The sequence below is a fragment of the Pangasianodon hypophthalmus genome, chromosome 30 (genome assembly GCF_027358585.1).
Source record: "Pangasianodon hypophthalmus isolate fPanHyp1 chromosome 30, fPanHyp1.pri, whole genome shotgun sequence".
NCBI lineage: Eukaryota > Metazoa > Chordata > Actinopteri > Siluriformes > Pangasiidae > Pangasianodon > Pangasianodon hypophthalmus.
The window spans coordinates 6,942,308-7,014,396 of record NC_069739.1 but is presented as its reverse complement, the minus strand read 5'-3'; the positions used below and the strand labels follow the sequence as shown (position 1 = coordinate 7,014,396).

Here is a 72,089-nt window from a genome sequence, read left to right as displayed (position 1 = left end):
ATAAGCTCATTCAAAATTCATGAATTCTGTTTTCACTCAAAACTCTGTGTATCTACAGCACATTTTTCCAAGTTTACATAATATTTTCAAAACTGTTGAATATTGGTTCAAAATGTAACAATGAAAGTGAACTTAATACTGCAGCTTATGTCCAGTTTTGCACTTAATGTACTCACTGAAGTCACATGATCTATGTTGCTCTGTGGATCTGGATCAGTAGATCAGATACTTCTCCATCTATGCACAGAATTTACACCATTTCTGATTCTGATTACTTCTGGTCTACTTCCTTTTTCTTGGCTGCTTTGGGAGTAATTTCAAGTGAATTTCAAAACTGGTTTCATGTCTCTTACCCAAACCCACCGTCAGCTGATTCATGGGCACAATGTTAAATATCATATATTAAAAACCACAGCTCTGTTGAATTCTCTAATCTGATTGGTCCGAAAGTGTTGATTAATTTTCTATAACAGCAGCTCTGACAGTAGATTTGGTTGCAAGGTTTTTATCAAACAGCACAGCTGCCTCCACACCATACTACAGAAACCACTTACAATCCATGAGAGGTGTGATTTGAGGTCTTTTCTCTTTAGGAGGAAGATGTGGAGAGAACGTGATGACTGATGGACATCAGGACTGTGAGGGAAAGCAGGAGGATCAGGTTAGCACATGTAAAATAACAGTTATAATAGATTTGCTTCTACCTTTAGAGATTTAGTTGTATTTGTGATACACTGCAGGTAACACACATGAACCACACATGCTTTCACTGAACAGTGAGTTATAGGAAAGTATCTTCTGCTGCTTCTATCAGAGCAACACATGGTGTAAAGAAAGAAGTCTTGAAGAAGATTTGGAGAGTTATGTCGTTTTTACAGGATTTTACTTGCTTCTTAGATTCAGCGCCAACAGCCACAGTATTGTCACTGTTTGTGTGTTATATGTATAATTTTCCTCTTCGGCCTTTCCACAGACTGTACCTGATGTTGTCACTTTCTGTACTAAATAACACATTAAAACAGAAAACTGAATATGGCAGCACTATAACAAACTAATCCACAGTAAATATACACACATTCTCAGATATTATAGAATAATGCTGAAAACATATATTAATACACACCATGACCAAGCACAAGATCCAACTATATTGGCTTTTTTGTGATTTTTATTCTGCTGTTAAAAATCACATTGACACATGCATGTGTGTGATTTGGGGGATGGGAGGCGGGGTTTCTGATGGATTTCTGCTGATGGATAATCTTGCTAATTATATTTTCAATGTACATATCATTTTATATCATTTGTAAACCATTGTTATATCAGGTTAAAAAAAGAATGCTCTAGAAGCATCATCCTGTTTTGTGTAAGAAGACTGCTCTACATGTTCTTACATTTGACTTTTGTGTGAAATTTGAAGTCTTCTGTCTTCGAGTAAAAAATAAAAGAAGGATTGTAGAATCTGCGTGGACTGAATGTGTGTTTCTAACCTAGTTTTTGGGCCATTTTCCAAACAATCCTTATAGTTTTAGAGTTTTTTTTTCTACAATTATTTACATAGTTTTATCAACACTGAGTTCACTTTTTCAAACTCACACAGCAGTACGAGTGGACTAAACTGTGGGTCACTTTTTATTGTTTTGACACAAAAGGTATTGAATAAACTTGTTCAAAATTCATGAATTCATTTTTCAAACTCCAGGAAAACTCTGTGTATCTACAGCATACTTTTGACATGTTTACATAATATTTTCAAAAACTATTAAATACAGGTTCAAAACCAAACAAAATGGTATTTTTGAAAGTGTGTAAAGACCTTCCTGTTCCCCAACGACTCAGATTAGCAAGTACTTGTGTTGTCTTTTTCATACTGAACTAATCTCTCAACAGCGTGTTTAGATGGTATCTTCAGTCCCTGTCCTAGTGAACTAGCATGAAGATGTGTTTTTTGAGAGAGACTTCAAAGCACTTCTGTAAGACACACTGGATAAGGGCATCTGCCAAATGTAGTAAATGTAAATGCTAATCTTTTTGTGCCCACTTTTTTCAGTGTGCATAATCGATATCTTACATGCATATGTATGTCTGTGTACAGTATGTGTAGTCAATATATATATACTTTTTGTAACATTCTTGGAATTACCATGGTTTCTTGATATGATTTTGAATATTACCTCTGAAATTTGTGTATTTTTGATTTACTGGAGTATATTCCAGTGTTTCTGATTCATTCCTGTTACATATACTGTAGTACATGTAATACAATAAAGAGACACCATTCTTGCTTTGCAATAGAATACTGGTTTATCTAAAAAATAAATTCAGTGACGCATCTTGTAATGTTACATAATATTAGTGTCTTTCAGGTCATCATGTTAAGAATGATGAGAAGGTTAAGAATGATGATAAGTGTTCTGGTAGAATGAGTTGAAATGAGCTGTGTATGAAATGTTTTGGTAGTTTTAGTTCATTTTAGTTTTATGTGAGGTTAACTGCTGTACTGGGCTGCATGGTGATAAAGAGAAGTGAACTCAGTATGGAGAAATGTGTGTAATCAAATGTGGAAAAAAAATGTAACGGATGTATGACAGTGTGCTTGTTGAGTGTGGAGTATTACACAGGATTCTCTGTGCATGGCACAATGTCGGTTAACTGATGCTGTGAGAAAGAGGAAGGAACCATTCTCCCATCAGCCCCCATGCTGCCCTGACCACAATCATGTAGTTACTCTGACATGCTGAGCGGCTCACACTGGCTCTGAAGTACCATGAGAATACTAGTTATGTGCACAACTGTGGTTCTATAAACAACAGGTAACTTCCACAGGTCATAAGAATCACCTGGATACCTTCCTGTGTGTGTGTGCATGCATGCTGAGACCATTCAACAAAGTCACAAAGTGATGAATATTTGTATCTGAGTATTTGAAATAAATACCACTCTTATACAACATGTCCCAGGAGGGTGGACATGTCCCAAATGGCCTGCTATTTAGTGGCATATATAAGAGCCAGCAAACAATTTTTTTTCTTGAGTTTGTGATCCTATAGATATCACACAACTGAAATATTTGTAATAAAAAAATTCTATAATCTCAGTAATGAGATACAAGCCATGTGACAGAACTATACATATACCATTGAAAGTACACGTAGTACTAATTTAATTTTATGGTTACAGGATTATTTTTTTCAATGTACTATATCCATATACTGAAAAATGCTGTTCCTTGACATGAGTATGGCGTTACTGAGAACTCCTACAGAAACACAGATTCTATTAAGTGTCTGTTAAAAGGCCTCTCATGTTATATGCATTCCAGTAACTACAATAGAATTATGAAATACATGAATTATGAAATACAAAAAAAAAATAAAAATTCAAAGAAGGACATGAAGGGGGAGGGTGACAAAACTTTGAAATTTTGCTCAACCTGGAACAGTAAGTATCCAGTACCAATAAATACTTTGACACACTTGGTATACATATACATAGAATAAATAGAAACAGCTGTGCAACCTAATTTTCTATTCAATATATATCTATCTGGAAAGCATCGATAGTGTACCCACATCTGATAAACATTTTTAGAAAAGCAGATTTACATACACTCTAAAAAAACATCTGGATGATATCACGCACATCGTAGATGATTGTGATGTATGTGTGCCATCTATCTATCTATCTATCTATCTATCTATCTATCTATCCATATAGAATAGTCAGAAACAGCTGCCTTCCTAGGGTTGGAAGAGATAAGGGGCTTAACACCCTGAGAACAAGCTAATCCCCACCTCTCGCCCCCCGGACACAGGGATTAATTTTCAAAACAGTAAAATTATTTTAGCAGATACCACACCAACACCTATGGTATTCTGCATTTATTGCATTTTGAACACAATAAACAAACACAATTGTTTCCCAGTACTCTAACTGTCTGTATTAGTTATTACCCTGTCTCTTCTTCTTGTCTCTCTAGTCTGTCTGCCCACTTACATATTAATATTATTATTAATATATAATATTCTTCTTGTTTTCATTTTCCTCGCTTTTGTCTGTCTCTTCCTCTTGTTGATCCTCCCTTACTTTGTGGCTTTCTCTTGTCTTGTCTTTCTACTGCATCTCTCTTTTCTCTTCTTTCATGTAGCTTTATATGTTCTTTGTCTCTCTTCTTTTCTGACTTTTTGTCTCAATTTCTTTTCTCATTGTCTGAGTTTTATTTGTCTATCTTCTTCTTGTTTGTCTTTTTTAAGTCCTGAAATGTGATTTATATTATGGTGTAAGCTGTTAGCTTATATGAAGCATACTCCAAGCAAAGTGCTACAAGGCTACAAACATATTCATTTGGACAAAGTGATGAATTAACTGGGGTGTAGCAAGCTAGCTAACCAATGTCTGATTTAACTATTAGTTAGAGCTTGCTCAAGTAGGAACAACTGATTTGGCCAACACTAGATAACATCACAGTAACAGATGTTATCAGACAGTTGCCTATGGCTGTATCAAATCTAGATTAAATAGCTAGCTCGTAAGATTTACAACAACATTGCTCCGAATAATGTGAGTGTATTTATACATTTATGACGTACATTTCATTGGTTAAAGTTATTTAATTTCACCAAAACTACAAACTTACAAAGTGACACTGTAAACTGTGAAGAGTTATTAAGCTTAGAAGTTAGAAATAAGTTCTCAGTTTCGCTGTACAGTTATTATTATATATACAGTATTATTACCTTATCAGCTCTTTGAGTGAATGAATGGCGACTGTTCAATGCGGTTTGTTGAAACCTGCCGACTGACAGCAGCACCACCTGCCGGCCGGAACAGGTACTGTTTAACAGCTGGCTAATGAAATACCTGCCGCATAAAACCAGGGCTTCAGAAGTGCAATGAGCGGAATGAACGTGTAAGGAAAGGAGTAAGCGGTAATCTACCACTGCTTTTCATCACGAACAGACGGATTTCTAGTACTGGGAGAACAAATTAAAAGTCATAAAACCTGTTTTATTTGTGAAGTGAAACGTGTTCAATCTTTATAAAGATCAGGGGCTTAAGCCCCCGAAGCCCCGCCCACTTCCCCCTCCTCGCAACGCCACTGGTCAGAAACATTAAATTAAAACTTACCATCCCCACCAACAGCTGAAGCAACTGCCTCCCATGCTTTTTCCTTGGCTTGCAGGTCTTTATACATGTAATCCTGTGGATCGTAAAGTACTGTCTTTCACCGCCTCGTTCAGTGTCAGTCCCTTACATCACCTTTTCAGGTGTGCTCCTCCCACCACACCTGTCACGTGCTTTTGTTTATGATCGCCAGCATACTCTGCTGTGATGTGATAGTGTTCCCCCTCCCACACACATACCACACAAGCATATAACATGCTGTGTATATGTAGTTTATATGATAAAATTAATCTTCAACTTAAACTAGACTTGTAGTTTAAATCATTTAAACATGCTTTTGTGGTTTGGGCAAAAAACTCCTGGCAATAGTGTGTTTTCTGGTATTTTTTTATTTTTCACAGTGCCAAAAGTCATATGGTGACTGTGTGAAACACAGTAGACATCACTTAAATGCATTTATGGTGAAATTGCTCATTTTTCATGTCAAACCATGTTTATTTTTTTAGAAGAGGCCTTTATTTGTCACATGTACATTATAGCACAGCGAACTTGTTAGGAAGCTGGGGTCAGAGCACAGGGTCAGCTATGATACAGCGCCCCTGGAGCAGAGAGAGTTAAGGGCCTTGCTCAAGGGCCAAACACTGGCAACTTGGGAGTGCTGGGGCTCGAACCTCTGACCTTCTGATCAGTTACCCAGAGCCTTAAACGTTGAGCCACCACTACCCAGGAACACTGTCACTTTAATTCAGTGTGAAAAAAATATGCGCTGCTTCTGCTCTGCTCACACATCCAGTGTAAAACAGGCTTTAAGGAGTGAATCAACAAATCACCAGTAAAAACAAATGCATCAGTTTGTACCTACAATAAACTCAGTACCGGCACTGTTCTGATGTAAATAAACAAAGGTCAGTGGGAGAGTACCTTTCTTACAAAGCTACTCGATGCTAGGTACACTTCCACAGGGAGGAGTGGTGGCTCATCTGTAGGGGCAGGTGGGCCAGAACCACACAATATACATCAATCATTCAACAAATGTTAATCTTCTTAATGCCCTCATTCATAACTCCATACATTTTAGATTTTGTTGAAATATTAATTACCTCTTTTGAGTGACTAACTATTTTTTAATTTTTTTTGCTGTTTGACAGATACAAACCAACATTCCACTGAATTGCTGCCTTTCTAGGTTGTTCAGCCCCCATTTAGCTCAGTAGAGTTATTATTGCACCTAGTGGTCAACTGGGAACAAGCAACAAGCATTAAGAAAGGCCCACTGGGACAGGAATCATGCTGCCCCATAAACATTATCAGTGGAGGAGTAGCAGCAGACAGGACATTTAATGACAGGGTTGGCCAAATCACAGTTTTTAATGCTAAATTTGGCTAGTTGAAAAATACTCAGTGGTTACCAAGATCTTGTTTTATAGCAAATAATCAGAATTAAAGTAATACATTTATTTTTTGCAAACAAAAGCAAAGTGTAAGTGCAGACACTTACACATGTATATGATGTAAAGAACGATTTCTATTTTAGGATATATTGCAAAGATTGAGAGAGGAAAAAGGAGGTAATGAAATGGATAATGTCCATACACCCGAAATCCAAATACACCCCAGTGAACTTGTTTCCCACATAAAGGTTGAGCAACAGATAAAAAATGTGTCACTTGCCCAATGCCTGAATTTTTTTTAGGTGTTTTCAGGTCTTTTGTGTTATTTTTGAGAGGTATTTGGGCTGGAAATTTTGCTGAATCCTTGGCAACCTTGGTTAATGATATTACCTCTTCTGTGCTTGTCTCTCACAACGGGAAACACACCTGCTGTATCAAACACAGATTGACAGAGACACATCTACAACTGTTCAAAACAAACTGCTAGACTGTATGCTGGATGACTATGTTGCTGACTCTCAAAATTAAATTCACTACCTTGCAGCCTATCGCATAAGTCAAGTGTGTTAGCATCTCGATCTAATTTTGTTTGAGGCTACGCTGTTATTAATGTCATCCTGCCTCACCAAAATATTTGGTCATCAGCCCCTGTTTGCAGGAAACTGGAGTTTGTATCCCTAAGACATTAGGACCCTCTGTTCTGGTGGGTGAAGTTTTCAGCTGTAAAGTGCCCTGACCTCTCAGGAGCATGCCCGGTGGGACTCTTTAGTGGTGATGGTGGGGTGTGCTGTTTAGAGTGCACTCCACAAGATGGTCAGAGGGCACTGAGGTGTTTGTTAGGGGTTTACAGGATTGACTCCACTGCCTAAAGCTTCCGAGAGGCAGAAGAAATCTTTATGGGCATTGGAACATGGAACTGTGCTGCAATGACCTGAAAGTGCATGGCTGATTTGTGTCCATGCAAATCCCACGATTCTGAAAACTGCACTCTCCTACCCAGGGATTATTTTGCAAAAACACCAAAGAGTGACCCTGGCACACAGGGGAGAATTTAAAGGGGTTTGTTTGGTCAGTTAGAGTGGATTGCTAAACACCCTTGTGTAGACTGTGTATAAACTAGCTTGGCAGAGAGTTTCCTATATCCTGACCTAGGATTTCAGTTTTTTTTTTAAAAAAAAGAACCCAGTTTTCTAAGTAAAAGTCATAATAATGAAGGAAAATGCACAAGAGTACAGTGGTTTTGCACAATTTACATAGATACTGTGACACAAAGAAGAATCATTGAAAATAGAAAAGCTCACTATATTTGTCACCACAGACAATTCCCTGCCAGACCAGCAGAGGGCATCTCTTTCATAGTATTAATTTCTTCCTTGGTTGTGCCACTGATTTCCTGTACACACCTGTCTTGTGTTTCTCCTGATTGGTTCCCATTTATACGTTCTGTGTTTTCACTCGTTATTTGCTTAGCATTTGTTTTCATGAGTTATTATCTAGTCTGTCAGAACTAGAAAGTAATGCAGCCTAAACATCACTTAGTAGACTGTCCTATTTAATTCAACAGAATGTTATTTCTAGAGGACTTTTAACAGTAGAAATTGTCACAAAGCAGCTTTACAGCTCTACCCCAAATTCCTACCAGTATGCGAGGGAAAATAACTGTATTGTCCTGTACATATATATCAGACAATAAAGGCCTTCTTTCTGCAGAAATCTGGATAAAGATTAAGATCTCTAATGACAGTATACAAACAGCCCTTAAGATCAAGATTAAGGTGAGGAGAAACTGTACAAATATGAAACACTAAGAGTAATTTTTTTGCATTTCGTTGTTTATTTAGGTAAAATTTCATCTAAAGAAAAAGGCTACATGCAAGCATTGAGAAAATGACACCTAAGATAGATAACAAGGAAGACACTATGAAGTATGATAAAAGCACCACATGAGAAAATATATGAATATTAATACTGCATATAAAAATAAATTAGGTTATGGAAAGAGTGATGAAAAGATTTTCCAAAAATAAGAAATGACACAATGGTGGTTGAGGTTTCCTGAAAACCACAGTATATAAGAGAGAGACACTCAGCCAGTGTGACAGAGTGTGTGTGTTTCACTTTGAGGGACTGGTGTGTGTGCAGAAGAATCAGTAATGATGAAGTGCTTGTATCTTTTGTCTGTTGTGTTTCACGTCGCTGCAGGTGAGTGAAGTTATTTTCTATTTTCTATTACAGAAAGGAGAGAGAATATTAGCCAGTTCTTAGTTCAGCTGCTTTGTGTTTAGTTCATGTGCTTTCTGTCCAGACTGGGTTTACAGTAGGCCGTAGTTCAGCCCTGTTCCTGAACAACCAAACCAAACACTGTAAAATGTTTTTCAATTAACAACAGCTTTACTTACTATAGTGGGATAAAATTAATAGGGACAACAGAGATGAACACATTCAATGGAAATATTTGATTATGGCTTTATATTTTATAAATGTAATGTTAGTAAAATGCTAAATTTCAAGACCAGCATGTATTTTTGGTTAAATTGCCCAAAGACACTGGTAATCGTCATACTCAAGGTAAACATACACATCATGCCTTGTGTTATAATGTCCTTATTTAGACCTGTTCACCTTTGATCATGTGGATTTTTCTTCCCGATTCCCTTCAGTCTAAAATGTTCTGATGAAGAGAGGTGGGCTAATGAATAAGGAGGATTCTACAGTGAGATTATTATCCCTATAATACTTACATTGTATGTTTTTACACGTTTACTGAATTACATCTCTCACAATCTCTGTCTTATTGAATGTATCTACAATAACTCATATATAGCCTAATAGAAAGTTATTTTCTTGTAAATTGCACTTCACTTCTTCATTTTGGTCTTAGCTATAAATAGATGCGTGTGAATTTCACACCTTTTTCTGCTGACCCTCTGTCAGTGACCACCAACTTCCTACCTTACGCCTTATTTGCAGGTTTTTTTTTTTAAACAAACAGTGCCTTTATTAATACTGTTCACATTTTCAAAACTCACATTAGTGGTCTATATGGACTGAACTATGCATCAGTTTTCATTGCTTTGACACAAAAAGGATTGAATAACCTCGGCCAAACAAAGAACCAAACAATGTTGATTTCTAATTTAGCCTTACCCAGGTGTTCTGTTTTTCACTTCATTACCATCTATACAAAACAGGAAATCTGTGGCCCTATGAGCAGTGTGGTGATGCAGTGGGTAGCGTTGTCTCCTCACAGCTCCAGGGTCCCCACTTCAATCCTGTTCAATCCAGAGTTTATTTCTGGTATATGCCAGGTATACGTTGATGAGACAGAGAGATCCTTTGCTAGTGTTCTGGTAGAATGAGTTGGTTTTGAGGCGTGTATGAAGTGTTTCAATAGTTATAGTGCATTATGGATGTGAGGTTAACTGCTGTACTGAGCTGCACACTGATAAAGCCAACTGTGTGAATAGTTTTGAAAAAGTGAACATAGTATTGAGAAATATGTGTAAGTAATTATAAAAAACTGATAATTGATCATTTTAAAGAAATCTGCACATGCTGTAGTACAGGGTTGCCGACTTCGAACGTTCGGAAATTTGTTCGGAAATGAGAATTAGGGGGTAAGATGTGCCTAACAGTCTCAAAAACAGTGTAAATGTAAATATACAATTTATGATTTTCTTTTGAAGTAAAATAGGAAAGACATTTTCCTAACATGTTTTATGAACCTATTTTGTTGAATGTTCTTTGTTGTATTCGGAGGCTGCAGACTGAGTTTTTAATCATCTGCAGAGGTGGCTCATATTTGTAGCATGGTTCCATCTTGATACACATTACAGAGGACAATGTACCCTCTAGTGATAATTTATTTCTTTTCTCAATTTTGTTGAGGCCTACCATGGAGAAGGTTCTCTCAGAATCTGCATTTGAGTGTGGTAGGCAGAGCACAATTCTTGCGCCCCATCCACATTGACCAGGGCAGTTTTCCAGACCCTTTCTGGGATGTCGGTGTCTTCTAGCATTTGAAAATCCAGGAACTCCTCACCCATGCTGTCCTGTTCTGTTGCATCGTCAAATGGCAGAAGGTGATTGTCAAATGTCAACACTAGTTTCCTTCAATATTATGAAATTCTTTAAATAAAACTGCAACTAATTCTTAATCACCAACTTAGCCAAACAAGACAAAAAAAAAAACACATTTCAATTACAGAATCCCTCCCTCCTCAGAAGGATCTTGTCTTACCCATTACAGCAGCTGGTAGAGCCAGCCACCACTCCAAATCACTCAGATTATTGGTACAGTCAAACAGGGTTAATTTGTTCACCTTTGGACAAAGTAAAGCACATTATCCTTTTTGGTGTCCAGTCTCTGCCTGAAGTCCACAAACTGAGCATGTGACAGAATTGGGTCATTCAGTGGCAGTTTTGTGAAGGTATACTCTGTAGACCTCACCAGAAAGCCCTTTGCTGCTTTGTAGAAGTTTGCAACATCACTGGAGGGAATCTCACCAGCCTCATGCCGCCTTCTCACAGTGGCGTTTGTTGTCAGTCCTAGTCCAGTTTTCATTAAAAAAAAGTTAACATATCTAGTCACTTTTATTCACCTGGCAGTTGGTTTTCTTGGACTAGAAGGTCAACAGTCTCTAAACTTGTCGTTTTGAAAGCTACAGGTTTCAGGAACTTTGACATCAGCTTTCATATGAAACTCCTTATCTGAAATACACAGATATTAACCTCCCAAAAACAACTGTACACATTACACTTACTGAAATAGGATTCTTCTTCTGTCTTCCTGTGAAAATGAATATATCCAACACTTACATTTGCATATCTTAGTATAACTTAATGCAACATTTAGCGTCTATGACTCAAATTAGTTTTAAATCACAGTTTATATATTAGGAATATATAATTGATTACTAAATTGTACATAGACTTTAGCACTCAGTAATCAACTGTTCAACATGTTCAATCACACCAGTATTGTTGGACCCCTCATTTGCTAATGTAAAAAGCTGATTGCAGAGGTTCTTCACTAGTTCATTCGTAAGATAGGGGGCTATAAACTTCTTGATTATGGCCCTGGTCTTAGTCCTGGCAGAAGAATAACTTTGGGCAATCTGTGAGGGAAACACTCTCTGTGGAGTAGGCTCAAGTGGTCAGAGAAACCCAGAGGAATGTTGTGCTGCACCATGGTGACTGCCAACTTAACCTCAGCTCTTCTGGTCTGTGCACAAGTAAGGTACATAAAATATGCTTCATATCTACACTAATGTATATATATATATATATATATATATATATATATATATATATATATATATATATATATATATAGACCCCTACATTCAGGTCTGGACGTGTTTGGACAATCACAGAGTTTTTGTGATTTTGCCTTTATACACCACCACAATGGATTTGAAATAAAACAATCAAGATGTGATCGAAGTGTAGACTTTCAGCTTTATTTTAAGAGGTTCCACAAAAAGATGGCATTTACCATTTAGGAATTACAGCCATTTTAAGCAAAGTACTTCTATTTTCAGGGGCTCATTCATATTTGGACAATTGACTGACAAGAAGATAATTGACCAGGTGTGGTCCATTCCCTCGTTACTTCAAGACAGATGAAGCAGATAAAAGGTCTGGAGTTGATATCAGGTATTGAGTTGGCATTTGGCAGCTGTTCGACTGGTGCTACCAATATGAAGTCAAAGGAGATCTCAGTGCAATTGAAGGAGGCCATGATTAGGCTGAAAAAACAACATTCTTAAAAAGAAAGAAAGCACTGGTGAGCTCAACAACATTGAAAGGCCTGGAAGACTACGGAAGACAACTAAAGTGGATGATCACAGAATCCTTTCCTTGGTGAAGAAAAATCCCTTCACGACATCAACAGAACTCAAGAATACTATGGAGAAGGTAGGCGTATCATTGTCAAAATCTACAATCAAGAGACGCCTTCATAAATGTAAATACAGAGGGTTTACAACAAGGTGCAAACCACTGGTAACATTCAAGAACAGGAAAGCCAGATTAGACTTTGCCAGAAAACATCTAAAAAAGCCTCCCATGTTATTGATGATGTGACTGCTGACAGAAGTAGCAAGATGAATTCTGAGGTGTATAGGGCTATACTCTCTGCTCACATTCAGCCAAATGCTACAAAACTGATAGGACGAAAGCTGAAAGTCTACACTTCAATCACATCTTGATTGTTTTATTTCAAATCCATTGTAGTGGTATATAAAGGCAAAATCACAAAAACTCCAAATATTTCCGGACCAGACTATTTCCGGACCTGATATATAATATGTATGTGTATATATATATATATATATATATATATATACAAAAACAAGTGACATGGCTCAGCTGGAGGCACAGGTGATCAATATGTGTAGGAGAACTGTCTATGAACTTTTAGCATATATATAAATATATATATATATATATATATATATATATATATATATGCTAAAAGTTCATAGACAGTTCTCCTACACATATTGATCACCTGTGCCTCCAGCTGAGCCATGTCACTTGTTTTTGGCAAGTTGTATTTGTCCTGTTTGGAACAGCTCTCCAGAGGTTGTATTTTTCAGGTGCGACTCCTTGTTAACATGGCGCAGGAAATCTGTTCTGTCTTGGTGCTTATATTCAAGTTCATGTCTACACACTGTGCACCAAAAATGGAATGGTGTACGTCCAGCCTTGATAAATGACCATTCATCTTACCATTGGGGGTTGAATTTGCAATTATATATGGCTGCCCCTGCAGTCTTTCTTTTTAGGGATTGCTTTAATTCTTACTTAAATTCTTCAATGAGAGAGAATTAGATCAGTACATGAATGCTACCTATAAATACACTTTGAAAACGTTTAAGCTACGACATTAAATGGTAGTCAAAAAGTATAAAATTTTGTAAATTCATCTTAATGTTACAAACCACCAAAATCTTTAAATTAAAGTTGTACTAGATGCACTTTTAGAAACTTCTGCTAATCTAAATAGCACGCTAGTTACCTAGCTACCTAATATTACCTAAGAGGGTCTCTTGCCCAATCCACTATCCTCTATTTTCTTTTCACCACCTTCTTCATTTTGCTCCTCTCTTTCCTTACTGTAATACAACACTTTTTTCCATTCGACTGCTTCTATTTCTTCCTCATCATGCCCTTGTCTTTGCTCACCATTGCTGTCACTACTGTTCATTAAAATATTTCATTAAAAATACTTTAGAATATTCATCTTCAATCATAACAATCACAACTGTTTTTCAAATTTCAATAAAACCGGCTTATGCAGGAGAACACTTTTGGTAAAGAATGAATGAATAATAGCTGTTTTAGACATGCAAATCAAATGATTTATGTACACAAACACTTATGTTTCACAATGACGTCTCAACATCTCTGTCTCCAGTGATCCGTTACGCAAGTGGTGGTTAGTGGCTTACGTACAGTGACCTTGCACAGCGCTGGAAGAATTGTTGCTGGTACAGTACCCAGCCACTTCAGACTGGTCCAGTCAAGAAGTTGAGGGGCTTCACTGGTCTAATTAAACCCCACAGCTTCTTGATACTGACAGAAAAAAAATCATATGAGCAGATTTGTGACTATGTTGTATTTTTACATTGGCTTATTATTTAATATGGTGTGAGATTTACTTGGGCAGCATGAGAGTGTGAGATAGAGCCTGAAAGCATGTCCCTGACGCTAAATGCATGAAAGTTGGCAACGCTGGTAGTGTTAACGAGTGCTCGTTATTTTCAGATGTAGTTGTAACATGGTGTCTAACGACAGATGTCTAACAACAAGTGGCTCTCTGGGATGTAAAAGAAAATATACACCCATTATCTCAAGATAGTGTAACACACACAGTAGTTAGGAACAAGAGATTAGGTGTTTTGAGTCCAGCTGATGAGGTTCCACTACTGACCCTGTGTGTTTAATAAACCTCTTAATGACAAACTGGACAATTCTTTCAACCTCATGACTTGTTTTTTGCTCTCACCATCAGCTATGAGCTTTATATTGAAAGAGGTGAACCTTTCCTAATCAAACCCATCACTAAAATATGGTACAATCCTAACTAAACAGAATATAAACAAAAACAATTACCTGCTTGATGGATGTACCAAATCTCAAATTATCTCAAAATATTTTTTTCCATATGAAGTAATAATTCTTAAGTAGTCAGTAGTAGTAAAACAGACATAAATCATGATTTTGGAATTAAATGTACTGAAGCATAAGTATTTTCATAAAACGTCATTGTGAAATGTTGTACTTCATATTGTATTCAGTAGATTGTGAATTTTTGTGTTTGTTTCTGTAGGCTGTGCTCTCTCTGGTAATAAAGAGGTAGATGTTGTAGGACACAAAGGGGGTTCAGTGCTGTTACCCTGCTCCTGCTCTGACCTGCACACCAAACCTCAGAAATTCACCTGGGAGAGCGACAGAACAAGACGTGTGACAGAAATGTTAAATGATAGACGCTACCTTGACAGATTTCAGCTGTTTAATAACATTTCTCCTGCTAATCTGTCTCTGCTCATATCTGACCTGAAAGAAGAGGATCAGGGAGTCTACAAGTGCAGCACTGAGAAGGAATTCAGATACATCAGGCTTTATGTTCAAGGTAAAGCATTTAAATACATGATAAAAGTTGATATTCACTGTGAAGGCAGACTTTGTCTCTTAAACTGATTTATAGTTACATATGTTAAAAAAAGTCTCCTCCATTTATGATAACTGAGGGATTTACTCTAGGATTCAAATTGTGACACTTCAAAATCAAGTTATAAATGGCAGTAAATACTGATTATATTTATTGGACTGGCCTGAAACTTTGGAATGCTATCAGATTGGATTTGAAATATTTCTCAGTCTAATCTATGATTTAGTAGTGTTTATAGAGCTACATAGATGATACCTGTATAATCCCTTCATTACAACTAACATAAGCGTACATAAACATTAATAAAGGCTTCAGTAGATGTCACTCACTTTGTTTTGTCAGTTTTAATGTTAAGCTATATAAGTTTATGTTAATATCTGATACATGAGAATTTATGTTAATATGACATGAAACATTAAAACCAAACTCATTCTAATTTACAGTCAGAGAAAATCTACATAACACAATTTACATAATGATCCAAAGTCAGTCAACGTGGAAAGCGTCATAACACCATTTAATGTCTACAGAAATCTGTCAATAGACTAGGTGTTACATCAACTTAATATTAACATTGATAAACACACTCTGTACATCAGCTGACACATTAGGAAGTCTTTTTAAATTTATGTCTTTATAAATATTTATTTAGATTCATGTCAGTTGTTATGAAGGGTTTATGTAGGTGTCATGTAGCCCTATGAAGATGTCCATTATGTAAAGTCTTGCCTTTATTTATAAACTAAGGTACATGCGATAAACACGCATAGATAATAACTATTTTATTGTTTTTATGCAAGGTGTATATCTCAATTGGAATTATTATTTCCAATTGTCAGAGCATCATTAGCTAAAATAAATTAAAACTGATATTGAATTTGATCAAAGATTTAGCAGTTATTAAAATAAAAATAAGCCAGTACAGAGTTCATCAATGACTGTGGGCATGCTTTACTCCAGTGTCATGTGCCATATTACTAACAGTGATAAAAACAGTCATTAGTTTTAATAAGTTTTGTCTTTCTTTTCAGTGGGAAGAACACAATCGAGGAAAACAGACACAACACCTCCATCAGAACAGCCTCAGAGTAAAACAACAAACTCTCCACCTGCATCATCCTCAACAACACTGGAAGATAAACAGCAAACTCACAGCAGCCTCCCTCCAGGTGCCAAAACTTTTCATCAGCAATGAAAAAAACACATCTGTATTATTACATTTCTTAACATTTTTGGTGTTTCATTTTCAGCATTATGTCGGTTTTACTGTTGGTGGCATCTCTGACATCTCTCACAATCTCTGTCTTATTGAATGTATCTATAATAACTTATATAAAGTGTAATAGAAAAGTTATTTTCCCGTAAATTGTACGTCACTTCCTCATGTAGGTCTTAGCTGTAAATAGATGTGTGTGAATTTCATACCTTTTTCTGCTGTCCCTCTGTCAGTGACCACCATCTTCACTTCCTACATTACGCCTTATTTAAACTGATCAGCTTAAAGCAATTCTGTAGTATTACTCTCTCCAAGTGCTCTTTATTTATAGATGTAGTTGTAACATGGTTTGGTTTGTATCACGGTTTTACAGTCACGGTTTCGGTTCGGTACTTGCTATGCTATGAAAAAAAAATACTGCTGCCAAATCCAAAGAAAGAATACGCTTTTATTTGGTAACGAACACTTTAACTATGGAATAAATAAATAAATAAAGGTAATTGCGACTTTACATCTCACTATTCTGACTTTTTTCTCTCACTATTTAGAGATCCACTTTGACTCAGTACCTGAAATGTGACTAACTTCAGGTAACGAGCGCGTGCTAGCGTCTGGTTGAGTGTTGTTCTTATATAGCCTATTTATAGAGAATGATTGATGCTTTATCACTGCATTCTTTCTAACTCACTAAATAGATTAATTTGAGTTCAAACTCGAGTAGATTAACACACAATGGCCCACGACTGTTACATATGCGCACACAGATCCACTTCTTGTCCATCTAACTGCCGCATCAACTGATGGACAGTTTCTGTGTCTGTGATCATCCTGAACATCCAACATTTCTGCTGCATCCATCTGCACTTTAGGGCCACCGTACAAAATGTTCCCAGACAGGAGACTTATATGATACAGGGGTCGGCTCTATCAGCGGCATGTCTCCTCTGCTTGCCATGTTAGACTGCAACACACCAACACGTGCAGAACGGTGATGTCATCAACTGATTTACATACAGTGCAGTTGATTGGACAACTCCTCTTTAACCCACGTGATACACAGGCGGAGCGAATCCATCTACAGAGCCATGCAGGGGCATTAGCGGAGCTGTGTCTGTCTATTTCACCCTTTGTTTTCTTCACCAGAAAAGATGTTACAGATGCGTCGTCAGTCTTTAGATTAACTGCAGTGCAAAAGCGTTTTTCTTTTACACCCCTAGTGTCTAACCCCAGCTGTCTAACTACAAGTGGCTCTCAAGGATTTAAAAAATACACTGATCACAAGACAGTGTAACACACACAGTAGTTAGGAACTGGGCTGAGAAAAAAGATTTTGGAATTAAATGTCCTGAAGCATAAGTATCTTTATAAAATTTCATTTTGAAATGTTGTACTACATATTGTATTCTATGGAAGAATTTTCTGGACAAATTCCAAAAATAATTGCAAATTGTATTTACAGTTGTGTTTTCTATTTGTGAATGCATAAATTGTGACATAATGCAAATGCACATTGTGTATTACCATTTGCCTTTTCGTTTACACGATCGTACAATGTCTGCCAAATTTCACATGGAAACACAAAGTCCATCTGCAGTTGCATTACCCATGTCTTCTGAGTTATCACCCTGTCGTACTGAAATAACGATAGCAATCACCCTGTTTCCTATTTCACTTCCTTGGAGTCGCGTGTGGAGCCTAAACTCAAATGTAATCACAATTCTCTTTGCATTTCCGAGGCATTGCACAGAAACCTGTCGATCATTGTTGGGATGGGAGTTTACTATGGGGCGGGTTTGTATTTGGAAGTGGCGTCACTCACAGTCAACGGCCAGAAGGAAAACATGCAGACGATTGTGCAGATGCATGGAGTGCGCTTGCCTGAGCAATGTGGCGAAAAGATCATCCTTAAAAACAAGATGAGTCACAATTGCAAACAAAATAGCATTTGGATGCATTTTAATATCATAGACAACATAAAGGCAGAATATAGAATTTGTAAAGTAAAAATATCATATCTAGCAGAGTCTACTAACAACCTACACAGGCATATTAGAATTGTACATCCAAATTTGCACATTGTAGTTTATTGTTTATTTGTTATATGGCACACCATGTTCTGTTTCGTAATGACTCAAGACAGACTGTTACAAACTTTAAGGTGGTGTTTACTGAGTAGCTTGGCAGTACTTCAACACAGCAACAAACAACTTATCATGGAGTTCAGTCACACACCATACTCCTGCTTCTTCACTGATTTTACAGACTCAATAAAAATACTACAGATTACCCTTACTGGTGATAGTAATTACCACACTTAACTGTATAATGTTTAATATTTGCAGCTGAATGAAAGTGTATAATGTTCATGTTTCTTGAATTAAAAAATAGAGCTGGCTCTTTCAGCCCCCAAACGGCTCTTCATTTAGTGCCACTTCTGGCTTTTATAATTCAGCCAAATTTAGCAATGTTTTGACGTATGATTGGAATGACTGCACATATATCACTTAAAGTATTCAATGTAATTATACTAAACCTCAGAATTTCCAGAATACCATAATTTTAGATTATGTTTGGTATAAAAACCTTAAATAATGTAAAAATATCAAATACTATTACACATGTGTATTGAATGTTTTATTTATACTGAACTGTCCAAAACACAAACCATTCCAAACAAATCACACTCAACACAGAACACGGTGTGCCATATAACAAATAAAAAAATTAATTCAATTCAATTTTATTTGTATAGCGCTTTTAACATTGGACATTGTCACAAAGCAGCTTTACAGAACTAAATGGATTCAAAAAATATATCATAAATATATGAATTTATCCCTAATGAACAAGCCAGAGGTGACGGTGGCAAGGAAAAACTCCCTGAGACAATATGAGGAAGAAACCTTCAGAGGAACTAGGCTCAAAAGGGAACCCATCCTCATCTGGGTGCAACGGATAGTGCAATTACAAATAAATGCCTTTTATTAGGAAACCTGCCACCACGGCACCCACGTTTGTCCACCCACAGTACTCTGTCTGTAGCTCTCTCTCCAGCTCTTTAATAAATATTTAACTCGCACTTGAATCCGCCTTGTATTTCCTGACAGAACGAACTGACCTTAATATTGATTCAGCGAGTGCCTCAGGCATCAGCGACTTCCTCTCGAACACGGCCACAGGTCTTGAAAGACAAGAGGAGCAGATGGTTGCCAGGGGTCGTGCGGTGCAAGCCTTGGTAGCGCAGGTGTCCGAGCTCACTGCCCTGGTTCAACTTCTCCGAGCTCACTGCCCAGGTTCAGCTCCCCAGCGCTTACCCCCCATTTCGCCGCTCACAACTCAACCCGAGCCACAGCTTCCACCTCGCGCGTCATACTCTGGTGAGCTGCGTCTCTGCTGAGCCTTTCTCACCAGGTGCTCGTTGTTTTTCTCACTCCAACCCCAGACTTTTTCTACCGAGCGGTCTAAGATGGCTCTGGTGCTGACAGGCTGTCTGGGAAGGCGGCTTTGTGGGGGACAGCGGTGTGGGAGAACCAACATCCGTGCTGTTCCTCGTTCCAAGCGCTAGCCGAGGAGATGAAGAGAGTTTTTGATCATGCTGTGACGGGACCTGAAGCGGCTCGGAGGCTGGCCGATTTACGCCAAGGCGAGCTCTCTGTCTTGGATTACTCCATCGAATTCCGCACCCTGGCGGCCGAGTACAACTGGAACGAGGAGGCGCAGTGGGATATGTTCCTGCATGGCCTGGCAGACTGCATCCAGAAAGAGATCTTCATGCTGGAGCTTCCAACGACCCTGGATGAGCTTATTGCTCTTGCCATTCGGGTGGGCGCGCGCCCGCAGCATCAGGAACAACGGGGGCTACGACGCGTAGTTCCGGCAGCCACAGATCTCCTTGCCCCTTTTCCCACCAATGTGGCCAGCCCAGCGCACGATCCGGAGCCAATGCAGGTGGGTAGAGCTCGGCTATCCCGGGAGGAGAAAGATCGCCGTCAAAAGAGAGGTTTGTGTCTCTACTGCAGAGGGGCGGGACATATTGCCTCGGTCTGCCCGTTAAAAGCCAATGCCCGGCAGTAGGTCGGAGGTTACTGTCGGGTGGTATTTCTGCGGGTAAAACCTCTTCCACCACTCTCCTCCCGGTTCAGCTGCAATGGGGAAGCACCCTTCATCCCGGTCATGCCCTCTTGGACTCTGGAGCTGAAGGTAACTTCATGGACTATCAGTTTGCTCACCTTCACCTCCCTGTGTTGACGCTTAACCGCCCCATTTCGGTCAGCGCTCTCAATGGCCAAGCTCTCTCCACTATCACTCACGCCACCCTCCGTTAACCCTCATCACATCGGGGAATCACTTTGAAGCAATACGTTTCCTACTCGCTGATTCCCCGCTCGCTCCTGTGGTCCTTGGTCACCCCTGGCTCACACTCCATAACCCTCACATTGATTGGCATTCTAATACAGTTTTATCGTGGAGCGAACAGTGTCATGCTTATTGTCTTGTGTCTGCCTATTCATCTGTGTCTAGTTCTGTTTTCCAGAAGGAGTCGGTGGACCTGTCTAACGTGCCTAAGGAGTACATGGACCTGAAGGAAGTGTTCAGTAAGTCTCGGGCCGCTTCTCTCCCTCCGCACCGTCCCTATGACTGTGCCATAGATTTATTGCCAGGTAAGTCTCCGCCTAAAGGCAAGCTTTACTCGCTCTCTGCCCCTGAGAGGGAGGCCATGGAGAAATATATTTCTGATTCTTTGGCAGCCAGGCTCATCCGTCATTCCTCTTCCCCCGCAGGTGAAGGGTTCTTTTTTGTGGTGAAGAAGGACGGATCTCTGCGGCTGTGTATTGATTACTGGGGGCTGAACAGCATCACGGTAAGGAACACTTATCCCTTTCCGCTGATGTCTTCAGCTTTCGAGCGGCTGCAGGGGACATCTTTTTTCACCAAATTGGACCTGCGCAACGCCTATCATATGGTTCGCATAAGGGAGGGGGATGAGTGGAAAACCGCCTTTAATACCCCCAGGGGGCATTTCGAATACCTGGTTATGCCGTTCGGCCTGTCTAACGCTCCAGCGGTTTTCCAGGCACCCGTGAATGATGTGCTGAGAGATATGGTTGACCAGTTCATATATGTCTACCTGGATGACATACTGATTTTTTCCTCCCCTCTCCAGGAACATGTTCTGCATGTCAGGCGAGTGCTCCTTCGGCTGCTCGAGAATGGGCTTTTTGTCAAGGCGGAGAAATGCGTTTTTCATGCACAGTCAGTCCCGTTTTTGGGGTTCATCGTTTCGTCCAAGGGGGTGCGCATGGATCCCGACAACTTCAAGGCTGTGGTGGATTGGCCGACCCCTGACTCCCGCAAGGCCCCGCAGAGGTTTCTGGAGTTCGTCAATTTTTACCGGCGTTTTATTCGCAACTTCAGCCAACTAGCTGCCCCTCTGACCGCCTTGACCTCCACCAAGACTGCGTTCAGGTGGTCTAGCGCAGCCCACGCTGCATTTTCTAACCTCAAGAGCCGCTTTGTTTCAGCCCCTATTCTCATTTCCCCCGACCCTTCGCGTCAGTTTGTGGTGGAGGTCGACGCTTCGGAGGTGGGGGTTGGTTCGGAGGTGGGGGTTGGCGTTCTTTCCCAGCGCTCCTCCGCGGAAGGAAATATGCATCCGTGCGCCTTTTTTCTCATCGTTTGTCCCTCGCCGAACAGAATTATGACATTGGTAATAGAGAGCTGTTGGCGATTAAGTTGGCCTTGGAGGAGTGGCGTCAATGGTTGGAAGGCTCGGGGGTGTCTTTTATCATCTGGACGGATAATAAGAACCTTGAATACATCAGGTCGGCCAAACATCTCAACTCCAGGCAGGCTCGGTGGGCTCTTTTTTTTGGTCACTTCGTCTTTTCCATCTCGTACCATCCGGGCTCTAAAAATATCAAGCCCGATGCTTTGTCCCACGTTTTTGATTGTTCCGATCGACAGACTACTCCCGAGCTTATTTTACCTGAGAGACTTGTGGGAGATTGAGTCTAAGGTCCTCACGGCCTTACAAGGGGTAACGCCTCCGTCTGGGTGCCCACCGGGTCGGTTATTTGTGCCGGAGGTTTTAAGGTCCGACGTCATCCGCTGGAGCCTCTGTTCTAAGGTCGCTTGTCGTCCAGGGATTAGTCATACCGCCTCTCTCCATTTGAGTGTAGCTTAGGGTACCAGCCACCTATTTTTCCTAGTCTAGAATCCGAAGTCGCGGTTCCCTATGCCCACGCTTTCATCCAGAAGTGTCGCCGCACCTGGAGAACTGCTCATCAGACGCTTCTCTGGGTGGGTGCGCGCACCAAGGCTCAGGCTGGTTGCCACCGGTCGAACCCTCCCGTCTACGTTGTCGGTCAAAAAGTGTGGCTTTCTAGTAAAGATATTCCGCTTCGCTCCGTATCTAGTAAGTTGGCTCCTAAATTCATTGGCCTATTCATTGTCACTAAAGTTCTTAGCCCAGTGGCAGTCCGCCTCAAACTTTCTCCAGCGTACAGGAGAATCCATCCCGTTTTTCACATATCCAAATTGAAACCCGTTTTTCACTCTCATTAATCTGCCGGCCCCCATTCCCCCCCGCGCCGCGTCTCGTAGATGGGGACCCCGCTTATTCGGTCAACCGCATTCTGGACTCGAGACGGAGGGGACGCGGATTCCAGTATCTGGTGAACTGGGAAGGTTACGGTCCGGAGGAGAGAAGTTGGGTCCCGGCCAGGGACATATTGGATCACTCCCGTATCGATGATTACAATCGACAGGTAGGCTCTTCTGGTAGCGCCGAGAGGTGCTCCTAGGAGGAGGGGTACTGTCACGGTTCATGGGTTCACCGGCCTCTTCTGGCCGTGTTGTGCATTACCGCTGATTAGTTCATTAGTTTCAGCTGCCACTCATTTACTGCTCTATTTAAGTCTCAGTGTTTGTCCTGTCTTTGTCAGTTCGTTGTTGTCGTGTCTGTGTTCTGTGCAGCTTCCACAATCGCTCTGTTTCCGGTACCCTGCACCCCGGTGGATTACTGTCTGCTAGCCTGGATCATACGAGTGTTTATTCCCCGAAGCAGCCGAGTGCTACTTGGAAACCTGCCACCACCGCACCCACGTTTGTCCACCCATAGTACTCTGTCTGTAGCTCTCTCTCCAGCTCTTTAATAAATATTTGCCTCGCACTTGAATCCGCCTTGTATTTCCTGACATGCTAGATATGATATTTTTACTTTACAAATTCTATATTCTGCCTTTATGTTGTCTATGTTATTAAAATGCACCCAAATGCTACTTTGTTTGTGACTGTCACTCATCTTGTTTTCAAAACACAATTTTGTTTTTTCAAAATTAAGGATGATCTTTTCGCCACATTGCTCAGGCAAGCGCACTCCATGCAGGAGTGAAGCATCTGCACAATCGCCTGCACGTTTTCCTTCTTGGCCGTTGACTGTGAATGACGTCATTTCCAAATACAAACCCGCCCCATAGTAAACTCCCACCCCAACAATGACTGACAGGTTTCTGTCCAATGCCTTGGTAATGCAAATGCAAAGGGAATTGCGATTACATTTGAGTTTAGGCTCCATACGCGACACCGTGGAAGTGAAATAGGAAACGGGGTGATTGCTATCGCTATTTCAATATGACAGGGTCATAACTCGGAAGACATGGGAAATGCAACTGCAAATGGACTTTGATTTCCATTAGAAATTTCAGTCTCTCCTGTTTTTCTGGCACCCCCTTTCAAATTTCTCTCCACCTGACCATGTTACTCTAGGTAATGAGATATCACGTATGAAGGCTACCTCTTGCTGTCAGAGTTTTGGTCCTTTTTTTGTGTTTTTGTTGTGTTTCGTTTTCCCCACTAGATGTCGCTCAGCCTTAGTTCTTTGTTGTAATTGGATTCATTGCTTTCACCTGTGTCTTGTTCCTGTTTGGTGTATTTAAGCCGTCCATTTTGCCTTTGTTCCCCACTTGGTTATTGTTGTTTCCTAAGCCCCTGTCGTTGTTATAGTTGCGTCTCTCGAGTTAAATTTCTTCTGTGTTTTTTCCTTGTTTTTTGTCTCTTTGCTCCTTTTTTCTCTATTTTAGTTTTGGCTTTTTTCGGTTTTCCTGCCCGTCTTCGTTTTTTGTTATTCATTGCCTTCTCATTTTCCCATTTTTCCCCTGAGTCATTTCCTTGTATTTTTTACTTAATAAATAGATTCTTGTGCTCTACTTCACTAGGCGACCCTAGTGCTTGTGACGGGTTCCTCACCCAGTGTTCCCTTCTGTTTGAGCTGCAGCCCTCCTCCTTCCCGTCTGATTGGGCCAAGATCGCCTATGTGATTACCCTTCTTTCTGGAAAGGCTCTCTCATGGGCATCGGCCATCTGGAAGGCGCAAGCCCCGTTCTGTGCAAGCTCCTCGCCCTCCGGCAAGGCAACGACAGTGCTGCTGAATATGCCATCAAGTTCCGGACCATAGCCGCTGGCAGTGGCTGGAATGACGAAGCCCTCATGGTTTGCTTCTTGAGCGGGCTATCCGAGGCTATCAAGGATGACCTGGCCGCTAAAGAGCCTGCCCCGGACCTGGAGGCCCTCATTGACCAGGCTATCCGGTTGGATAATCGCCGGAGAGAGAGACCAGAGCCGTTCCCATGCTCCCACCCAGCTGGCCAGCCCTGTTGCAGTTCAGGGGCGCTCTGATCCCCAAGATCCCTCTGAACCGATGCAGTTGGGCAGGGCCCGTCTCTCCCCTGTGGAGCGAAACCATCGCATGCGGGAACACTGTTGCTTATACTGTGGTCGACCTGGCCATTTCCGTACCTCTTGCCCTGAGCTCTCGGGAAAACGCTCAGTCCTGTACAGGCGAGGCAGGACTGTCGCGGGAGTAACGTGCACTGCCACTCCCTCTGACTCCGGGCTGGTCCTTCCCATCTCTCTCACCTGGGGCCACCAGCAATACCCACTCCAGGCCTTAATTGACTCCAGTGCTGCTGGGAACTTTATGGACATTTCCTTAGCCCAGAGACTCCAGATCCCCAAGAACTCTCTTCTTGCCCCCATGACTGCCACAGCATTGGATGGTAGGCCGCTAGCCCCTGGTGAAATCACCTATCTTACCTCATCCCTTCGGCTGGCCGTCGGCCAGCACCAGGAGGAAATCTGTTTTTACCTTATCGAGTCTCCCGAGATTCCCATCATCCTTGGTAATTCTCAGTTGGGGTGCATCATGCCAGTCTGTGTGCTTGGGCTAGAGAGACCCTGACCCTGCTCCCGAGTCTCTAGAAACCATAGATCCGAATTCCCCCCCAGTACCACCACCTCAAGACGGTTTTTAGTAAGAAGAAAGCCACCTCATTGCCGCCTCATCGTCCCTATGACTGCGCTATTGACCTCGTCCCTGACTCCAGTCCCCCTAGAGGCCGTATCTTCTCATTGTCCCCTCCTGAAAGGGCCGCCATGAACGAGTACATTGAGGAGGGGGGTGTGTGTTTCTTTTTTGTCAGGAAGAAGGACGGGGGCCTTCGGCCGTGTATCGATTACAGGGGGCTCAACAAGATCACTGTGCGCAACCGCTATCCCCTACCTCTCATGGCCACCGCTTTTGAGGTCCTTCAAGAGGCCTCGATTTTCACTAAACTGGACTTGCGTAACGCCTACCACCTTGTGCGTATCCGGCTGGGTGACGAATGGAAGACCGCCTTCAACACGCCTACGGGGCACTATGAGTACCTGGTCATGCCTTTTGGCCTCACTAATGCTCCCGAGGTTTTTCAAACCCTGGTCAACGACATACTTAGGGAAATGCTTAACAAATTCGTCTTTGTCTATCTGGATGACATAGTAATTTTCTCGAGCTCACTGCAGGAGCATGTTACCCATGTTAGCAAAGTCCTCAGATGCATACTGGACAACCACCTGTACATCAAGCCGGAGAAATGCGAGTTCCACGTGACCCGGGTCCAGTTCTTGGGGTTCATCGTCAAGCCTGGTCTAATCCGTATGGACCCAAAAAAGGTGCGTGCAGTCATGGATTGGCCTACCCCCTCATCAGTAAAAGAGGTCCAACGCTTCCTCGGGTTCGCCAATTTCTACCGTAAGTTTATCCGGAACTTCAGCTCCGTTGCTGCCCCGCTATCGGCTCTCACCAAGGGCACCTCCGCCGGCTTTCGCTGGAACCAGGACGCTGAGTCAGCCTTCTGCGAGCTCAAGTCCCGCTTCTCCTCGGCCCCTATTCTGGCTCTCCGAGATCCAGAGATTCCCTTTGTTGTAGAGGTGGATGCCTCTGAAGTAGGAGTTGGAGCGGTGCTGTCTCAAAGGGGTAAGGAGGAGAGGAGGAGTGGAGGCATTGGCTCGAGGGTGCGAAACACCCGTTTGAGGTACTCATGGACCACAAAAAATCTCAAGTACATCCAACAAGCCAAGAGGCTCAATCCTCGACAGGCGCGTTGGTCACTGTTCTTCAAAAGATTTCACTTTGTCCTGTCTTACCGCCCTGGTTCCAAGAACCTTAAGCCTGATTCACTGTCCCGAGTCTATGGTAGCACGCCTCGAGAGGACAAGGTCCTCCCTATCATTCCCAGCTCAAAAATTGTAGCTCCGGTCACTCCTCCCGTTTCTCTTGTCATCCGGGTCCCTCGCGTACTCTCAAGTTCCTCCAGAGGCTATTTTGGTGGCCTACCATCAAGGAGGATGTCATCACCTATGTCAGGGCCTGTCCTGTGTGTAATCAGAGCAAAACCATGCACCAATCTCCCCAGGGTCTCCTGCAGCCTCTTCCCATCCCTCATAGGCCCTGGTCCCACCTGTCCATGGACTTCTTAACCGGCTTCCACAGTCACAAGGTAACACCAGCATCATGGTCATTGTTGACCGATTTTCCAAGGCCATCAAGTTCATCCCCTTGCCCAAACTACCCACAGAAACGGCGGAGCTTATCATTACTCATGTTTTCCGCACCTTTGGCATACCACAGGACATCGTCTCCGATCGGGGACCCTAATTTTCCTCGCGTTTCTGGCGGGCCTTCTGTGAGTCTCTGGGGGCCTCCTTGAGCCTATCCTCCGGGTTCCATCCCGAGTCCAACGGTCAGACGGAGAGAATCAACCAGGATCTCGAGACCACCCTGAGGTGTATGACTGCTAACAACCCGTCCTCCTGGTCCACTTTCATCATGTGGGTGGAATACGCGCACAACACTCTCCGCTCCTCTGCCACAGGCATGTCCCCGTTCGAGTGCCAGTTTGGATATGCTCCTCCACTATTCCCAGAGCAAGAAGTGGAGACAGTTGTTCCCTCCGCCCAACAGCGTTTGCTTCGTGGGTTGGCTGTGCTCCCTGTGGCTTAACGGTATAATGTCTGTTTCTCACGCCGGAGACCCGGGTTTGATCCCCGGTGGTGACACTTGCATTGATGATCCTATACCAACTAATTTATTTCAATCAAGTTTTGCCTCCTTGTGTCCTGTAGTCTTGAGTATAATAAATGACTCCCTGTGCATGGGTGTTGTGCCAGCATTTAAAATGGCTGCTGTAAATCCAGTACTCAGAAAGACTAGCTTTGATTTGGACAACTTTAACAACTTTTGTCCTATATCTAACCTTTCTTTCCTTTTGAAAATCCTAGACCGCTCTGTTGCTTCTCAATTACACAATCACCTCATTGCTAACAATCTTTCTGAGCTCCTTCAATCCAGTTTCCGTAAACTCCACAGGAAAGAAACAGCTTTAGTTAAGGCCACTAATGACTTGTTAATAGCTTCTGCTTCTGGTTCTCTTTCTGTCCTTGTCCTTCTTGATCTCAGTGCCGCTTTTGACAGTCTTGATCACACACTTTTACTTACCCATCTTGGAACTGTCTTTGGTGTCTCAGCGACTGCTTTAAATTGGTTTAGATCTTATCTCTCAGATCGTAGGCAGTTTGTCTCTCTGGGTGGATGCAGGTCAGAAATGGATTCAGTTCGCTGTGGTGTCTCTCAATCTTGGGCCCCTTACTTTTTAGCATTTATATTTTTCCTCTTGTTCAGCTCTTAAGATCTCTCAGTCTTAATTATCATTTTTACGCAGATGACACACAGATGTACATTCATTCTAAACCTAGTCATAATGTGGCAGTCACTTTTCTTTCACACTGTATTTCTGAGATAAAAATATGGATGGCTCAAAGTTTTCTCTGTCTTACCAGTAATAAGACTGAAGAAATTGATCTCCTCACCACCTTAACAAAGCTGGCTCTTTAAATTTAACCATGGATGGCTCTGCTTTAGAGTTTCAAAAAAAATTTTAAAAAAAATTTAAAAAAACTAAGAGTTATATTTGATGCAAGTCTGTCTTTTGATCCACATGTGCAGAATACTGTTAAAACATCCTTCTTTCATCTCAGAAATATTGTAAGATTGTGGCCATGTTATCTTTTGGCCACGTTATCTATCTTCTGTGGCTGAAAAGTTGATCAACACTTTTCTCTCATTGATTATTGCAATGAGCTCCTTGCTGGGGTCTCTAAGTTTACAATAAATACACTGCAGTATGTGCAAAATTCTGCAGCTAGAATGCTGACTAGGTCCAGGACAAGTGATCACATCACTCCTATTCTGGAATCCTTGCACTGGCTCCCTGTCAGGTTTTGTGTAGATTTAAAATTCTTACGCTTACATACAAGGCTTTACACGGTTTGGCTCCTCAGTATTTGGCGGAGCTCTTAACCCATTACACCCCAAAACGTGATCTCCGCTCCTCCAATTTTGGTCTTTTAATTGTTCCTCAGACTCGTTTGCATACTATGGGTGATAGTGCCTTTTTTCTTATGCTCCAAAACTGTGTAACGCACTACCATCTGATCTTAGAGAAGCCCAGTCTTTAATATATTTAAATCTTCTCTTAAAACTTATTTCTTTAGGATTGCTTTTAATAATAATTAGGATTGCTTTTTAATATTAATAATTATTATTACTATTGTTATTAATAACTGCATTGTATTTTATTATTAAGTGTTTTTTGATACATTTGATACATATACTCTTATGTAAAGCGCCTTGAGAGGCTTTTTTAAAGGCGCTTTATGAAATAAAGTTTATTATTATTATTAGTAGTAGTAGTATTATTAGTATTAGTATTTGGCAGACATTGTACGATCGTGGAAATGAAAAAGCAAATGGTAATACAGGATTTACATTTGCATTATGTCACACTTTATGCGTTCACAAATAGAGAACACAACTGCAAATACAATTTGCAATTACTTTTGAATTTAGTCTGGAAAATAGATCCATAGTTATCAGTAGATTGTGAATTTTTGTATGTTTGTTTCTGTAGGCTGTGCTCTCTCTGGTGATAAGAATCAGTTAAATATTGTAGGACACAAAGGGGGTTCAGTGCTGTTACCCTGCTCCTGCTCTGACCTGCACACCAAACCTCAGAAATTCACCTGGGAGAGCGACAGAACAGGACGTCTGACAGAAATGTTAAATGATGAACGCTACCGTGGCAGACTTCAGCTGTTTAATAACATTTCTCCTGCTAATCTGTCTCTGCTCATATCTGACCTGAGACAAGAGGATCAGGGAGTCTACATGTGCAGCACTGAGAAGGAACACAGGGACATCTGGCTTTATGTTAAAGGTAAAGCATTTAAATACACAATAAAAGCTTATATTCATTGTGAAAGCAGACTTGATTTTCCTTCCTGATTCACTTCAGTCTAAAAATGTACTGATGAAGAGAGGTGGGCTAAAGAATGAGGAGGATTCTACAGTGAGATTCTTTTAAATTCCTATAATACTTACAGTGTATGTTTTTCAGATTTACTGAAATACATCTGTCACAATCTGTGTTTTATTGAATGTATCTATAATAACTCATGTAAAGCATAATAGAAAAGTTATTTTCCTGTAACATGTACGGCACTTCTTCATTCTGGTCTTAGCTTTAAATAGATGTATGTGAATTTTCACACCTTTTTCTGCCGTCTCTCTGTCACTGACCACCAGCTTTACTTCCTACCTTAAGCCGTATTTACAGTTTTTACATTTAGTTAAATGCATTTATCAAAACTCTTCCCACAGTTAGCACAAGAGCAGTCTATGTGGACTGAAATGTGTACCAGCTTTTATTGCTTTGATACAAAAAGGACTGAATAACCTCAGCTTTCAAAATTCATGAATTCTTTTCTTGCTCAAACTAAACTGCCCATAAAACACTGTATAAAGTTCATTTTTCATATTTACATAATGTTTTCAAAATGAATCAATACAAGTTCAAAAGTAAACAAAGAGGTGCTTTTTGTAATAATTTAAAAATCAATTCATGGAAAACCAATCAATTAATTAATTAAGTAATTAATTTCCAATTTAGCGTTACCCAGTTGTTTTTCTTCTCAAAACCAAAAAAGGGGAAATCTGTGGACCTGTGAGCAGCGTGGTGATGCAGTGGGTAGCGTTGTCTCCTCACAGCTCCAGGGTCCCCGCTTCAATCCTGAGCTCGGGGTCCCATCTGTGTGGAGTTTCTGTGCTTGTTTTCCCCATGTCTATCAGGGTTCTTGTTGAGAGAGAGCCTTTGCTAGTATTCCGGTAGAATGAGTTGGTTTTCAGGTGTGTATGAAGTGTTTCAGTAGTTATAGTACATTATGGATGTGAGGTTAACTGCTGTATTGAGCAGCATGCTGGTGAGGCCAACAGTGTGAAGATATTTGAGAAAGTGAACATAGTATTGAGAAATGTGTGTAAGCAATTGTAAAAACTGGAACCTGTTCGGCTTAAAGAAATTTGCACATTATGTAGGATTACTCCTCCAAATGATCTTTATTCTCAGATGTAGTTGTAACATGGTGTGTAACCACAGCTGTCTAACTACTAGTGCCTCTCTGGGATTTAAAAAAATACACAAATGATCACAACATCATGTAACACAGAGAGTAGTTAGGAACTGGGCTGAGAAACAAGAGATTAGGGGTTTTGAGTCCCGCTGATGATGTTCCACTACCGACCCTGTGTGTTTAATAAACCTCTTAATGACAAACTGGACAATTCCTTCAACCTCATGACTTGTTTTTTGCTCTCCCCATCAGCTGTGAGCTTTATACTGACAGAGGTGAACCTTTCCTAATCAAACCCAACACTAAAATATGGTACAATCCTAACTAAACAAAATATAAAATAATCATTATTATCTGCTTGCTGGATGTTCGAATTCTCAAATTATCCCAAAATTTATACTCCATATGAAGTAATAATTCTTAAGTAGTCAGTAGTAGTAAAACAGACACAATTCATGATATTGGGCTTAAATGTACTAAAGCAAAAGTATTTTCATAAAATATTTCATTGTGAAATGTTGTACTTCATATTGTATTCAGTAGTTTGTGAGTTTTTGTATGTTTGTTTCTGTAGGCTGTGCTCTCTCTGGTGATAAAAATCTGGTAGTGATCACACGACACAAAGGTGCTTCAGTGCTGTTACCCTGCTCCTGCTCTGACCTGCACACCAAACCTCAGAAATTCACCTGGGAGAGCGACAGAACAGGACGTCTGACAGAAATGTTAAATGATGAACACTACCGTGGCAGACTTCAGCTGTTTAATAACATTTCTCCTGCTAATCTGTCTCTGCTCATATCTGACCTGAGAGAAGAGGATCAGGGAGTCTACAAGTGCAGCACTGAGAAGGAACACAGAGACATCTGGCTTTATGTTAAAGGTAAAGCATTTAAATACACAATAAAAGCTTATATTCATTGTGAAAGCAGACTTGGTTTTCCTTCCTGATTCACTTCAGTCTAAAAATGTACTGATGAAGAGAGGTGGGCTAAAGAATGAGGAGGATTCTACAGTGAGATTCTTTTAAATTCCTATAATACTTACAGTGTATGTTTTTCAGATTTACTGAAGTACATCTGTCACAATCTGTGTCTTATTGAATGTATCTATAATAACTCGTGTAAAGCGTAATAGAAAAGTTATTTTCCTGTAACGTACGGCACTTCTTCATTCTGGTCTTAGCTTTAAATAGATGTGTGTGAATTTTCACACCTTTTTCTGCCGTCTCTCTGTCACTGACCACCAGCTTTACTTCCTACCTTACGCCTTATTTACAGTTTTTACATTTAGTTAAATGCATTTATCAAAACTCTTCTCACAGTTAGCACAAGAGCAGTCTATGTGGACTGAAATGTGTACCAGCTTTTATTGCTTTGATACAAAAAGGACTGAATAACCTCAACTTTTAAAATTCATGAATTCTTTTCTCACTCAAACTAAACCTCCAACAAAACTCTGTATACAGCTTATTTTTCACATGTTTACATAGTTTTCAAAACGAATCAATACAAGTTCAAAACTAAGCAAAGACGTACTTTTTGTAATAATAAAAAAATCAATTCATGTAAAACCAATAAATAAATAAATAGATACATTAATTATTTAATTAATTAATTTCCAATTAAGCCTTTCCAGTTGTTTTTGTTCTCAAAACCAAAAAAGGGGAAATCTGTGGACCTGTGAGCAGCGTGGTGATGCAGTGGGTAGCGTTGTCTCCTCACAGCTCCAGGGTCCCCGCTTCAATCCTGAGCTCGGGGTCCCATCTGTGTGGAGTTTCTGTGCTTGTTTTCCCCATGTCTATCAGGGTTCTTGTTGAGAGAGAGCCTTTGCTAGTTTTCTGGCAGAATGACTTGGTTTTCAGGTGTGTAAGAAGTGTTTCAGTAGTTATAGTACATTATGGATGTGAGGTTAACTGCTGTATTGAGCAGCATGCTGGTGAAGCCAACAGTGTAAAGATTTTTGAAAAAGTGAACATAGTATTGAGAAATGTGTGTAAGCAATTGTAAAAACTGGAACCTGTTCTGCTTACAGAAATTTGCACATTATGTAGTATTACTCCTCCAAATGATCTTTATTTTCAGATGTGGTTGTAACATGGTGTCTAACCACAGCTGTCTAACTACTAGTGCCTCTCTGGGATTTAAAAAAAATACACAAATGATCACAACTTCATGCAACACACACAATAATCTGGGCTGAGAAACAAGAGATTAGGTGTTTTGAGTTCCGCTGATGATGTTTCACTACCGACCCTGTGTGTTTAATAAAACTCTCAATGACAAACTGGACAATTCCTTCAACCTCATGACTTGTTTTTTGCTCTCACCATCAGCTGTGAGCTTTATATTGACAGAGGTGAATCTTTCCTAATCAAACCCAACACTAAAATATGGTACAATCTTAACTAAACAAAATATAAAATATAAAATAAACATAATTATCTGCTTGCTGGATGTTCCAAATTTCAAATTATCCCAAAATGTATTTACCATATGAACTAATAAATGTTAGTTGGAATTAATTGTACTAAAGCATAAGTATTTTCATAAAATATTTCATTGTGAAATGTTGTAGTTCATATTGTATTCAGTAGATTCAGTTTTTGTATGTTTGTTTCTGTAGGCTGTGCTCTCTCTGGTGATAAAAATCAGGTAGTGATCACACGACACAAAGGTGCTTCAGTGCTGTTACCCTGCTCCTGCTCTGACCTGCAAACCAAACCTCAGAAATTCACCTGGGAGAGCTACAGAACAGGACGTCTGTCAGAAATGTTAAATCATAAACTCTACCGTGGCAGACTTCAGCTGTTTAATAACATTTCTCCTGCTAATCTGTCTCTGCTCATATCTGACCTGAGAGAAGAGGATCAGGGCGTCTACAGGTGCAGCACTGAGAAGGAACACAGATACATCTGGCTTTATGTGAAAGGTAAAGTATTTAAATACACAATAAAAGCTGATATTCATTGTGAAGGCAGACTTCATAAGTGTTCAAATGAATTATAGTTACATATGTTAAAGAAAAAGTCTATTCCATTTACTATAACTGAGGGTTTTACACTAGTATTCATATTGTGACTCATCAAAATCAAGTTATAAATGATCAATTCTGTGATATCGTACATCCTTGGATGCTTCTCCTTCAGTCATTTTGCAATGCCTTTAGCCAGGAGGTCGTGTCATCAGATGGTTACCAACAATCCTGAAGTATTTTGACCCTTAACCATAACACTCTCCTGTTGGCAGGTGAGCAGTGATGGCCAGCCACTAATCACTCCCTCCTGGCTGCCAGCTCAACTCCTCCCTCCTGCTCCAAATCCAACAAGAGGCTCTTTCTGCTGCCTCCCCCAGTCTTCGCACCACCTTCTTTCTCTCTGTCCCCCTCAGTCCAACGTCTGTCATTAGCTTCCCCTGCATCCCACCTCCACTGGGTACAACCATGTCTGCCAGTCTTTGTCCCTGCAGTCCCGCAGCAGATCTTTATAGCGTTCAGACTTCCTTTCAAATGCCTCCTCCCACCCCTCTTCCCACAGCACAGTAAGCTCCACTAGGATGATCTTCTTTCCTTCTGTGGAGAAAATGACTGCGTTGGGTCTTAAGATAGTGTGGACGACATCTGGGAACTGGTGCCTTCTCTTCAGGTCTACCCTAAGCTCCCATGCTTGGGCAGACTGCAGGATACTTACCCTGGTTTTATTGGGCCCTGGTGGTACTGTCCCCTCCTTGAGGAATGCTATATCAGGTGGCAGCTTGTTCCTATGTTGACATTTCCTGGTTCTCTCCTGCTCTAGAATGTCTGCTAGCACAGTCAGTACTTTGTCATGGCGCCATGTGTATCTGCCCTGGGCAAGCCCGGTCTTACATCGTGTCAAGATGTGTGCCATCGTTCCCTTTTGCCCGCAGAGCTTGCATGTTGGGTCGTACCTCATCCCCCATCTGTGTAGGTTCACAGGGGGTGGAAGGGTGTCATAGATGGCCCTAAGCAAGAAGGAGATCCGGTATGGCTCAAGCCTCCAAAGGTCAGTCCATGTCACTTTCCTCTTGGGGAGATCCCACCTTGTCCAGGCTCCCTGGGTTCCTAGCTGCACAACTTTTGCCTTCCTCCGCTCTTCCTCTAGGTCCCTTATTTCCGGCTGGACCATGGCTCACTTTCCCCCACCTTTGGTTGACTTTCCCCCACCTTTGGAAGTGGGTCATTCCCAGGCCTTGCCTTCTCGTGCATGGTGCTCCAATGATGTCTTTGAGCTTTAAGTTCCCTTCTGCTAGGGCCAGAGATGCTGAGGCCTCCCACTTCCATCCTGACCTGGTTTTAATTCCAGCTCCTCTGACCTTGTTGTCTCTTGAATCCCTGAAGATCATGGCCACCCTGCACTTCGCTACTTGGAACTCCTCAACCAGGGAAGAGAGGGGTAGTTGTAATTGCCCAGATCTGATGTATAGCCCAGCTGATGTGAAGCCTAGAGGGATTCCCAGCCACCTTCTGAGGTGTGAGTTGATCTTACGTTCCACTTCTTCCACTGCTGTAAGTGGAACTTCATACACTGTCATCAGCTACATCAGTCTGGGGAGCAGGCCATGTTGATAAAGCCATGCTTTAAACTTCCCTGGGAGTCCTGATTTGTCAATTTTCTTCAACCAACCCTCTGCTTGCTTGTCAGTGCTGCGGACATTGTTGTGGTCCCTTAATGACTCGTCGTGCCACTTTCCCAGATACTTGATGGGATTGTCCTTAATAGAAGTGATGATCTCGCCTTGTATGACCAAGCTCCTTGATTTTCTTGGCTTAAAAGTCATTCTGGCCCACTTTGCCAGCTCATCAAGCTTTGTTAGTACCCACCTAGCCTGTACATGGGATGATGTTGTAATTGTAAGGTCATCCATGTAACCCCTGATAGCTGGTGGCTGGATTCCTGAATCCATCATTGGGCCTCTGGTTTCCTCCTGCTTTGATGATGAGGTTCATGCCCATGACGAACAGGGTTGGGGAGACTGTATATCCTGTGACAATCCCTCTCTCGAGGCGCTGCCACTGTGTGATGTAGTCCTTCGTTTTAAAACGGAGCTTGATTCCATCCAGGTAGCTGCTGATCATTGCCTTGATGTGATCTGGGATATGGTAGTACTTCAGAGCTGTCCTGATTAGATCGTGGGGGATGGACCCGTAGGCGTTAGCCAAGTCCAGCCAGACTACTGTCAGGTCGCCTTTCTTTGCCCTGGCCTCATGTATCATCTGGCTTAGGACTCCTGTGTGTTCCAGGCATCCAGAAAATCCTGGGATCCCGCCCTTTTGAATTGAGGTGTTGACATATCCATTCTCAATCATGTATGGGGACATCCTCTTTGCCAGCACTGAGAAGAAGATTTTGCATTCAGCACAGAGTAGGGAGATGGTCCTAAATTGGCTTATGCTCGCTGAGGCTTCCTCTTTGGGGACAAAGCATCCTTCTGTCTTCTGCCAGCTTGATGGAATGGTGCCTTTCTTCCAGATCTTCTGGAGCAGCTTCCACAACCGCCAGAGAAGCTGTGGGCACTTCTTGTACACCCTATAGGGTATACCGCTGGGACCTGGGGCTGACGCCGCTCATGCCTTTTAAACCACTTCCTGGATTTCCTTCCAGGTTGGTTCATTGATGTTGAGCATGATGGTGGGGGCTCTGCCATACCAATTACTGGATTTTCATTTAGGGGAAGACGGCTGTTTGGGTCACTATGTGTCTCCTTGAGAAATTCCTCCACCTCCTCTTTAGGGCTATTAAGACTCCCAGATTTAGCTTCTCCCAGTATAGACCTGGTGAAGTTGTAGGGATCCTTTATGAACTGGGCCCACCACTTCTCCTTCTCCTTGGTCAGTTTCCTTGTCCTTTCTGCCCTTCTTAGTCTCCTGAGGCACTCCCAAAGCCTACTTGTGAGTTCCTTTATCCCTTCCTTTTCCTCAGTGCTACTTGCTTTGTATCTCTTGTTAAGGCTCTTGATCTCTTTCCTTAAGTTGTGAATTTCCCTCTCTCTTCTGTTTGGTTGCTTCCCTACCTTGATGTTTCCCTTCCTCTCTGTTGTACCAAATCGTTCCTTTGCTAGGCTGTACGTGATCTTCATGAGAGTATTCACTTTCCGCTCAGCTGTGCCCGCTGACGTGCGCTCAAAAGGATTCTGTTCAAGTCCTCATCGAAGCTAGCCCACTCCTTGATGTCATACATCCTTGGCCACCTAATCCTCTCCTTCATGGGCTGTGGTATGGCATCTGTAGAAATGCTCCCTTGGGGTGTAGGTGACTGAGGTGCTGAGAAATCTCCAGCACTGTGGGGTGCTTTCTGCCTGGAGCTTTCCTGCATCTCACCAGATTCTAGATCTACGCGCTGCACCTGTGTCTCCTCCCTCCCATACTTGGTCTTGGCCTGGTGTATTTTGAGGCCCCTTAAGTTCTTACAGATCTTACCGCAGGAGCACTTTACCTCTGGTGCCTTCCCAGTTATGTTTATGGGTAATGGACTGGCCTGAAACTTTGGAGTGATATTGGATTGGATTTGACAGATTTCTCATTCTCATCTATGATTTATTTTGGTAACACTGTAGTGTTTATACAGCTATGTAGATGATACCTGTATAATCCCTTCATTACAACTGACATAAGTCTACATAAACATTAATAAAGTCTTCAGTAGGTGTCACTGTCACTTTGTTTTGTCAGTTTTAATGTTAAGCTATATAAGTTTATGTTTATATCTGATACATCAGAATTTATGTTAATATGACATGAAACATTAAAACCAAACTCACTCTAACTTACAGAGAAAATTTTGTCAGAGAAAATCTACATAACACACTTTACATAATGATCTAAAGTCAGTCAACCTGGAAAACATCATAACACATTTCTGTAGACTTTAAATGGTGTCACTAGACTAGGGTTTGTATCAACTTAACAGTAACATTGATAAACACACTCTGTACGTCAGCTGACACTTTAGGAAGTCTTTTTAAATACATGTCTTTATAAATGTTTATTTAGGTTCATGTCAGTTGTTTTGAAGGGTTTATGTAGGTGTCATGTAGTCCAATGAAGACGCCCCTTATGTAAAGTCTTACCTTTATTTATAAGCTAAGGTACATGCCATAAACACGTATGATAATAACTATTTTTTTTTATGAAGGTGTACATCTTAACTGGGATAATTATTTCCAATTTTCAGAGCATCATGAGCTAAAATAAAAATAATTAAAACCCGATATTAAAGTTGATCAAAGATTTAGCAGTTATTAAAATAAAAATAAGCCAGTACAGATTCAGTATTGTGTATCAGAGTCCATTAATGACTGTGAGCATGCTTTACTCCAGTGTCATGTGCCATATTACTAACAGTGATAAAAACAGTCATTAGTTTTAATAGGTTTTGTTCTTCTTTTCAGTTGGAAAAAGAGAAACTTCAACACACTCGAGGAAAACAGACACAACACCTCCATCAGAACAGCCTGAGAGTAAAACAACAAACTCTCTACCTGCATCAACAATACAAAAAACAAACAAACAAAAATAAAATAAAAAACAAGCAAACACTCAGCCTCCCTCTAGCTGATGTAACTTTCCATTTTAATCACAAGTGAAAAACACATCTCTATTATAAGATTTATTCACATTTTGATGTGTTTTATTACACGCTTTACTGTATTCCTGTGGTTTTGCTGCTGCTGACACTCAGTGCACTCAGTGTAGTGGCATTTATTTGTTGGGAATCCAGAAGCACAACACACACACACCAAGCAAAGTTTTTTCAAAGGTTACCTGATGGAATTTCACTTTCAGATTAAATCCTTGTTTATGTAACTTATTTTGGCTTCAGAATTCAGAATATAAAAGCAAATTTGGAGATTAACTGAAGAATTTGTGATCCAGCTTGAGTTTACAGGAACTTAACCACTTAATTCAATTCATGCTGAAAGAAAACTAAAAATAAACATTTTGTTAAAAATTTCCCTTGGGGATCAGATCAAGGCCAGGCAGTCAGTCAGTAAGTCAGTCTGTCTCTCTGTTTGTTCACAAGTATTCTGAGCCAAATAAGTAAATGTTTGCTTTCACTCATAACCAGTACTGTTTTGTTGCACTCAGTATTATTGTGTATGAGTTCAAACAGCACAGCTGCCTCCACACCTTACTACAGAAACCACTTACAATCCACGAGAGGTGTGATTTCTGAGGTCTTTTCTCTTTAGGAGGAAGATGTGGAGAGAACGTGATTACTGATGGACGTCAGGACTGTGAGGGAAAGCAGGAGGATCAGGTTAGCACTCGTAAAATAACAGTTATAACAGATTTTCTTCTACCTTTAGAGATTTAGTTGTATTTGTGATACATTGCAGGTAACACACATGAACCACACATGCTTTCACTGAACAGTGAGTTATAGGAAAGTATCTTCTGCTGCTTCTATCAGAACAACACATGGTGTAAAGAAAGAAGTCAGATTTAGAGATTTGTTTCGTCTTTACAGGATTTTACTTGCTTCTTAGATTCAACGTCAACAGCCACAGTATTGTCACTGTTTGTGTGTTATATGTATAATTTTCCTCTTCTGTCTTTCCACAGACTGTACCTGATGTTGAAACTTTCTGTATTAAATAACACATTAACACAGCCGGAGCAGCACGAGTTCAGATTAACGCTGGAGAGAAAACTGAATATGCCAGCATTTTAACAAACTAATCCACAGTAAATATACACACATTCTCAGATATTATAGAATAATGCTGAAAACATATATTTAAATACACTCTATGGCAAGCACAGGATCCACAATATTGACTTTTTGTGATTTTTAATAATTTTAATAATTTAATGATTTATAAATTTTACAGTTAAATAGCAGATTCAGGCATATGCATGTGTGTTACATTTACTTATGTTAGCTAAGGGTATTGTTCTGCATTCACTGTTAATCATTAAAAACTGCTGAGGGATAATCTTGCTAATTATATTTTGAGTGTACGTGTCATTTTATATCTTATGTGTATCATTGTTATATCAGGTTAAGAAATGAATGCTCTAGAAGCATCATCCTGTTTTGTGTAAGAAGACTGCGCTACATGTTCTTGCTTGTGACTTTCGTGTGAAATTTGAAGTCTCCTGATTTTGGGTAAAAAATAAAAGGAGGGTTGTTGAATCTGTCTGGACTGAATGTGTGTTTCTAACCTAGTTTTTGGGCCATTTTCCAAATACTCCTCATAGTTTTAACAATTTTTGTTTGTTTGTTTGTTTTTACATTTAGTTACATGCTTTTTCAAAATTCACACATCTTATTTTTCACATGTTTACATAATATTTTCAAAACTGTGCTTGATCGATATCTTACATGCATATGTGTGTCTATGTACAGTATGTGTAGTGAATATATGTCTAGTTCAGCCATGAAACTCTATCCGTGCTCCGATTGGCTCCCTCGCTGCCAGTGCAGCAGCCAATCAGCAACGCTTCTCCGTCTACGTAACCCTTTATTATCCTGACCAGCATTTTAGACCGGTAACCGCTAGTAAACACTGATCATGGCTGATAAACGCAGATAAACGCTGAGAATAGCTGATGATGGCAGATAAATGCTAAAAAGGCTGCTAAATGCCCATAATGGCTAAATGCTGATTATTTCTGATAAACTCCGATAATGGCCGATCAACGCAGATAAACACGGAAAGAAAAACTAATGAATTCCACATGATTGAACTGATTAAAGACTTGCCAGGTGGCGCTGGGTTTTATTAGGATCGCGCCATTTTTTCACATTTACTCAAGCAGCACGAATCTCTATCGCCACCTAGCAATCCTGCAGTCACCTGTAATAATTATAATGAATCAAAAAAGCCTCCTGGTTCAATTATACTGACAGATTCACTGATTTTGAAGAGCAATAAAATGACATTTCTACAGTAAAATTCTACTTTCTACTTTCTATTTCTAAATGAATTGATTTCTATTGGGAGCATAGAGCAGGTGACTGTAAACTGATCTGAGTGGCTTTGACATTTGAAATGACCATTTTATTTCAGCAGGAAGTTGAAGAAAAATATTAATATTTTGGTTTCAGAGACTTCCTCTGTGAAATGCTCCATCTATACTTTTTAACATTTTATTCATGCTTAGATTTATAATAATAACAACAACAACAACAACAACAATAATAATATTAGTAAAGTTTCTTAAATTATGTTTTTATTATTATTTGCCTTAATGATTTATACCGTCTCTATAAACTTGATCGATTTTGCCCATTATTTAAAAGTAAAAGTGTAAATATAAAAACGTTTACCCTGTATACTCATAAATACTGTGAACTGTTGTGTGTTGCTTTTGTTATTTATTTAAATTTCATTTTGTATAAAAGTGAAGTTGCTTTGGTTGTGTAGGAGCTCGCGGACGCTTTCCGCTTTCGGTGTTATTACCGCTAAGTGTCTAAAAGCCGCGCCCCTGAATTGCACGAGCGGCTAGATTAACCGCAGTCTCACCTGCGCTCGTGCCCCGGCGCCTCACATGTGCATGCCCATGTACTGTAGCTCTCCGTGCAGCTCGCGCTCTCTGTGGCTCTGGCATCGCTGCCGTTTATTTAATTCATTTATTTTTTCCAAAAACTCTCCAGTGCTCGCCAGCCCCTATTTCTGACACCATGTTATGCTTTTAACAACATGACAGAAAGCGTCAACGTCCTTTCAGCTACTTTATTATCCATAACTTTAAGCACGCGCTCACACACAGCATTAGTCCAACAACCGGTGCCCTTCTCTAAACTGTCCGGTCAGCAACACACACAAGCGGAACCAAATTTACATGTTATCAGGCACAACATCACAGTCTTTACAGGGTTTTACTCGCCTCTTGTAGCCACAGAATTTATATATGTATAATTTTCATGTTCTGTCTTTTCTCAGATGGTGTCTGATGTCACTTTATTTACTTCTGTCATTTACACTTGCTACTCTACTGGCCCACATTAACACAGCCGGAGCAGCACGGGTCCAGATCATCACTGGAGAGAAAACTGAATATGCCAGCATTATAACAAACTAATCCAAAGTAAATATAGACACATTCTCAGGTATTATAGAATAATGCTGAAAACATGTATTAAATACACACTGTGGAAAGCACAGGATTCACAATATTGACTTTGTGATTTTTATACATTTTACAGTTAAATAGCAGATTCAGGCATATGCATGTGTGTGTTACATTTACTTATGTTAGCTAAGGGTATTGTTCTGCATTCACTGTTAGTCATTAAAAAATGCTGATGGATAATCTTGCTAATTATATTTTGAGTGTACGTGTCATTTTATATCTTATGTGTACCATTGTTATATCAGGTTAAGAAATGAATGCTCTAGAAGGCTGTTTCCATCCTGTTGTTTTGGGTAAGAAGACTGTTATACAAGTTCTTGTTTGTGACTTTTAAAGACTTTGGGTGAAAAAAAAAGGAGGAGGATTGTTGAATCTGACTGGACTGAAGGTGTTTCTAACTTAGCTTTTGTGTATTTTTCAAAATAGTCCTTATAATTTGTTACAGGTTGTTTAAAAAAAAAAAAACAACGACTGAGTTCATTTTTTCAGAGCTCACACAGTTAGCACAGCAGCGGTCTGAGTGGACTGAACTGTGGATCAGTTTTCATTGCTTTGAGAAAAAAGGCATTGAATAATCTCGTCGTTAAAAATTCATGAATTCTTTTTTCACACAAATTCAACTTCCAGCAAATCTCTGTGTATGTACTGCACATCTTTCCAAACTGTTGAGTATACTTTATAAAATAAACAAAATAGTATTTTTTTAAATGTATTCAAAATCTAATAGTAAAAAACTTAATAGATGAATAAATAATCAGTCAGTCAATCACAGCTGATTCCCAGTTTAGCTGAAGATCTACCCACTTTGTTTTTTTCTATACATTAGGGGGCATATTTGGGTCTATGGGCAGCACAGTGGTACAGCAGGTAGCATTGCTGCCTCACAGCTCCAGGGTCCCCAGTTCAATCCTGAGCTCAGCTTACTGTCTGTATGGAGTTTCACATGTTCTCCGCATGTCCATGTGGGTTTCCTCAGGGTTCTCCGGTTTCCTTCCACCTCCCAAAAACTTGCCAGTGGATTGGCTACACTAAATTTCACCTAAGTGTGAATGAGTGTGTTTTCCAGGATGTATTCCCACCATGCACCCAGTGTTCCCAGGATAGGCTCCAGATCCACTGTGACCCTGAGCAGGATAAAGTGATTACTGAAGATGCATAAATGAATGAACATGGATCTAATCTGCATTTATGGTTGTGAGGTTAACTGCTGTACTGAGCTGCATGTTGGTAGCTCATAGAACCATGGTTAAATAATATATGCCACCATGTCATGAGCACACACAGGAAGAGTTTATTACCAGAGTATGTAGTTCTTCCACATGGTTCACTGAAGTGAACACTAGCAAAAAGACAGTTTTCAGAGACACCCATTTCAGTCTGGTATCTTGCTTGTAAGAAGGAGCCTTAAAGGACTCTAGCACAAGGAGGAGGGGGATTACTGTTATGGCTGCCATCATCAGTCCTAACATCTTCAACACTAGCTGGTACTGTAACATAGTGACGTGGCTGAATCTGACTGGCAAGCTTAATAATGTCACATGTTGTAGTGACAAGGTGACATTCTCAGTAAATGTAGTCTAGGCCTGCTTCTTCGTGGGTGTATATAAAAGACAAAATAAGATGTGTCATTCTTTAATAAATAAAAACTGTAATTTTTGCCAAACACTATGACATGTACTGTATGAAAATGGCATCATACCACTCTTTTGTTGATTATTTTCCTATAACAGCCCATCTCATCTTATTTTATAGACAAAAATGAAATAAATTAGTAAATCACGCCAATACAGCGATCTGGTTTTGTACACAGTGCTGCTAAAATTCTACAATGTTTCTGGAGTGGTGAATCAAATAAATCAATACTTAAATAGTTCAATGCAATTAACAGATTAAAAAACTAAACCCAGTATTCTAAATAGAAACTACAATAATGAAGCAAAATGTACAAGAATACAACGTTTTGCACAATTTACACAGATACTGTGACACAAAGTTATTAAAACTAGAAAAGATTACTTTATATTTGTCACCACAGACAATTCCCTGCCAGACCAGCAGAGGGCATCTCTCTCATAGTATGAATTTCTTCCTTGGTTGTTCCACTGATTTCCTGTACACACTTGTCTTGTGTTTCTCCTGATTGGTTCCTATTTATAAGTTTTGTGTTTTCCCTCTTTAGTTGCTTCGCATTTGTTTTCATGAGTTATTATCTAGTTTATGTTATGGTGTTTGTAGAGGATTTTTAACATTACACATTGTCACAAAGCAGCTTTACAGCTTTACCCCAAATTCCTATCAGTATGTGAAGGAAAATAATTGTATTGTCCTGTACATGTATATGAGACAATAAAGGCCTTCTTTCTTCTTTCTGCAGAAATCTGGGTGTAGATTTAGATCTCTAATGAGCAATTATCTGTAGACCAGCTGTAGTAGCAGCTTTATGGCACAAGATGTCGCCACTTAGCTGCTTAGCCATAGCTCTATAATCAAAGATATATACATTAATATACACATTAATTATATATATATAAATAATTAAATAAACCAACCACTTTTTTTCTTTTCATTTTAAGCTCTTTAATTCTAATAGATGATATTATTGATTACAGTTATACTCTTATGATTAATCTTATTTTTCATAATGAGTCATGATCATCACTCACGACCAGCTTCTAAGTGCTCCTCAGCTCACACATGGTAAATGTGTTTTTATTGCTTCCTGTAAGTCTAGGGAAACACACTTGCTGGTGAATATACTGATGGACATTACAGCTTTGTCCCAAACTCTAGAATTCATGTGTGTTGAATAGTGAAGTTAATGTTGCAGCTCATGCCCAGTTTTGCTTTTAATATACTCACTAAAGTCACATGATCTATGTTGAATTATTATTATTACTATTATTAAGTGGCATCTCTCATTTTTACTGAACTGAAAAGGAAGCTGTGTCACACTGCAATACGTTCAGAATAAGTTTGGCTCCTGAAGACTCCTGTTGTGTTGACTCGGTCCCTCAGGCTTCCTAGGTGTCATCTAACAAACTTCACTTGAGCTGATAAAGTATAGAAACTGCCTTTAAGATCAAGATCATGGTGAGGAGAAACTGTACAAATGTAAAACACATACAGCAGTTTTTAATACATTCGTTTGTTTATTTGCATAACATTTCATCTAAAGTAAAAGGCTACACACAAACACTGAGAAAATGGCTCTTAAGACAGATGACAATGATGATACTTGTCATGGCCTCTAGGGGCAGGTCCACCTTGGGTCACTAGATGGCACATGGACTCCCCATGTAGAACTTTCTCTATCATTTGCCTTATTTCCTGTTTTGATCAGGCTCACCTGTTCATTATTTTCCAGATTTGTTTCCCTATTTAAGTTCTGTATTTTCCCTTCTTGTTTGTTGGAGCATTTTGTCAGATTTTGTTAGGCTTGCTAGGTTTATGTCAGATTTGTGTTAAGTTGTGCCATGCCAGCGTTTTGTTACCGTGGTAGCTTACTTAATGTTTGCACTGTGTATATAATGCTTACTCGTCTGTTATTCTGCTAGTCCTAGCCTTTGTGTTAGCCTTGCTCATTGAGTCTTTGTTGCAGGTTCTTGTTTCCCTGAGTTTGTGTTTCCTTGTGTCTTTTCCTTGTGACGTTTCTATTATGACAGAATGCTCCAACTACTAAAGGATGCAGCAGAACTGGCAGTGCTGTCGAAGGAGTGGGTCCTCGTTCTCGAGGAGAGACAATGCAACCTTGAGAAGCTGCTCACCAGCTGGAGGGACACTGGGGCTAGTGGAATAGATGGGATGAGGAGAGGGCACAAGGCCAGAGCAGGGGTCTCTTTGTTGCCCCACCCCCCCACCCCCCCACCCCCCCTTGTACCCTGACAGATGGTGGGACCAGTCGAGCAGTGCTAGATGATCGGAGGGAGCATGGTGCAATGAGCCTTGTTCACTGAGTCTTTGTTCCAGGTTCTTCTTTCCCTTGTGTTTCCTTGTTTCTTTTCCTTGAGTGTTATTAAAGACATTCTGCATTTGCATCCGTCTCCATGGACCCCCATTATGACAGATACTATGAAGTATGATAAAACCTCATTTTTTCTCATATGAAAAAATGAGAAAATATATGAATAAATATTAATACTGCATATAAAATGTAAACTGAGTCATGGAAAGAGTGATGAAAGAGACTTTCAAAAAAGAGAAATGACATAGTGGTTGTTGTGGTTTCCTGAAAACCAAACTATATAAAAGAGAGACACTCAGGAAGTGTGACTGTGTGTGTGTGTGTGTGTTTCACTTTGAGGGACTGGTGTGTGTGTGCAGAAGAATCAGTAATGATGAAGTGCTTGTATCTTTTGTCTGTTGTGTTTCACGTCGCTGCAGGTGAGTGAAGTTATTTTCTATTTTCTATTACAGAAAGGAGAGAGAATATTAGCCAGTTCTTAGTTCAGCTGCTTTGTGTTTAGTTCATGTGCTTTCTGTCCAGACTGGATTTACAGTAGGCCGGAGTTCAGCCCTGTTCCTGACAAACCAAACCAACACTGTAAAATGTATAACAACAACTTTACTTACTACAGTGTCATAATATTAATAGGGCCAACAGAGGCGAACACATTCAATGGAAATATTTGATTATGGTTTTATATTTTATAAATGTAATGTTACTAAAATGCGAAATTTCAAGACCAGCATGTATTTCTGGTTAAATTGTCCAAACACAGCAGTAATCTTTAGATGCAAGGTAAACATACACGTCATGCCTTGTGTTATAATGTCCTAATTTAGACCTGTTCAGCTTTGATCATATGGATTTTTCTTTCTCCTTATTAACTTCAGTCTAAAATGTACTGATGAAGAGAGGTGGGCTAATGAATAAGGAGGATTCTACAGTGAGAATCAAAAATGAGTCCCTTGTTTTTACCAACCATTGCCCCTGCACCATCAGTACATACACCAACACAATTATCCCATGAAAGTCCAATCTCTCTTATTTTGGTGTCCAGCTTGGTGAAAATGTAACTGCCTGTAAAAGTTCCCTCCAGCACTGAGCAGAAGAGCATATCCTCATGCAGTTTTCCATCAAATGTATATCTGATGAATGCCAGCAGCTGAGAAGAATTAGACACATACGTCGAGCTGTAATGCATATTTATTTCCATTTATCCTATCAGTCAACTGACTCTTAATGTCTTTTGTCATATCATGTATACGGTGAGATATCATGTCATTCGACAATGGGACAGTCATAAGCTCATTTGCTATTTTCTAATGATGCATGGCCTGACACATAGCCAGAGCAGCGGGCTTTATCAGGTTTTGCCCAGTTGTGTGTGGCTTTTTGAACTGCGCTATCAAGTATGCCACCTCATAAGATGCCTCCAGAGCATTAGCAGAAATTTTGGTTTGTTGTGTGATTGTGCATTTTTAACATTTCCTTTTCCTTTTGGCGAAAAAAGTCTATAGGCTTTTCAACACAAGTAGGATCCTTTGTCACCAGATGTCTTTGCATTTTTCCAGGCTTCATACTTTCATGGGCAAGCACTTCTGAACAGATTACACATTGGGGATGGTGTATGTCTTTGACAGTGAAGCAAGTGAATCCATACTTTATGAATTCTTCTTGATATTTCTGACGTTTCCTATGTTGGTCAGATTGGGTCTTACCCTTATGTTTAGTAGAGGTACACAGTTCAGGCGACTCAGGCAGACTGTCCACAATTTCCTCAACATTTTAAATATTAGTGTTTTTCAGGTCATTGTGTTATGAATGATAAGGTGTTCCTGTTGAGAGAGAGCCTTTGCTAGTGTTCTGGTAGAATGAATTGATTTTGAGGTGTGTATGAAGTGTTTTGGTAGTTTTAGTGCATTTTAGTTTTATGTGAGGTTAACTGCTGTACTGAGCTGCATGATGATAAAGAAAAGAGTTTTGAAAAAGTGAACTCAGTGCTGAGAAACGTATGTAACCAACTGTAAATAAGATTGTAAAGGATGTATGACAGTGTGCTTGTTGAGTGTGGAGTATTATACAGTATTCTCTGTGCATGGCACAATGTTGGTTAACTGATGCTGTGAGAAAGAGGAAGGAGCCATTCTCCCATCAGCCCCCATGCTGCCCTGGCCACAATCATGTGGTTACTCTGACATGCTGAGTGTCTCACAGTGGCTCTGAAGTACCATGAGAACGCTAGTTATGTGCACAACTGTGGTTCTATAAACACCAGTTTATAGAAGCAGGGGGGCAGTCGTGGCCTAATGGATAGAGAGTCGGACTTGCAACCCGAAGGTGAACCTGAAGGTCGTGGGTACGAGTCTCAGGTCCGGCAGGGATTGTAGGTGGGGTGAATGACCAGTGCTCTCTTCCACCCTCAGTACCACGACTGAGGTGAGACCCTTGAGCAAGGTACCGAACCCCCAACTGCTCCCCGGGCGCCGCAGCAAAAAAAAAGGCTACCCACTGCTCCGGGTGTGTGTTCACAGTGTGTGTGTGTGTGTGTGTGTGTGTGTGTGTGTGTGTGTGTGTGTGTGTGTGTGTGTGTGCACTTGGATGGGTTAAATGCAGAGCACAAATTCTGAGTATGGGTCACTTCACTTCACTTCACCAGATAACTTCCAGAGGTGGTGTGTGCAATAAAGTCACAAAGTGATGAAGTGTATGTCAGTATTTGAAATAAATACCACTCTCATGTAATATGTGTGAGGAGGGTGGATATGATCCCAAATGGCCTGCTCCTTGGTGGTGTATATAGGAGCCAGCAAACAAAATACTTTTTTTCCTGAGGTTGTGATCCTATTGATATCACACAACTGAAATAATTGTAATAAACAAAATTCTATAATCTCACCATCCACTTTATTAGGAACACCTGCACATTCATGCAGTTATCTAATCAGCCAATCATGTGGCAGCAACACAATGCAAAAAATCATAAGGATGCACATCAAGAGCTTCAGTTAATGTTCACATCAAACATCAGAATGAAGAAAAAGTGTGATCTTTGTGGCATGGATATTGATGCCAGATGGGCTGGTGTGAGTATTGCAGAAACTGCTGATTTCCTTGGATTTTCAAACACAACAGTCTCTACAGTTTACACAGAATGGTGAAAAAACAAGAATCATTGAGTGAGAGACGGTTCTGTGGGTGGAAACGCCTTGTTGATAAGAGAGGTCAGAGAAAAATGGCCAGACATGTTTGAGCTGCCAGGAAGTTTCTGGAGTGGTGAATCAAATAAATCAAAACTTAAATATTTTAATGCACGTAACAGATTTAATGAAAGAAAGAAAAAAGGACCCATTGTTCTAAATAGAAACCATAAAAATGGAGCAAAATGTACGATTTTGTATGATGTAAAATGTATGATGTTTTACACAATTTACACAGATACTGTGACACAAAGAAGAGTCATTAAAACTAAAAAAGATTACTTTATATTTGTCACCACAGACAATTCCCTGCCAGACCAGCAGAGGGCATCTCTCTTATAGTATGAATTTCTTCCTTGGTTGTTCCACTGATTTCCTGTACACATCTGTCTTGTGTTTCATCTGGCTGGTTCCTATTTATAAGTTTTGTGTTTTCACTCCTCAGTTGCTTAGCATTTGTTTTCATGAGTAGTTATTATCTAGTTTATGTTATGGTGTTTGTAGAGGATTTTTAACATTAAACATTGTCACAAAGCAGCTTTACAGCTCTACCCCAAATTCCTACCAATATGCGAAGGAGAATAATAGTATTGTCCTGTACATGTATATGAGACAATAAAGGCCTTCTTTCTTCTTTCTGCAGAAATCTGGATGTAGATTTAGATCTCTAATGAGCAATTATCTGTAGACCAGCTGTAGTAGCAGCTTTATGGCACAAGATGTCGCCACTTAGGCACTTAACCAGAGCTCTATAATCAATGAATAAATAAATAATTAAATAAACTAACCACTTATTTATATTTTAAACTCTTTAAACTCTAATAAGTCATGCTAATAATTACAATTATACTCCTATGATTAATCTGACTTTGGATAATGAGTCATGATCATCACTCATGACCAGCCTCTAAGTGCTCCTCAGCTCACACATGGTAAATGTGTCTTTATTACTTACTGTACGTCTAAGGAAACACACTTGCTGGTGAATATAGTTTTTTTTTTTCCCCATATACTCACTAAAGTCACATGACCTATGTTGAATTATTATTATTATTATTATTATTATTATTATTATTATTATTATTACTACTACTATTAGTTGTTGCAGTGCTTTTTTATAAATCTTTTTTTTTTTTTTTTTAAAAAAAAAAAAAAAAAGGGGTCATTGGTCATTTTTATTGAATTGAAAAGGAAACTGTCACATTGCAATTCATTCAGAACAAGTCTGGGTCTTGAAGACTGTGTTGAATCAGTCCCTCAGGCTTCCTAGGGGTCATTGAACAAACTTCACTTGAGCTGAAAAAGTATAAAAACAGCCCTTAAAATCAAGATTAAGGTGAGGAGAAACTGTACAAATTTGAAACAAAATTAATTTTTAATGCATTCATTTGTTTATTTAGGTGAAATTTCATCTAAAGAAAAGGCAAGAAGCATTGCAAGCACTGAGAACATGACACCTAAGACAGATAATCATGATACTGTGATAAAACCACCACATGAGAAAATATAAGAATAGCTATTAATACTGCATAAAAAAATTAATTTGGTTATGGAAAGAGTGATGAAAAGATTTTCCAAAAAGAGAAATGACATAGCGTTGTTGCGGTTTCCTGAAAACCAGTCTATATATAAAGACAGACACTCAGGCAGTGTGACAGAGTGTGTGTGTTTCACTTTGAGCGATTGGTGTGTGTGTGTAATGATGAAGTGCTCGTATCTTTTGTCTGTTGTGTTTCACGTCGCTGCAGGTGAGTGAAGTTATTTTCTATTTTCTATTACAGAAAGGAGAGAGAATATTAGCCAGTTCTTAGTTCAGCTGCTTTGTGTTTAGTTCATGTGCTTTCTGTCCAGACTGGGTTTACAGCAGGCCGTAGTTCAGGCCTGTTCCTGAACAACCAAACCAAACACTGTAAACTGTTTATCATTTAGAGTTTTAATTAACAACTTACTACAGGATTTTTTTTCTTCCTGATTAACTTCAGTCTAAAATGTACTGATGAAGAGAGGTGGGCTAATGAATAAGGAGGATTCTACAGTGAGATTTTACATCCCTGTTATACTTAGAGTATGTTTTTACACATTTACTGAATTACATCTCACAATCCATCATTGACTGTATCTATAATAACTCATAACTCAAGTGTAACAGAAAAGTTATTTTCCTGTAACTTGTATGTCACTTCCTCATGCTGGTCTTAGCTGTAAATAGATGCGTGTGAATTTCACACCTTTTTCTGCTGTCCCTCTGTCAGTGACCACCAGCTTCACTTCCTACATTACGCCTTATTTAAACTGATCAGCTTAAAGCAATTCTGTAGTATTACTCTCTCCAAGTGCTCTTTATTTTCAGATGTAGTACTAACATCGTGTCTAACCACAGCTGTCTAACTACAAGTGGCTCACAAGGATATAAAAGAAAAAAAACACACATGATCACAAGATAGTGTAACACACAGTAGTTAGGAACTGGGCTGAGAAACAAGAGATTAGGGGTTTTGAGTCCAGCTGATGATGTTCCACTACTGACCCTGTGTGTTTAATAAACCTCTTAATGACAAACTGGACAATTCCTTCAAAACCTCATGACTTGTTTTTACTCTCACCATCAGCTGTGAGCTTTATATTGACAGAGGTGAACCTTTCCTAATCAAACCCAACACTAAAACATGGTACAATCCTAACTAAACAAAACTGTAACACCGCGGGTGCCTTCTCAGGAAAATCCGCAGCCACCTGCACGTGCTTTAATAACGCGGCGCTCTCGTGCAGGTAATCAGTGTAAATGTGCAGCACCTGGCCACGCCTCTTCATAAACCCTCCAATAGCCTCACTCTGCGCGCGGACACAGTTCTGTACCATGCTGCTCTGACTAATTAATTTAATGGTTCAAAGATGAGAGCAGTGAATAGTGAGGTTCAGGGCTGGATAGATTTAATATTAAGGAAATATTTAGTTCTTTCAAGTTCGGCCAAACGACAAGGCCATGTTGTGTTACTTTCCCCGCCACGCTGCGGAGCTTTTGTGTTGAACTGTAGGCTCTGAGTTTCCTAATCCTGTACCCTTCACAGAACCACATCAGCACTACCACCCTCGCGTCTACTACCCCCAGAGAGTGCTATGGATCAGTGCACACAACCTACTTTGTTCGTTCCCCGCTCGAGGCGCTTTTCAGGCGGAGCCGTTTGGTGTCCCGCCTCCGCACCTGGTTCCACTCCACACCATATACTGTCCTCTCAGACAAGCAGCCCTGCACCACGCTATTATACATCCTAGTGCCAAGCCTCCTAACAAATATATAATAAACAATTATCTGCTTGCCGGATGTACCAAAATTTCATTTTGAAATACTGTATTTAATATTATAGAACTCGGTAGATTGTGAGTTTTTGTATGTTTGTTTCTGTAGGCTGTGCTCTCTCTGGTGATAAGATTCAGGTAGATATCGTAGGATACACTGGTGCTTCAGTGCTGTTACCCTGCTCCTGCTCTGACCTGCACACCAACACGAAATTCACCTGGACGAGCGGCAGAACAGGACATCACACAGAAATGTTAAATGATGAACACTACCATGGCAGACTTCAGCTGTTTAATAACACTTCTCCTGCTAATCTGTCTCTGCTCATATCTGACCTGAGAGAAGAGGATCAGGGAGCCTACATCTGCAGCACTGAGAAGGAATACAGACACATCTGGCTTTATGTTAAAGGTAAAGCATTTAAATACACAATAAAAACTGATATTCATTGTGAAAGCAGACTTGATAAGTGTTCAAATGAATTATAGTTACATACATAAAAATGTCTACTCCATTTACCATAACTAAAGGGGAATTAATCTAGGAGTCATATTGTGACACATCAGTATCAAGTTATAAATGGCAGTAAATACTGATTATGGTATCAGACTGATCTGAACTTTGGAATGCTCTCAGATTGGATTTGACATTTCTCAGTGTAATCTATGATTTATTTTGGTAACACTGTAGTGTTTATAGAGCTACATGACACCTGTATAATCCCTTCATGACAACTGACATAAGCCTACATAAACCAAACAGATCTAACCCGGGTTAAAGGTTAACAGCTTTCATGAAGCTGGTTATCAACTTTCTCAGTAAACCCAGGTTTAACCCTGAATCAGGGTTTACTCAGCGTGCGCGTGCACATAAAAGCCAGACGTTTGCAGCAAACAGCCAATAGCGTTCAAGATGGAAAAAAGCAGGTGAGCAGACTTCCGGCTGAAGAGCAAGAGATTATTATGCGGAAATAAGGAATTTTAACCTACACTAGGAGAGGCGACAAGATGGCGCCGACGACGCACGTATTACAAGTTTCTCTGTATAAGCTTTGGCCATTATTCCTTCAAAATGTGTAACGAGACGGATTATCTAGTTTGTTTAAGTGCTTATCCGTTGGAATGCTTGAACTCTAAGTGAACTTCAACTTAAAAACCTTAAGAGAAAACTAATTTGAATCAGTAGAGCCGAGACTGCTAACGTTACAACGCTAACGTTACATGAGCGACAAGAGAACATCACTGCCCTCAACAAGAGAGCTGACTCCCCTGAAGAAATGATTAAAACAAATTCAAACACCACTGAAGAGTTGAAATAATCCCTCCTTTTTGTCAACGTAGAAATTGTGGATTTACAGAAATCTAAAGTCGAACTAACAGCCAAAGTTACCGAACAAGCAAGAGCTAGATCTCAGTTGGAAGAGAGTCATTGATGCAGAGCGCTACAAACGGAGGTGGTGTCTACGACTATATGGAGTTTCCAGAAGCAGAAAATGAAAATGCCAAGGTCAGAGTGATGGAGATATGCAAAGGAGTGGCACCTGAGATCGAGGCAAAGATGAGTGAGGCGGTGGATGTAGCTCACAGATTGGGCAGGCCTGTGTCGGATCAAGCGAACGACATTATCATTACTACTTGATTCCTGCTCGGTTGAAGCAAAATCAAGGATGACTGTTGTGAAGATAAGCACTTTTTTATTTGCTGTTTAGTTTACAATTACTATATGGCTGTTTGCCTGTATTTTCAAATTTAGAAGGAGAAAAGCAGAGCTTATTTCCCCCCTTTTCTTTCTCTTTAATAGTACTTCTTTATTTGTTCAAATTTGCCGTTTTTGGTGTTAAAGTTATGTTCTATTAATGCCAGAGGTTTGAGGAACTTGGTCAAAAGAAAAGTTTTTTTTGTTCTTTGCAAACAACTCAAATGACTTAATTTTCATTCAAGAGACTCATTCGTGCCCTGAGGATTTTAATTTTTGGAAAAGCCAATGGGGAGGTGAGATGTGGTTAGCTCACGGTTCCAGTCACTCAGGTGGAGTGGCAATTTTGGCACATACTTTCCATGGAAAATGTTTGTGCAGCAAAGGGGACTCTAAAGGTCATTGATTAATATTACTGATTGATATGAATGACTGTAAATTCATTGTTAATGTTTATGGGTACTGCTCAAAAGATGCAAACACTGTTATTAGGTGAAACTGAAAATTATGTCAATTCCACCATGAGAAGCAACCCTAATGCTAAATTAATTATTGTTGATGACTTTAATTTGGTCATTATGGTTCCATTGATAGATTTCCTCCTAGAGCGAACAGTGAGTCTAGTGACCTCTTACATTTAAGTTACAGTCTTGACTTAATTGATATTTGGAGAGTAAAAAACCCTTCAACTAAGCAGTTTACTTGGAGCAACAAAAATTTCTCATTACAATCCCGCATTGACCTTTGGTTGGTTTCTTCAGACTTGGAGCAGTTCATTTTAGATACATCTACAGTGGATATAAAAAGTCTACACACCCCTGTTAAAATGCCAGGCTTCTGTGATGTTAAAAAAAAAAAAAAAAAAAAAAAGAGACCAAGATAAATCATTTCAGAACTTTTTCCACCTTTAATGTGACCTATAACCTGTACAACTCAATTGAAAAACAAACTGAAATCTTTTAGGTTGGGCGAGTAAAAATAAAAAACAAAATAATGTGGTTGCATAAGTGTGCACGCCCACTCTTCCGTTCGCCCACTCTTCATTGCAAAAACGTCTGGGCTCCGGCTGGGCCATTCCAAAACTTTAATCTTCTTCTGGTGAAGCCATTCTTTTGTTGATTTGGATGTATGCTTTGGGTCGTTGTCGTGCTGAAAGATGAAGTTCTTCTTCATCTTCAGCTTCAGCTTTCTAGCAGAAGCTTGAAAGTTTTGTGCCAATATTGACTGGTATTTGGAACTGTTCATAATTTCCTCCACCTTGACTAAGCCCCCAGTTCCAGCTGAAGAAAAACAGCCCCAAAGCATGATGCTTCCACCACCATGCTTCACTGTGCATGTGTTATTCTTCTGGTGTTCTTTTTGCGCCAAACGTACTTTTTGGAATTATGGCCAAAAAGTTCAACCTTGGTTTCATCAGACCATAACATTTTCCCACATGCTTTTGGGAGACTTCAAATGTGTTTTTGCAAAATTTAGCCAGGCTTAGATGTTTTTCTTTGTAAGAAAAGGCTTCCGTCTTGCCACCCTACCCCATAGCCCAGACATATGAAGAATACGGGAGATTGTTGTCCCATGTACTACACAGCCAGTACTTGCCAGAAATTGCTGCAGCTCCTTTAATGTTGCTGTAGGCCTCTTGGCAGCCTCCCTGACCAGTTTTCTTCTCGTCTTTTCATCAATTTTGGAGGAACTTCGAGTTCTTGGTAATGTCGCTGTTGCGCCACATTTTCTCCACTTGTTGATGATGGTCTTCACTGTGATCCATGGTATATCTAATGCCTTGGAAATTCTTTTGTACCCTTCTCCTGACTGATACCTTTTAATAATCAGATCCCTCTGATGCTGTGGAAGCTCTCTGTGGACCATGGCTTTTGCTGTAAGATGCGACTAAGAAAATGTCAGGAAAAGCCTACTAGAACAGCTGAACTTTATTTGGGGTTAATCAGAGGCACTTTAAATGATGGCAGGTGTGTACTGACTCCTATTTAACATGAGTTTGAATGTGATTGCTTAATTCTGAACACAGCCCCATTGCCAGTTATAAGAGGGTGTGCACACTTATGCAACCACTTTATTTAGTTTTTTTATTTTTACTCGCCCCCACTAAAAGATTTCAGTTTGTTTTTCAGACGAGTTGTACAGGTTATAGGTCACATTAAAGGTGGAAAAAGTTCTGAAATGATTTATCTTGGTCTCTTTTTTTTACATCACCAGAAACCTGGCATTTTAACAGGGGTGTGTAGACTTTTTTATATCCACTGTATATTGCCTGCTGCTCCAACAGACCATAAAGATTAGTCTTAAAATTGCATTATCAGGGCAGAAGGATAACAGAATTAGTGGAGGATACTGGAAACTCAATAACTCATTACTAAACTATGATGACTTGAAATCCATTATAGAAAGACTTCTTCATAAGCACTGGAACTCTGCAATTAATAGTGGTATGTTTGGTAAACAATGGGAACTTTTAAAATTTGAAATAGGATGTGCTGTTAGGACCTATGGTAAAAGATAAGAGAAAGGCATTTTCACTTTTGAAGATCAGGTCTCTGAATAAACTCCAAAACAAACTAAAAATATATGAAGAAAAAGCCAAGGGAGCCTTCATTAGATGAAGAAAACAGTGGTTAGAAATGGGAGAAAAAAAAATAGTAAATACTTCTTTAATCTTGAAAAAAAGAAGAGTGGAGGTCAGTGCGATTAGGAAAATGAAAATTGATGGTGTTTGTGAGGATAAAAATCTTCTCATTCCATATTACAGAATTTTTTAGTAAATTATATAAACATGACTCCAATGTCAATTTAGAGAGAACGGTTAGTAATCACTAATTTTATATGTTCTAAAAAATATCATTGGAAGAAGTTAAAGAGGCGATTAATAACTTAAAAAATAATAAATCACCGGGGAGTGATGGGTTGACTTCAGAACAATATAAAACTTTTCGTGACCATTTATCAAAATTTTTATTGACAGTCTATGAAGAATCATTTCTCAATGGATGCCTTCCACCATCAATGAGAGAGGGTGTTTTTACTTTAGTACCAAAATCTCAAAAGATACTCTTTTGGTCGATAATTGGCGCCCAATCACATTATTAAATAATGACTATAAAATTTTGGCGTCTATTTTGGGAGAACGTCTTAAATATGGCCTGGATGACTTGATTGAGTGCCAGTCTGGGTTTATAAAGGGTCGCCACATATCAAATAATATAAGGTTAGTTCTTGATTTGATTGATTATCGTGATTTAGTTTTAGATCCTGCTCTAATTATGTTTTTAGACTTCCAAAAAGCCTTCGATAGTGTTAGTCACAACTTCATTTTTAGTGTATTACATAAAATAATTATTAAAATCAAAGTAATAAATGCAGTAAAAACATTGTATGTAAGAGGAAATAGTTGTGTTGAACTTCTATCTGGAACAACGCCTAAATTCTCGATCCACAGAGGAATAAGACAGGGCTTCCCCGTTTCCCCCTTTCTCTTTGTTAGTTACTCAAATTTTACATTTAATGGTAAACCAAAACAATGTGTTTAAAGCTATTAGAATCCACGATAAAGAAATAAAAATCTCCCAATATGCAGATGACACCACGCTTTTCTTAAAAGATCAATCAGAAGTTCCTGAAGCACTGGAGATCATTAAAGATTTTTCTCAAGTGTCTGGCCTCTCTTAATATTTCAAAATGTGAGATTGTTTTTAAAAAATATAGATAAAACAGCAATTTGTGGAATTCAGCTTAAAGATGTAATTAATTATTTGGGTGTAAAAATATCTTTAAATTCAAACATGGTTCTTACAGAACTTGATCTCAATCCTATTAAAGACATGATTAGAAAGAAGTTCAACTTTTGGCTAGCAAGAGACTTGTCTCTCACTGGTCGAGTCTTATTGTCAAAGGCAGAGGGTCTAATCAAGAGTCTCTTATCTCTTCTCTGTAATGGATTGTCTCAAGTCATCATGTGCCTTTTTGGATAAATTATTCTATAATTTCATATGGGAAAAACAAATCGCACAGTTAAAAAGGAGGTTCTAAGGAATAAGATTAGTGATGGATTGTCTCGAAGTTGTTTGAAATTGGTTGAAAAGATTCGTTAAAAAAACTGATTCTATATGGAACACATTTCCTAATTTATTTTTAAGAAAATTGGAGGCATTGAATTTTTGTGACAGTGCCCCTTCTCACTTGGTAACTTACCCATTAAATTAGCAAAATTTCACCAACAGGCTTTATTATCGTGGTTACTAGTTTACAAACAATTTTTCCCCTCACCATTTTATTGGGAATAATCAGAATATTGTTTACAGAAATAAATCATTATTTTTTGAGCGATGGTATTTAAATAACATACTTTGTTAATCAGTTGACAGATGACAATGGTCAGCTATATTCCTTTTCAGAATTTTCCAGGAAATTTGATTTTGGAGCTTCGTTAAAAGAATATAACACTGTATTTAATGCCATTCCTAGTGGTAGAAAAACTCTACTGAAAGGAGAGCAAAACTTTAATCCTGTTTCTATATATAGACCCAACAATTCTCTCTCAGTAGAAGGGATTTTGATTGTTGAGGACAAATTCAATAACCGCTTTGTTCAAAATCATTTCAACAGAATCTATTCCCGGATCTTTTAAATAGATGGCATTGTACAATGTTAACTGGAAAGTCGCTTGGTCTCTTCCACACAAATATTTATTATAAAACAAAATAAAAGAAGTCACATTTAAAATATTACATAGATGCTTCCCTTGTAAGAGTGTACTTAAGTATACGCAAAATATATATATTTTAATATAAAGTACTGTGATATAGAAGAGACCATTGTACATCTTTGTGTTCAATTTTTTGGAATGAGTTATGTACCCATCTCTCAGAAAAAACAAATGTTAGAATATGTATTAACACTTTTTATTATAACTAACTCCTGGATTCAATATACTGTTAATCTTTTTATTATACTTGGCAAATTTTTTTATTCACAAGTGTACATTTTCGGATAAGTACCCAGTACTGTCAATGTTTCTGGTTGACTATAATTCTTACATTTTATCTCTGATGAGCATAAAAAACAAAAAGAGTCATTCAAAAGTCAAAAATTGCTTTCACTGTTTAACCTTGTATAATTTTCCCCCTCTGGTTTATGTTATTTGTTTGTTTGGTTTTTAGTTTATTTATTTTACCCTCTATTGTTTTTGAGGTTGTGATTATGTGCTTAAGTTTTCTGGCATTAATAAAAACAAATAATTAAAAAAAAAATCTACACTAACTGCAAAAAAGCAACACTGTTGCTGCTGCTAAAGCTGGAGAAAATTACTGATTGTAAATGAATACGTTTTTTTTTTTTAAATTTATTTTTTATAGACTCACGATGAGAATAAACCGATTAAAACTTATAACCAACACATTTCATGTAATTTCATTTAATATTAAAATCTTTAAATATTAATATGTATGACATGATAAACTACACCATCTACCCAATATCAATATCTTTCATCCAGATGGTCATCGGGAAAATCCAGGGGATTGTGTCTGTCCCTAAAATTCTTTTTCTCCCAAGTGCCTTCTTATTATTTGCGCTCCAGAGGATTCTCCACAAACGCTGAAGCCATCGCTACAAACACTAAAGGGTTAACTTTCCCGCGTCAGAGTTCTCTCACTTTGCTCACAGCTGATTGGTCCAGTTTGGGTTGGAGTTCTCTTACCCAGAATAAAAGCTGCTCCGGAGCAGGTTAGCCGTGTAGTGTACGTTACCATGGCGATGAAACCCGCTAAAAACCACTCCACCTTGTTGAGAGTGAAAAAGCAGAGTTTACTCAAACTAAACGCAGACTTACCTGAGTAGCCACCGAAACCGGCTTCGTGAAACAGGCCTCTGGCTGTGACACACACAACAACAACAAAAGCTTAACAATGAGCTGCACAAACACTAGAACTTATATAGGGGTGTTAATGAGGGTGAGACGAGACACAGGTGAGTGTGATTAGGACATGTGACGTGCTGGGGCTGCTGGGAAGTGTAGTTCCATGACAAGGCTAAGGTACATGCTATAAATACGTATATTAATATGTATAGTTAATACGTATTAATTATACATATCAACACATAGTGTTTTATGCAAGGTGTATATCTTAATTCATTTCCCATTGTAAGAGCACAATTAGCTGAAATACAATAATTAAAACCGATATTATAGATTATTAATGATTTAGCAGTTATTAGAATAAAAATAAGCCAGTATAGGTTCAGTATTGTGTATCAGAGTCCTGATATTGGATTCATATAGAGAATTTAAACAGGTGATTGGCACATTGTTTAAAAATCTCTTCTGGTTTGCAGCAGAAAATGTTGTGATTTACAAGCAGGGAATATTAATAATTGCAGTGCTTCTATTATTAAGTGTAAATGTTATGTTTACAGGCTGTGAGCTGGTGAAGAAGGCAGAGGTAGAGGACGTGACTGTGTTCACAGGAGAGTCTGTAGTTCTGCCCTGCGTCTGCACTGACCTACAGGCCAAACCACAGTCTCTAAAATGGCAGTTTTCATTACCAGCAACTGAAATCCATCACTTTCAGGATATTGAACAGACTGGACATTACAGAAACAGAGTCAAACTGGTCAGTAAAAACTCTCTCTACTCATATCAGACCTGACTGAAGAGGACCAGGGACACTACAGATGTTCTGTACAGGCTGATAGAAGAGATTTCAGATTATATGTTAAAGGTACATTTTTTCATTAATGACTGTGAGCATGCTTTACTCCAGTGTCATGAGCCATATTACTAACAGCGATAAAAACAATCATTAGTTTTAATAAGTTTTGTCTTTTCAGTAGGAAAAAGAGAAACTTCAACACAATCGAGGAAAACAGACACAACACCTCCATCATAAAAGCCTCAGAGTAAAACAACAAACTCTCCACCTGCATCATCCTCAACAACACTGGAAGGTAAACAGCAAACTCACAGCAGCCTCCCTCTAGGTGCCAAAACTTTTCATCAGCAATGAAAAAAACCACATCTGCATTATTACATTTATTAACATTTCTGGTGTTTTATTACACAGTTTTCGGCATTATGGTGGTTTTACTGTTGGTGATACCCGGTGTAGTGGTATTTATTTGTTGTAGATGCAGAGGTATATATACACACACACACACACACACATTTTGAGATTGAGTAACTAGGTAAAAAAAATTTGGGGTGGTTTTTTTAAATAGTTTTTTTGTTTGTTTTTTTTTTTATTTATTTTTTACAATTTCCCCTTTTTTTTCTACTGGGAATCAGATCAAGACAATGCAGATAAAATTTGATACATTTACTTACAATTAGTCAGTAACTAAATAAGTCAGTCAGTAATTCAGTAAGATACTTTCACGTACAATAATCACTGCAAAATAAGTTTAAAATGTGGCTCTTTGCATCACTCAGGGTTAATGTATGTGAATTGAAGCAGAACAGCAGCTTCCACAGTTTACCTGATTACTTCAGATAGTGAAATTCTGTAGTTACCACTAGAGATGTGATTTCTGAGGTCTTTTCTCATTAGGAGGAAGATGTGGAAAGAACATGATTACTGAAGGACGTCCAGACTGTAAAGGAAAGCAGGAGGATCAGGTTAGTGTACATGCAGGCCTGGGTTCAGCTGCATTTTTATTATCATGTGACATCTTTAAGTCTTTGAATCCTACTGTGTTCTTAATTTGAGCTCCATTCAATTCTGCATGGCTTCTACAATAATCAGTTATAACAGATTTGTTTCTACCTTTAGAGATTTAATTGTATTTGTGATGCACTGCAGGTAAAATACATGAACCACACATGCTTTCACTGAACAGTGAGTTATAGGAAAGTATCTTCTGCTGCTTCTATCAGAACATCCATAGAATTTGTGTGTGATACATGTATAATTTTTCATGTTCTGTCTTTTCTCAGATGGTGTCTGATGTCACTTTATTTACTTCTGTCATTTACACTTGCTACTCTACTGGCCCACATTAACACAGCCGGAGCAGCACGGGTCCAGATCATCACTGGAGAGAAAAATGAATATGCCCGCATTATAACAAACTAATCTAAAGTAAATATAGACACATTTATATATGTAAATCTTTTTGTACCATAAAAAACTAATTCAGCAGATTCATCCAGAGTATTTTGTTATATTTACGTATGTTAGCTAAGGGTGTTGTTTTGCATTCACTTTGTCTGTTAATGAATAAAAACTGGATGAAACTGCTGATGGATAATCTTGCTAATTATATTTTGAGTGTACGTGTCATTTTATATCTTATGTGTATCATTGTTATATCAGGTTAAGAAATGAATGCTCTGGAAGCATCATCCTGTTTTGTGTAAGAAGACTGCTCTACATGTTCTTGCTTGTGACTTTCGTGTGAAATTTGAAGTCTCCTGAATTTGGATAAAAAATAAAAGGAGGATTGTTGAATCTGTCTGGACTGAATGTGTGTTTCTAACCTAGTTATTGGGCCATTTTCCAAATACTCCTCATAGCTTTTACAGTTTTTGTTTGTATGTTTGTTTGTTTTTACAGTTAGTTACATGCTTTTTCAAAACTCACACAGCTTATTTTTGACATGTTTATATAATATTTCCAAAACAGTGCCTGATCGATATCTTACATACAGATGTGTGTCTGTACAGTATGTGTAGCGAATATATGTCTAATTTAGCCATGAAACTCTATCCGTGCTCCGATTGGCTCCCTCAATGCCAGTGCAGCAGCCTATCAGCAACGCTTCTCCATCTACGTAACTCTTTATTATCCTGACCAGCAGTTTAGACCGGTAACCGCTAGTAAACACTGATCATGGCTGATGAACACTGGTTAATGCTGATAAACGCCGGTAAAAACGTTCAATTATACTGACAGATTCACTGATTTTGAAGAGCAATAAAATGACATTTCTACAGTAAAATTCTACTTTCTACTTCATATTTCTAAATGAATTGATTTCTATTGGGAGCATAGAGCAGGTGACTGTAAACTGATCTGAGTGGCTTTGAGATTTGAAATGTCCATTTTATTTCAGCAGGAAGTTGAAGAAAAATATTATTTTAGTTTCAGAGACTTCCTCTGTGAAATGCTCCATCTATACTTTTTAACATTTTATTCATGCTTAGATTTATAATAATAATAATAATAATAATAATAATAATAATAATAATAATAATAAATAAAAACTGTAATTTTTGCCAAATTGCAGTGGTATAAGCGAAATAAAACACTATGACATGTACTGTAAGAAAATGGCATCATACCACTCTTTTGTTCATTATTTTCCTATAACAGCACATCTCATCTTGGTTTATATACAAAAATGAAATAAATCAGTAAAGCTGGCTAGTATAGAGATCTGGTTTTCTACACAGTGCTTCTAAAATTCTACAAGGTTTCTGGAGTGGTGAATCAACCCAGTGTTCTAAAAAGAAACTATAATAATGAAGGAAAATGTACAAGAATACAACGTTTTGCACAATTTACACAGATACTGTGACACAAAGTCATTAAAACTAGAAAAGATCACTTTATATTTGTCACCACAGACAATTCCCTGCCAGACCAGCAGAGGGCATCTCTCTCATAGTATGAATTTCTTCCTTGGTTGTTTCACTGATTTCCTGTACACACCTGTCTTGTGTTTCTCCTGATTGGTTCCTATTTATAAGTTTTGTGTTTTCACTCTTCGGCTGCTTAGGATTTGTTTTCATGAGTAGTTATTATCTAGTTTATGTTATGGTGTTTGTAGAGGATTTTTAACATTACACATTGTCACAAAGCAGCTTTACAGCTTTACCCCAAATTCCTACCAATATGTGAAGGAAAATAATTGTATTGTCCTGTACATGTATATGAGACAGTAAAGGCCTTCTTTCTTCTTTCTGCAGAAATCTGGATGTAGATTTAGATCTCTAATGAGCAATTATCTGTAGACCAGCTGTAGTAGCAGCTTTATGGCACAAGATGTCTCCACTTCTGCACTTAACCAGAGCTCTATAATCAAAGAATAAATAAATAAATAAATAAAACAACCACTTTTTCCCCCCCATTTTAAGCTCTTTAAATGCTAATAAATGATGTTATTGCTTACAGTTATAGTCTTCTGATTAATCTGACTTTTGATAATGAGTCATGATCATCACTCATGACCAGCCTCTAAGTGCTCCTCAGCTCACACATGGTAAATGTGTCTTTATTGCTTCCTGTAAGTCTAGGGAAACACACTTGCTGGTGAATATACTGATGGACATTACAGCTTTGTCCCAAACACTAGAATTAATGTGTGCTGAAAAGTGAAGTTAATGTTGCAGCTGATGCACAGATTTGCTTTTAATATACTCACTAAAGTCACATGACCTATATGGAATTATTATTATTACTCTTATTAGTTCTAGTAGTATTTTTTTTTACTGTTTATACTGTTGTGTTGACTCGGTCCCTCAGGCTTCCTAGGGGTCATCTAACAAACTTCACTTGAGTTGATAAAGTATAGAAACTGCCTTCAAGATCAAGATTAAAGTGTAGAAATTGTATAATTGTATAAATGTATAAATTTGAAACACTAAGAGCAAATTTTAATGCATTGATTTGTTTATTTAGCTAAAATTTCATCTAAAGTAAGAGGCTACATGCAAGCATTGAGAAAATGACACCTAAGACAGATAACAATGATGATACTATGAAGTATGATAAAACCACCACATGAGAAAATATATGAATAGCTATTAATACTGCATATAAAAATAAATTATGTCACGGAAAGAGTGATGAAAAGATTTTCCAAAAAGAGAAATGACAGCATTGTTGTGGTTTCCTGAAAACCAATCTATATAAGAGAGAGACACTCAGGCAGTGTGACAGTGTGTGTGTGTTTCACTTTGAGGGACTGGTGTGTGTGCAGAGGAATCAGTAATGATGAAGTGCTTGTATCTTTTGTCTGTTGTGTTTCACGTCACTGCAGGTGAGTGAAGTTATTTTCTATTTTCTATTACAGAAAGGAGAGAGAATATTAGCCAGTTCTTAGTTCAGCTGCTTTGTGTTTAGTTCATGTGCTTTCTGTCCAGACTGGGTTTACAGTAGGCCGGAGTTCAGCCCTGTTCCTGAACAACCAAACCAACACTGTAAAATGTTTATCATTTAGAGTTTTAAATAAGAATAACTTTACTTTCTACAGTGTCTTTATATTAATAGGGCCAACAGTGACGAACACATTCAATGGAAACATTTGATGATGGCTTTATATTTTATAAATGTAATGTTACTAAAATGCGAAATTTCAAGACCAGCATGTATTTCTAGTTAAATTATCCAAACACAGCAGTAATCTTTATATGCAAGGTAAACATACACGCCATGCCTTGTGTTATAATGTCCTTATTTAGACCTGTTCAGCTTTGATCATATGGATTTTTCTTCCTGATTAACTTCAGTCAAAAATGTACTGATGAAGAGAGGTGGGCTAATGAATAAGGAGGATTCTACAGTGAGATTATTTTCCATCCCTACAATAATGTGTAAAAACATACACTGTAATTTACTGAATTACATCTCTCACAATCTCTGTCTTATTGAATCTATCTATAATAAAGGGTAATAGAAAAGTTAATTTCCTGTAACTTGTACGTCACCTCTTCATTCTGGTCTTAGCTGTAAATAGATGTGTGAATTTCACACCTTTTTATGCTGTCTCTCTGTCAGTGACCACCAGCTTCACTTCCTACATTACACTTTATCTGCAGCATTTTTTTTTGTTTGTTTGTTTAAAAAAAGTGCCTTTATTAATACTGTGTTCACATTTTCAAAACCCACAACAGCAGTCTATTTGAACTGAACTGTGTATCAATTTTTATTGCTTTGACACAAAGTATTGAATAACCTCAGCTTTCAAAATTCATGAATTCTTTTCTCACTCAAACTCAACCAACAAAACTGTATATCTACAAATTATTTTTCACATATTCACACACAGTTTTCAAAAACTAATCAATACAAGATCAAATCCAAACAAAGCGATACATTCTATAGTAATAAAAAATTAAGATTGTGAAGAATAAACAAACAAACCATAGGTTATTTCCAATTTAGCCTTACCCAGGTGTTCTGTTTTTCACTTCATTACCATCTATACAAAAGGAGAAATGTGTCTCTATGAGCAGCGTGGTGACGCACTGGGTAGCGTTGTCTCCTCACAGCTCCAGGATTCCCACTTCAATCCTGAGCTCAGGGTCCCATCTGTGTGGAGTTTCTGTGCTTGTTCTCCCCATGTCCATGTAGGTTTCCTCTGGCTTCCTGTCTCCTCCTAAAACATGCCAGTAGGTGGACTGGCTAAGATAAATTGCTCTTTGTTATCATTTTGTATGTGTGTGTGTGGTTACTGCAGTTGACTGGTGTACAATCCAGGGTGTGTTTCCAGTATACTCCAGCTATATGTTGTTGGGCGAGAGATGCTTTGCTAGTGTTTTGGTAGAATGAGTTGGTTTTGAGGCGTGTATGAAGTGTTTCGTTAGTTATAGTGCATTATAGATGTGAGGTTAACTGCTGTACTGACCTGCACTCTGGTAAAGCCAACTATGTGAAGAGTTTTGAAAAAGTGAACATAGTATTGAGAAGTGTGGATAAGTAAGTATAAAAAACCGATAACTGATCATTTTAAAGAAATCTGCACATTCTGTACTACAGGGTTGCTGACTTTGGCTACAGGCTGGATTGAGAATTATGAATCAAATTACCTTTTTTGCTGTTCAGAAATGAGAATTAGGGGATAAAATATGACTAACGGTCATGAAAACAATGTAAATGTAAATTTACAATTCATGCTTTTCTTTTGAAGTAAAATAGGAAAGATATTTTCCTGACGTTTTATGAACCTATTTTGTTGAATGTTCTTTGTTGTATTCTGAGGCTGCAGACTGAGTTTTTAATCATCTGCAGAGGTGGCTCATATCTGTAGCACGGTTCCATCTGGGTCATCTTGATACACATTACAGAGGACAATGTACCCTCTAGTGATAATTTTTTACTTGTTTCAGTTTTGTTGAGGCCTATCACAGAAGGTTTTCTCAGAATCTGCATTTGAGTGTGGTAGGCAGAGCACAGCTCTTCATGGCACTTATGATGTCCGTTCAGTGGAATTCTTTCTCCCCATCCACCTTGACCAGGGCAGTTTTCCAGACCCTTTCAGGGATGTTGGTGTCTTCTAGCATTTGAAAATCCAGGAACTCCTCACCCATGCTGTCCTGTTCTCTGGCATCATCAAATGGCAAAAGGTGACTGTCAAATATCAACACTAGTTTACTTCAGTTTTATGAAATTCTGTAAATAAAACTGCAACTAATTCTTCACCACCAACTTAGCCAAACAAGACAAAAACACATTTAAATTACAGAATCCCTCCAGCCTCACAAGGATCTTGTCTTACCCATTACAGTAGCTGGCAGAGCCAGCAAACACTCCAAATCACTCAGATTATTGGTATAGCGAAGCAGGGTTAATTTGTTCACCTTTGGACAAAGTAAAGCACATCATCCCTTTTGGTGTCCAGTCTCTGCCTGAAGTCCACAAACTGAGCATGTGAGAGAATTGGGTCATTCAGTGGCGGCTTTGTCAAGGTATACTCTGTAGACCTCACCAGAAAGCCCATTGCTGCTATGTAGAAGTTTGCAACATCACTGGAGGGAATCTCGCCAGCCTCATGCAGCCTTCTCACAGTGGCGCTTGTCAGTCGTAGGGCCAAGCTGGAGGTCTGAAAGGCCAAAAAGACAACAAACCATCTCTTTATCTCACAGCAGAAGCATGCTGACCTCACTACATATCAATAAGTTATTGCAGTTCACATTTTTTAAAAAATGTAAAAAGTTAACATATCTAGTCACTTTTATTCACCTGGCAGTTGGTTTTCTTGTCCTAGAAGGTCAACAGTCTCTAAACTTGTCATTTTGAAAGCTACAGGCTTCAGGAACGTTGACCTCAGCTTTCGTATGAAACTCCTTATCTGAAATAAAGAGATATTAACCTCCCAAAAACAACTGTACACATTACACTTGCTGAAATAGTGAAATCACGTACCTGCCCATGAAAGGGGATGGAGGTGTGGGTCTTGTCTCTGGAATAACAGCTTAAACTCCATAAATGTAGGTAGAAGTGCTCAATAACAGAGGAGATGAACTTCAGCGGTTGGATCCTCAAAAAGGGAACGGAGTCACACAAATCTGGCTTGCCCTTCATCTAAGTACAGTTTATTAAAGCTGAAGTGTCATACAAATTCTTACAAATAATAAAAGAAACTTACCACCCTGTGGATCTAAAATAGCTCTTTAGAGCATTGTAGAGACGGAGTATACAGTTCACAGCTAGGCCCAAACTGAGCCACCTGATGCTCAAATGCTGCAGTACCTCCATGTACTTTGTGTCACAAAACACAGAACTCTAAAATTTATACATACACAAACATAATGTATATGCATACATGCATATATATATATATATATATATATATATATATATATATATATATATATATATATATATATATATATATATATATAAATAAAAAAGAGCAGGAAGAAGTGTGATTGCTACAGAACCCAGCTGCTTCAGACTGGTCCAGTCAAGAAGAAATTCTATGGGCGCAGCTTTTAGACACTTGTCTGGAAAATACTTCCATAGTATTCAGTAGATTGTGAGTTTTTTTATGTTTGTTTCTGTAGGCTGTGCTCTCTCTGCTAAGAATCAGAGAAGAGTAGTAGGATACACTGGGGGTTCAGTGCTGTTACCCTGCTCCTGCTCTGACCTGCACACCGAACCTCAGAAATTCACCTGGGAGAGCGGCAGAACAGGACATCCGACAGAAATGTTAAATGATGAACACTACCGTGGCAGACTTCAGCTGTTTAATAACATTTCTCCTGCTAATCTGTCTCTGCTCATATCTGACCTGAGAGAAGAGGATGGGGGAATATACAGGTGCAGCACTGAGAAGGAACACAGATACATCATGCTTAATGTTAAAGGTAAAGCATTTAAATACACAATAAAAGCTGATATTCACTGTGAAGGCAGACTTGATAAGTCTTCAAATGAATTATAGTCACATATGTAACAAGAACATCTACTCAATTTCCCGTAACTAAAGGGGAATTAATCCAGGAGTCATATTATGACACATCAGTATCAAGTTATAAATGGTTATAAATAAATACTATTATGGTATCAGACTGACCTGAACTTTGGAATGCTATCAGATTGGATTTGACATTTCTCAGTCTAATCTAGGATTTATTTTGGTAACACTGTAGTATTTATAGAGCTACATGACACCTGTATAATCCCTTCATGACAACTGACATAAGCCTACATAAACCACACAGCTCTAACCCGGGTTAATTAAAGGTTAACAGCTTTCATGACGCTGGTTATCAAGTTTCTCAGTAAACCCAGGTTTTAACCCTGAATCAGGGTTTACTCAGCGTGCGCGTGCACATAAAAGCCAGACGTTTGCAGCAAACAGCCAATAGCGTTCAAGATGGAAAAAAGCAGGTGAGCAGACTTCCGGCTGAAGAGCAAGAGATTATTATGCGGAAATATGAGGAATTTAAACCTACACTAACCGCAAAAAAGCAACACTGTTGCAGCTGCTAAAGCTGGAGAAAATTACTGATTGTGTAAATGAATAAGTTTATTTTTATAGACTCACAATGAGAATAAACTGACTGAAAACTTATAACCAACACATCTCATGTAATTTCATTTAATATAAACATCTTCAAATTAAATATTAATATGCATGGTATGATAAACTACACCATCTGCACCATCTACTTTCATCCAGATGGTCATCGGGAAAATCCAGGGGATTAAAAAAATTAATTATTAATTAATTAATAAATTAATTTTTTAAATAAAAAAATTATTAAAAAATAAAGTGACTTGTGGCCAAGTATGGTGACCCATACTCGGAATTTGTGCTCTGCATTTAACCCATCCAAGTGCACACACACACACACCGCGAACACACACCCAGAGCAGTGGGCAGCCTTTTTTTTTTGCTGCGGCGCCCAGGGAGCAGTTGGGGGTTCGGTGCCTTGCTCAAGGGTCTCACCTCAGTGGTGGTATTGAGGGTGGAAGAGAGCGCTGGTCATTCACTCCCCCCACCTACAATCCCTGCTGGACCTGAGACTCGAACCCACAACCTTCAGATTCACCTTCGGGTTGCAAGTCCGACTCTCTACCCATTAGGCCACGACTGCCCCTTGCATGTCAGGGGAGAGCGCAATTCTTACATTTGGGGAATTCGCAAGGGTCAGCACAGCCCGAGTGCAATGGCTGAGCCTCGCCTTGGGCGAACCACCTTCCTGATCATGGTATCGCCCCTGCCAGGTAAGTGTCTGTCCCTAAAAATTCTTCACCCTCCAAGTGCCTTCTTATTATTTGCGCTCCAGAGGATTCTCCACAAACGCTGAAGCCATCGCTACAAACACTAAAGGGTTAACTTTCCCGCCTCAGAGTTCTCTCACTTTGCTCACAGCTGATTGGTCCAGTTTGGGTTGGAGTTCTCTTACCCAGAATAAAAGCTGCTCTGGAGCAGGTTAGCCGTGTAGTGTACGTTACCATGGCGATGAAACCCGCTAAAAACCACTCCACCTTGTTGAGAGTGAAAAAGCAGAGTTTACTCAAACTAAACGCAGACTTACCTGAGTAGCCACCGAAACCGGCTTCGTGAAACAGGCCTCTGGCTGTGACATACACAACAACAACAGAAGCTTAACAATGAGCTGCACAAACACTAGAACTTATATAGGGGTGTTAATGAGGGTGAGACGAGACACAGGTGAGTGTGATTAGGACATGTGACGTGCTGGGGCTGCTGGGAAGTGTAGTTCCATGACAAAGCTAAGGTACATGCCATAAATACGTATATTAATGTTATGGGGCTAGGCGATAAGATGTTCAAAAAGTGTCATGCAGGCCCTGCTTGCCCGAGAGGACAATATATATAGTATGAGAGGAGCCAAGTGCGGAGAGCTAAAATGCGGCTGCCTAAAGCGGGACATGAGCCGGAGAGGTCGTGAACCCCAAGCCGTAATGTTACCCACTGAGTTAATTCTATTGAGCAGGATTTGTGAGTGTTGCAGTGCTTATGAAACTGGATCGGGAAACTCCGATCCAACGGCTGAACTCAAAGCGCCGCAGCGCGGAGGAAAAACACAACTCAAAACTGGCCCTCCTTCTGGCCAAACTTAAAGGCACCAAATGAGACAAAATCTCTAACTTAAGATGGCTGAATCTTTATCTGGGAGTGAGGACTCTCAGTCTGTCCTCCTCTTTAGTTTTGTGCCTACTTCCTCTTTAATCCTGAGCTCCCTCTTCTTGACGTGCTGGGGCTGGTGGGAAGTGTAGTTCCATGACAAGGCTAAAGTACATGCAATAAATAAACATATTAATATGTATAGTTAATATGTATTAATAATTAATACATATTAATACGTAATGTTTTTATGCAAGGTGTATATCTTAACTGGAATTATTATTTCCCATTGTAAGAGCATCATTAGCTGAAATACAATAATTAAAACTGATATTATAGATTATTAATGATTTAGCAGTTATTAGAATAAAAGTAAGCCAGTATAGGTTCAGTATT

At 39.3% G+C, this 72,089-nt stretch overlaps 2 pseudogenes; both read right to left on the bottom strand.

Moving 5' to 3' along the window:
- Positions 1 to 35,214: 35,214 nt before the first annotated feature.
- On the bottom strand, positions 35,215 to 36,835 carry LOC128317817 (uncharacterized; annotated as a pseudogene).
- Positions 36,836 to 70,660: 33,825 nt separating this feature from the next.
- On the bottom strand, positions 70,661 to 70,833 carry LOC128317900 (uncharacterized; annotated as a pseudogene).
- Positions 70,834 to 72,089: the final 1,256 nt, after the last annotated feature.